Source organism: Trematomus bernacchii, unplaced genomic scaffold, assembly GCF_902827165.1.
Source record: "Trematomus bernacchii unplaced genomic scaffold, fTreBer1.1, whole genome shotgun sequence".
NCBI lineage: Eukaryota > Metazoa > Chordata > Actinopteri > Perciformes > Nototheniidae > Trematomus > Trematomus bernacchii.
Window position 1 is genome coordinate 26,323,485 of NW_022987720.1, and position 57,391 is coordinate 26,380,875.

The 57,391-nt window shown below is 42.0% G+C and overlaps 1 protein-coding gene across 1 annotated transcript; it reads left to right on the forward strand.

The window, feature by feature from the left end:
* Window positions 1–14,713: 14,713 nt before the first annotated feature.
* On the forward strand, window positions 14,714–57,014 carry LOC117493352 (trinucleotide repeat-containing gene 6A protein-like). Its single transcript, XM_034143865.1, is given in 27 exon segments — window positions 14,714–14,920; window positions 16,916–16,967; window positions 24,519–24,617; window positions 30,795–31,080; window positions 31,820–31,867; window positions 33,589–35,631; window positions 35,761–36,010; window positions 36,127–36,578; window positions 36,892–37,023; window positions 37,141–37,302; window positions 40,104–40,292; window positions 40,446–40,606; window positions 40,848–40,925; window positions 41,061–41,228; window positions 43,272–43,391; window positions 43,544–43,681; window positions 43,941–44,030; window positions 44,144–44,318; window positions 44,468–44,611; window positions 45,707–45,877; window positions 45,970–46,110; window positions 47,287–47,394; window positions 48,290–48,482; window positions 48,484–48,521; window positions 51,307–51,395; window positions 51,732–51,871; window positions 52,419–57,014. Coding segments are annotated over 23 exon segments (5,577 nt in total). The 5' UTR covers window positions 14,714–14,920; window positions 16,916–16,967; window positions 24,519–24,617; window positions 30,795–31,080; window positions 31,820–31,821; the 3' UTR covers window positions 52,768–57,014.
* The last annotated feature ends 377 nt before the right edge of the window (window positions 57,015–57,391 follow it).

Below are 57,391 nucleotides of genomic sequence, written 5' to 3' on the forward strand. Positions count from 1 at the left end.
GTGTATGTGTGTGTGTGTGTGTGTGTGTGTGTGTGTGTGTGTGTGTGCGTGCGTGCGTGTGTGTGTGCTCGAGTGCTCGCCCGTGTCCGTGTCTGCCAACCACACTGCTGGTGTGAACCAGCCAGTTGATTGTCCTGCAGCCATTGATATGGAGATGGAGAGGGGAGAAAGGAACTGTGTGTGTGTGTGTGTGTGTGTGTGTGTGTGTGGTGTGTGTGTGTGTGTGTGTGTGTGTGGTGTGTGTGTGTGTGTGTGTGTGTGTGTGTGTGTGTGTGTGTGTGTGTGTGTGTGTGTGTGTGTGTGTGTGTGTGTGTGTGTGTGAATCTTGCTATAGTAGAAGGAAATCATAAAGATTTAGGGTGTTGTTAAAAATTCAAAGACCCTAGTTAATTTTTTCCAGACAGAATTAAATTATCACACCAACACATTTCACACGCAATAAACAAAACCATAAAAGTGTATCCTGAATAAAATGCGGTCATGGTATATCAGCAGTTCATCTTTTGTCTCAGTTATTACAATAAACTCTAATTCCACCCAAACAGCCCTACAGTCCAACATTTAGCACTGTAAAAAAGTATAGTTTTAGCTTAGCTGACAGCAGCTACTGTTAGCAGTTAGCATTTTTTTAGCTTTCTGTCCATCATGAAAATCTATAAATCAATAAGTCGGGGCAGAGCAGCTGAGGAAAAACAAGAAACAATACTCCATAAATATGATTCAAATATGATCCATTACCAAAATCAACTTAGTGCCATCAACACTTTTTCTAAAGGTTGTATGATCCGCTCGGGTAAGGGACATACAGCAGGACAGAGGATGAACATTTCTCTCTATTACTCAGTCAGTAAAGCATCAAAATTATTTTAAATGATAAGATTTAGATTTAAATATAATCTATTGATCCCAAATTGGGAAATTGTTATGTCACAGCAGCATCATTATTTTTACTTTGAGGTAAAAATATATGTTGACAGGGTCAGTGTATTTTAAATACAGTCTTGTAACTTTGGGTTTATTTGCTCTTTTAGCGTTACAGCATGCAATTTCCCAGCATTTCTGAATGTCAATGAAGAACTCACCCCCTCTTTCATTCAGTAGCTAATTGGAAACTTACCAACTCACCTTCATCTCACCCTCCCTCCCCCTTGTCTTTATTTCTCTCCCTTACACTCTCCATTTCTCATGTAACCTCCAGTAATTTCTCACACTGTCCTCCGTGCTCACTGAGATGTGAAATCTCTAGACCTTTCCCATCTTTCTCTTTTTATACCTCACTCTCTCTCCCTCTCGCTCTAAATGTCATTGCTGGTCTTTTGTTTCTGCAGAATGAGAACCAATTGCCACTTGGCAGCGGGCCAGAATCCAAAGAGATGGGGAGGACAGCACTCTCTCACACACACTCACTCACACACACACACACACACACACACACACAACACACACACACACAACACACACACACACACACACACACACACACACACACACACACACACACACACACACACACACACCATACACACACACACACACACACACACACACACACACACACACACACACACACACACACACACACACACACACACACAGAGAAAGATTCTCATTAATTTCTAAGTAACTCATTAATAACAGTCCAGGAAATTCAAATAAAGAGTGGCGCTTTGATCTGTCTGTCTGTATATATTCTATAGAGAAATTCATATAATGTGAGCCTGGCCTGTTAATATCATGCATCGTTCTGTGTAAATATAGTTCCTCTAGGTATTTCCAAGTACCATGTTATAAAGGGGCTACTTTATCCCAAAAGTACCATTTGTATTTCAATTACTCACCCAGTATCACACTTAATTCTCAAATAATACACAATTCTTATCGCATTTGTTCAGAGGGAAAGGGGAAGTAAAACATTGAGAAGATTCTTGATGATAAATGGAGTGCTTGTTTAAAATACAGGAACACTTGTAGAGTAATGAGACTTGGATTATATTGCACTAGTTTGGTAAGTGTGTAAACTGATGTTTTCATATCGTTTTTCTGTTTGTTAAATTAAGCCCTTATTTACTTTGATTCTGACTGTTCTCTACGGTGGCCTACATGTTCAAACGTGCTACAAAGGCCCAAAACCTTTCCACTAGAGAAACGAGCAGCAGCTTCAAAAACTATTCAAAGCGCTTTCGACATTTGGGGATTATAAAGTTGGCCTAGTAATATCGGAAAGATTCATGCAATCACATTGTTAAAAAAAAAAGCCAAACTTACATTCTAGTTAAGTTTCCTGTGATAGTTGGCAAACTTTATAATCATCGATCGTCAACAAACACTCCGGTCCCTGCTGTGTGCGTCACTTTTTAGTGTCCCTGTTTCTGTTGTGTTTTGAGCTTCCTGCAGCATTTTGAATTTGCAGCGTTCACTTTTTGCATCGCTTTAGTAAATGCTGTGCATCTGTTGTCAAGTTGGTAAAGATTTGTCTTCATTAGCATGTGTTTTGGCACCTGTTGGCCACCGTAGTTCTCTGTATTTGTATTCTTTATATTCCAGGGAGACATGAGAGTAAAACATAAAAAGGAATTCAAAGTAACACAGGTAAGTAAATGATATATAAATGCTCTCCTAGAGCTTTATGAGGTTGTTCTCATCTCCATGGGGAAATATTTGTAACAGTTGTATGTGTGATTAGCATTAGCTGATTGGTATAAAATAAAGAAAGTAGTCTTCTTTCTGTGGTATCTGTTCTTTATCAGTATCACCGTTATTTTTTCACCGTGGAGGCGTGTGGCGCAGTGGCCTAGTGCGTTGGTGTTCGGATCAGGGGGAGCACAGGTTCAAACCCCACTGCAGTCAGCATGTCGTTGTGTCCCTGCAAGACACTTCACCCCAAATTGCTCCTGTGGGGATTGCCCACAGTATTGAGTATATAAGTCGCTTTGGATAAAAGCATCTAACATGTAATGTAATGTAATTTACACAGTATACGGCTGCAGCTTCTTCTGTTGCTCTGTGAAACCCATACATTACCCATTAAAAGCCCATAAATCCGCAAGGCCCTTTTTATTGTTTAACACACATAAGAGCATGCACACTGAAGCTGATATCCACAGTCTGCTGTTTCTAAGCAACTACTGAGAAAATGTTTGAATACACATATTTCCTGAAATGTTTTACAGACAGAATAAAACACATCAAATGAAACCTGTCAGGCTGCACAATTGATTGAAATCAACTGATTTTGTTTGTACAGATTACAAAACATGGATTTCTCTTGTATTATTTCAGATTGCAATTTTAGTTTAAATTATTTTTATTTAAAAGAAACGTCAGATATAGATAGCTCACAATAAAACTAGGCATATAGGATTTGTATTAATGAATATTCCAAACCATCATATTAGTTCGTTTCTAGGATCGTCAGTCTTCATAAAGCCAGGAAAATTGTTCTCCTCTATATCAATAACTTGGTGTGTGTTCTTTGGTTGGCCCACTGTTGATGTGTTTGTCTTTGGGCGAACTGTAACTCTATAATGTTATGAATAAGTCATGCAGACAGAAACTCTACACACAGACTTGCATAACACACTTCAGGATTCCTATGGATTCACACATTATATCCTCCCCGTTTGAATACACCTCACTTTGTCACACACACACACACACACACACACACACACACACACACACACACACACACACACACACACACACACACACACACACACACACACACACACACACACACACACACACACACACACACACACACACACACACACACACACACACACACAGGCTTCTCTTCACTCTCGGGGCTTAACAGTTTGAGTAGCACAGTTTTTATTAGAGCTGCCATGAGTTAGAGATGGAGACGAGGGGGAATATTCTAGGCTTATTTTCAGGATGTTATACCTTCGTAGGCTAAAAATAAATGAAAAACATTAGCTATCCTTGTTTAACATGTTCATTGAGGTGAAACACTGGAAATGTGAGACAGGATACTACACTATGAATATCTACATTTGTATTCAAAATCCAAACATTTTAAGAAATCATCTCACCTGGTTAAAACATTTCCCAAATTGAAAAACAATTCCTTATACACAATGGAATCGTGAGTAAAGAAAGCATAACTACTTCTGAAAAGTGTTTGACTGTGTGTGTAAGGCTGTGTGTGTGTGTGTGTGTGTGTGTGTGTGTGTGTGTGTGTGTGTGTGTGTGTGTGTGTGTGTGTGTGTGTGTGTGTGTGTGTGTGTGTGTGTGTGTGTGTGTGTGTGTGTGTGTGTGTAAGGCTGTGTGTGTGTGTGTGTGTGTGTGTGTGTGTGTGTGTGTGTGTGTGTGTGAAGAAGGTACTCTTAGGGCACTTGTGTACCTGTTTGTGTGTCCAGAATGATTGCTGGATCCAATCATCCGTCTCAGAATGAAAAAGAATGAAATGAAGAATGAATATTTAAATGAGAGTTGGTCCATCTGATAAAACTAATCTGTATGGCCACCCAAAGGCCTACTGCCCATTAAGTGTGTGTGTGTGTGTGTGTGTGTGTGTGTGTGTGTGTGTGTACACCTTCCTCTAGAAATATGATGCATTGCATCTGGAACCTGCTCTGGTGTTGCCATGGTGACGCCCGTCACGCAGGCAGGCCCCCGTTGCACACTTAACCACACACACACACACACACACACACACACACACACACACACACACACACACACACACACACACACACACACACACACACACACACACACACACACACACACACACACACACACACACACACACACCTATACACACAGGGGTAATGAGAGACGGAGAGACTGGCAGCATGCCAGGACAATCTACACACACACCCCTTCCCCCCATGCACTAGAACATTCTGAACACACTCTCACACACACACATTCACATACGCACTTCCTTTGGGCCGCTTGGTCTGGCAGGGGGGTTGTGGCAGAGTGTGTGCGTGTGCTTGTTGGAGAAGGACAGAGAGAATGTCACAAGAGCAAATAAGTTAAATTCCCTTGAATGTAAAAGAGTGATGTAAAAAAGATAACCATAATTCCATCACCTCTTTACCAGCCTGTTAAGATTGAGAGTTATTGTCGATGTCATTACACGTAATTGACCTCTTAGCAACAGAAATAGACAGAAGGACAGTGGCGTAAGAATAAAGGAGAGTCAGAGGTTGATTAGTCTTATAATGGCTACATGTCAGATTTAAGTGAGTGTGTGGAGCGTTTAATGTGAGGAAATCCTTTACTGTCAGGCTGAGCTCTCAGTCATTTGTGTCAGCTTCTCTCTGCCTCTGTTACCCTCCTCTCCTCCTGCGTCTACCACTGTTTCTCATCACATCATTCTCTTCTTTGTCATTCACACACAGCGCTTCAGAGACACACACACACTCTCTCCACAAGAGGTCTGCTGGACTGTCCGGCATTCACAAAAGGCCAGCAGCGGCTCTGTCCAGCCTCTTTCACACCAAGTACTTTGCCGTACTTAGTTCCCAGTACTTAGTCCCGCCGAACTCTTTAGTCCCGGAACATAGTAAATCGCGTTCACACCGGAATAAGTCCCTGAGGGAGGATTACGCAAATGAAGCCACTGACGTCACTTCTTCTTCTGCTTTGGGTTTACTGGCAGGCCGCAAACAACTTCACGGCGTATACTGCCTCCCGGAGTCCGGGGGGCTCCGGGACTTCGGGTGGCAGTAAATCGCCACCCGAAGTCCCGGGTAGATCGCCAGAAGCGCCGACACCTCCTCATCACTCCACCGCTCCCACGTTTTATTTTGTGTTGCCATAAGTTAGTCTCTCTCCGTTGGTGCGCGGGGCTAATGCTAATGCTAATAATGGGGGGGAAATTACAGCAATTAGCAAATTGCAAGAAAGCACCCAAGCGGTGAACGCTTCAAACACGACTTTGTTTTGAGTTTAGCAGCTAAAATGATTAGTTTATATGAAAAGTAAACTCAGAAAAGTAGCAACATTGAAAGGAAGACCGACATCACAGTAGCTGTTCTGTAGATCTTTATTGTCAATTACTTGATTATTACTTTTAAATATTTAATATTATTTAAACAAGACTCAGAGTTAAGCCATGCTATAAGCTCTGTGATGCGTTGAGTACAATGCTTACAACAGCGAACAAGCTAACATTGACAAAGCTAATATCGTCATGCTAACACGTTAACAATGACAAAGCTAATATCATCATGCTAACATGCTTACAATTAAAATGCTAATACCATGCTAACATCCTGGTAAGATTTAATTATGTGTTCCATATTAGGTTATGTTAATCGGTGTGTGAACTTACATTACATTTGCTAACCAGCATTAAACATCTCATATATCTATCACTGACTGTCATTAGCTCTAATGTTATTTGATCATTGACCAAAATCCCAAATGTTGACCTTTTAACGTTTTAACACATCGCTCACATGAAAAGTAAAAATGTTAAGTAGCTAGTGCTGACTAAACATAGATGGAATTAACCATACTTTTTACCATGGAGTTTCTTTGCTCATTATAAATCAGAGGATAGCAGTACTGAACCTCTTCTGATATAGCTCCGCTGTGGTGTGACTTCACTTCAGGATTTAATCTGAACTGATTTCCTCCGGACTTCCTTATTTACTCTGCAAGGCAGGAGTTTGGTCTCCAGTTTTCGGAGTGATACGCCAACTCTATGTGCAAAATGCTTCATCTATTCTAAGATAAACGTGGCAGTTTTGAGGCACACCTTTTTGTTTCCAGAGAAAAGAGTGATTGCATGTAGTGTGAATAATTGAGTCACTTTTTACAGCCAGCTATGAGCTGTAGAGCTGCCAAGACCCAGCTCATATCTCCAAAGAAGCCAGATTATCAGTGAATTTAAAGAGAATGACAGCATTTTCAGTCTCTCCCTATTCATTTCTTTCCAAAGTAACAACAAACTCAATGTGGTGTTGTGTGTTTCTCTGATTTCAATGATACAGTGGAGCCAGAGATGCTGAGAATGCTTGTGATAAGAGCCCCATCTGCTTCTGCAGTTTCATCAAAACCTGTTCAATCGCCCCCTTTTGCTTGATCATTTTCCGGGTCAGGTGGATCTGCTCATGCAAGTAAAGCAAGACACCTGCGCCATGTTCGGAGGACTTTTAGATGAATTGACTAATACGGGCAGCAATGGTTTGCATTGCACACCAATTCCAATGGCATATCTTATTTGTAAAAGGTCCAAATGACTAAACAAAATAGGAAAAAGTCCCTTTGTATCAATAGTGAGTTGAATCAAGTAAAGCCAAAGCATGTATTGGAAATGAAATAAACTTGTAAGAAGTAAGAAGGTAAGAAGTATCCCTGAAAGGGATCATATGGTCCACTGTTTGTAGGACTGTCCTTGATAATATAAAGCCAAAAGGACGTTTTTTTTTTACCTCAGCTCTCCATCCCTCCCCCTATATCTACCTCCACGCCCCTACAGATACATGCACTTCACTGAATGAACCATAAAAGGGTGTCCGGCCTGTCTTTGCCACTTTCATGGACTGGCGTTAGAGTTTTAGTATGTGACTTTATGTGTGTGATATGTGTTTTTGTGATTGAATGTGTAACAGTGTGTGTGTGTGTGTGTGTGTGTGTGTGTGTGTGTGTGTGTGTGTGTGTGTGTGTGTGTGTGTGTGTGTGTGTGTGTGTGTGTGTGTGTGTGTGTGTGTGTGTGTGTGTGTGTGTGTGTGTGTGTGTGTGTTTGTATCAACGCATGTATGTTTGTCTTTCAGCCCCAGTGTCACCTTTCTCTGCACATGTAAAATACGTCCCCAACAGATGAATGACGATATGACCGGCCAATCACTGCATCCTGTGACCGACCGATCTGCATGAGTTTCTGTGGTAATAGAAGAGCAAGGCCAGCATTGGATCAGTGATATGAATATAAATGAAGGTGGATTTAAATAAAGGGGGTACATTTGAATATGTTATACGCTCACCCAGCACACTTATCAGGACTATCTGCATATTTAAGACCTTGTGATGGATCACAGGGACAGAAATGGGAAGATCGCAGGGAAATTACATTATAGTACCTGTTTGTGTTTCAGAAAAACATGTATGTGTTATGTGCTCGTTGGACAAAGTCTGCTAGGGTAAATGAAAGTCATCTATGTGGAAGAAAAAGGAATCAGAAGGAAAACAGTTGATGGATTAGGTTGATATTAGTGAGAGCTTAGAGAGCTGAAGGAAATGATGAACGTCCAGGTAATTGGTCGAGGCCAGCTATCAATTTAGACACAACAAATAAATGTTAAAGCTGTTACCTTATCAGAGAAAGAGGCAATGAGGAGAAGAAGAAAAAGAGACATGTAAAAGACAGAGCTGCATACCGAATGAAGAAAATCAAGAATTTTTCATTTTTGTAGATGTTATGTGCTGAAGTGGCACATACATTATTTTAACACTTAAAAGTTGAACTTTATGATATCTAAAACAAAATGAAATAATTCTGTTTATTTCAGTCAATAAGCAATCACTGACCCATCCAAACTTGACTCTGTAGGTTCTTTACTGGTGTATTAGTGGTTTTAATTGATGATGACAATGTATTACTTTGAGCAAATGCAAATTAACGACGGATGAATTTCATTTGACAAGCTCAAAGGAAACACTGATGAAGAAAGAGAAATACATAGAGAAGACAGCTCATGAGTTGATGTGTGTGTGTTCCCAGTGGCTGCTATTGTGTGATTGTGAGGAAGGAGGGGTGAGGCAGGGAGAATATAATGAGGTTGGAGAGGGAGAACATGAGAAATGAAGGGGATTTGGTTGATAAGTGTGGACTGGATGGGGGAGGCAGTTTGAAAGAGTTTGATGAATGATTTGGATCACACTCAAAAGAACAGTGAACAAAGGGAAAGGAACAGGCAAACAGTTTACAAGAATATAAATATACAAAAAAGAACAATAGGAATATTTCAAATTACAAAATTAAAATGCGCACTATTTCAGAATTTAAAGGGGCCCTGTTATGCTCATTCTCAGGTTTTGTAATCCTATTTTGTGCGTCTCCTGTGACATTTTAACATTGTTTAATATTCTAAAATATCTTTATTTTCCTCATACTGCCTGTGCTGCAGCACCTCTTTTCCCCCTCTGTGTGAAACCAGAGCCCTGTCTGCTCTGATTGGTTAGCTAGCCGGCTCTGTTGTGATTGGTCAACCACTTCGAGATGTCCCGTCCCTTAGCCTATCACGTACAATGTGTTGGAGTGAAGCCAATAGGAGCACGTAGTGATGTCAATATGTTACCGAAGTACACATAGGAGTAGTTTCAGACAGGGGGTTGAGTGTAGGAGAGAAACTCCCTCTGGAGGGAACTTTAGCCTTTACAGACCATTTACATGAACATAAAACTATATACCACACTACAGGAAAGGGAAAACCCCAAAAAGCATAATAGGGCCCCTTTAAAGTGGAAGAGCAGTTCAGTTTCATAATAGGAAGCATAAAACAGAAACGTGCAAAAATATTCAGAGGAATGTGCATCGTTTACAGCATGGAGTGTGAGGAATTTCTCCCATGATGTGTGTTAATGTAACGCCTGTCTATTGGGGTGGTTGAAAACCCTGTGTCAGTGGGGGGTCCCAGGCTCGTTACACAGTTTTCACACTGAAAAAATGTCCTTCTGATGGGTGCAGTGTCATTCAGTTTAGGCTGGCAGCACACACACACACACACACACACACACACACACACACACACACACACACACACCACACACACACACACACACACACACACACACACACACACACACACACACACACACACACACACACACACACACACACACACACACACACACACACACACACACACACACACACACACACACACACACACACACACACACACACACACTGCAGCATCATGAACGCTGCAGCTTAGTAGTGTGCGTGTGCAGTACTCAGGACAAGCCTATTACTACTTGACATGCAAATCTCTTTTCTGACCTGTCTGTCAGTCTGTCTGTCCTCGTCTCGCTCTCGCAACCCCTCCAAATAATCTCTCTGCCTCTCTCCTCACTAACTAACTGTTCCCTTCTCCTGCCTGCTCACTTTCCCTTTTACTCTAGTACATTCACATTTCATTCTGATTTTCTATGCCCCTTTCTCTCTCTCCAGTACAATGGTCTTCCCATTTTTACACGCTTCCTAGCTCCTGCAGCTGCAACTGTGTCGTGTGTGTGTGTGTGTTTTGCACGTTTGAGAGTGTAACTGTGGTTGAGCCAAACCCACTAAACAAGCAAAAAGAGGGACATTAAAACATAACATCCCAAAAAAGGTTGTGTGTGCCTTCGTGAACGTGGTAGTACGCTGTTGAGGCAGTTGTGGAAAGTGTTTACACAAATACGCAATTGCATAACTTTAGCACAGCCACTGCTCAGTCATTAAATAGGGACAAATGTGTACCTGTACGCATTTGTTTTCCCAAGTAACCAGCGTCCATTTCCTTCATTTGAACTTCTGTGTTTGAATGGTCTAATCTTGGCCTGTTGGTGTTTACACTGCTCTGACTAACAAGGTGACTGACTATAAGGTTTTGACTTGCTCTTCTCCCAGTAAATCATGTTTACACTTAGCTTGGTTTCATAATTGTTGATTCATCATTCATTTGACAAGCAGCCAAACCGTTATCTGCCCTTTCGAAAACACAAACATCTCGGTTGCTATCGGGTATGGGTTTCTAGGCCCATTTAAGAAAAAGGAGCAGAAGCTGAAAATATAGTTTTTGTACTCTTTATGTTACTTAAAGGTCACCTATTATGCAAAATCTTCTTTTTCATGTCTTTTATACATAAACATGTGTCCCCTCTGTGTAAAGAGATTATCTCTCTTTCTGTCATGATCCATTTATATAAAAACCTGTCTGAAAATGAGCTGATCAGATTTTGGCCACTTTATGATGTTATAACGTTTTTTTGGCTTGTGTAACCATTAGCCAATCAGCAACCAAGGTCACCCCCCCCCCCCCCCCCCCCCCCCCCCACCTTATCACCTGAATCTCCCCCTAGAGCACCATGGTGTTCTTTTTAACCAAATATCTCTCAGAGGGGCGTGGGGAGGGGCTCCTTATTTTCATCTAAAGTAACAGACAGAGAATCAGCACTTTTGAAACAGAGCTGAAACAGAGGGGATTATGGGATGCTGCAATTATCTGTTTGGTATTTCTAGCCAAACCCTTCAGAGACATGTTTTGTATATATCTGAGACCTATAATATATTGATGAAAAACAGTATAATAGGGGACCTTTAACATGTACAAACTCACATTGTTTTACTGGTGCTGGTGACCTCATTCTGTAGCAGAGCTGTTTTGCTCTATTCTGTTCTGTTCTATTCTTCTCTGTCTTGCTTTGTTCAGGTTTTTACGCTGGCTGTCTCTGGACTTTTCTGTTTTGTTACGCTCGACCAGCCTAATCTAACGCTAGTTTGCCTCCGTATATTGTGATGCATGAGTGGACACTCACTGAGCGAGCCAGGCAAACTCCCGGGTCTTTTGTATACTGTAGTTGACCTAACTATTAACCTCAGCGAACTTTGAGTTGAAGCTCTTGCACAACTTGACCCACTGGCAAGGTGCATGATGCAGGGAGAGAATCCTGGACTTAAATAAATGTGTATCAATACAACAGATGTCGTGTCCATGTTGGAAAAAGTGAAACCTGAAGTTTGTTTGTATTTATGTGTCAGAGTGCCCCAAACTATCGGCTTTCATGTCAGTGTGTCCTGTAGTGTTGCATGCTTTCCTTGCAATCTAGCTTTACAGAATATTCTATATTGTTATAAGTGAACACTGACATGATAATTTGTATAAATTGTACATAACATCAACGTACATGTGAGTGAGTTTACATCCAGCAATTCAAATGGAAATTGGATAACATTTTTAAATGTTACTTGGACGTACAAATCGAAGGTACAATCAATTCAATATTTATCCATTCTAACGCCAAGTATATCTTAAGAATGTAGGATTATATTGTGAAATCCACATTTGAGTAGCATTTGGATACAATCCCTCAGTACTCAGAGGTAACCGACTTGTTTACATGCTTTAAAATCTAATCTCCTTGATACCGGCTCACATAAAATCATTACTTGGCAGTCGATGAACTCTACCTCTCTTTCCCTCACAGTCAAATATACACAGATAAGAGAGGTCATTTCTGCACAAGGAAGGAGGTTGTTTTTGCCATTGGTGCTTTGAACGCACGTATTGCCGGTCTCTTCTGTAAGCAGCAACTGCCTTTGTCTCGTTGGTGAAACGTTGCAGTTGGCAGATTCCACACTGTATTTGTTTCTCTGCTGTTTGGGAATCTCTCCTCTCTTTTCTCTGTCTGTCGCTTTTATAAAAACTCTATTGAAAGTTGTTTTACCTGAAGTGTTATGGAAGATAGTACTTGTGGCAGTGATAGTCCCCCTTCTACTTCAGGCAGTGGTATGAGTGCTAATCTCATCAGTACATGTATTTTAGCAGTAGCTGTTAAGATATACATTACAAACCTTACATTTTAATGACAAAAACCATAAAAATGATTGTGATTTTGTGAGAAACAAAACATGCTAGCTATCAAAAATGTAGCATGTGACCCATTTAAAGTTATAATAAATGTGTGTGTGATAGTATATGATCAAGTCATATGTGAGTTTTTATATTAAAGGACATTTCTTAAGTAGACCATTTTATCCACTAACAATGAGTGCAATTAACCATGAAGATACAAATTCAGAGAAACCTACAAGTACATTGGCTTCAAATAAGCCACACCATTGGAATCTTTTAAGAAGTACATTTTTTTTAATGTCCACGTTTTATTCATTTGCGCCTATTTATCATTGTTGAATTGGTGAACATAATTGCAGTTTTTGTGATGTTTAGGAAAATTCCTAATGTCAAAGCAGAGCATTTCTACTAAAACCATACATTTTCAGGTGTTTTCCCGCATGTGTTGGCAATGCTGCCCAATGGATGATTAAGTTAGAGCCCTTGTGCTTTTCACAACCGGCACACTACATCATGAGATTCATTATAAAACTGGCTAGGATGTTTTTTATTTTACTTGATTCCTCCTCAGGGAGATCAGAGGTCAGATACATCACAGACTAACACTAGTTATCCATTGTTGTGCTCAAGGACACTTCAGCAGCTAATGTATGTTGAAGTGCGGGTTGGACTCTGAACCCTCGGACAGAAAGCCTGTGTACCAGCGCAAAAATAATAAAAGCTATGCTCTGGATTTACCAATGATAAATATAGTTCTTCTTCATATAGTTTATATTTGTTGAATATCTGACAGTCTTTTTTTTACACTCCTAGGAATGCTTAAATGTTTTGTTACAAGTTATTGATGTATGTTAAGAGGAGCAAAACGTAATATTCATGGCTTTTTCTCTGGTAAATATATACAAAATAGGATAATAAATCATGTTAAACCATGTAAACCTAGAAACATGATTTAAAATATGTCCAATACGTCCACATCATCACCATACTATTTTTGTTAGGCCATTGGCTATGACATCAGTAAATGTTTCTCAAATGACTCACTGTGGGACTTTTTACTGTACAACTAAATGAACTAATAAAGGTCTCTGCCACATGACAATAATCACAGAGTAAAAATAAAATTGAGTCAGTCAACAACGTAGACATCCCAAGAAGTCAGAACCAACAGCTGGCCATTTGTACAAAACTTTTTTAAACTTAATGATAAGATATATGGCAACTTAACTGGCTTTATAATAGGCCAGTGTTAGAAACTTTAATATTGTAATATGAATTCTTGTTTTTTAAATCATGCAACGTAACACACATTTTGATGTTTAAGTAACATTGCAATATCATTTTTGAGTTGATCCTAGAATAATTTCTGAAACAAAAGTACATTGCAATGGTTTCACTTCAGATAATTATTTTTAATATCGACTATACACTAGGTCTGTATCTAATTAAACAATTAACTGTGGGTAATCCAGTATTTCAGACTCAATATGTTTACATTTAACTACTTTAAAATTAATAAAAGAATACGTTTACCAGTCTCCTCATTGTATTCATGGCAGTTTAAAATGTTAATCATCAGGTTATGAATTAATTTGTACAGCAAGTATAATAAAAAATTATCGGAATAATTTAGGACATTTTGTACTTTTTGATTAGTTTCTTGATATGAGGGTTTTAGGGCCCTAATTTTATTAAAAAAAAAGACCTTGGAAGAGTATATCTAAAATGTGCCAGTCAGATACCTATCCTGTATAATGGAAGATGATTTATGGTTATCATATTTTGTTCGCATAGCTTATCCCTTGTTTAAAAAAAAAACTGATGGAATACTTAAATGTTAAATTAAAAATAATAACATAAATAAAATACGTTTAAGTGTTTATGGTTTTAGGTGTGATGCATTATGATAACATTTCTAATTGGTTAATCAATTTGAAGGGACTTGAAAGAAATTTCCCTGTAAGGGATTAATAAAGTGTATCTTCTTCTTCTTCTTCTTCTAACTGCTTACCTTAAACATTGCTGACATGGTTGGCTTTACACACTTTTACTCTTCTGTCGATACCATTTACCTACCTTCTGCTGTGTTTGGTTTTCTCAGTCAGAGGAAGTGGTGAGTGTGTTTCCTGCTCCCCCCTCCAGAATCAGTCAGAGAGCTGAATGCAGCGAGAGAGAGAGAGAGAGAGCGAGAGAGAGAGAGAGAGAGAGAGGAGGGGAAAGCAGAGCTCAAGCGAAAGAAGGTTAGCCAGCAGCGAGTTAAGAAAATGGCGATCATGCAGGACGAATGCCTCCCCTCGTAGATGCTGCAAAAAGCGTTGAAATTCTTTTAGCCTTACAGCCGGCTTTTCTTTCCACTCGGTTGCACTTTATACTTCAATGAGGTAAGGTTCTTTTGACGGTGTTTCCTTGACCAGACGACCTCATTTTTCTTTGTGGCGAGCAAATGTACGCAGAGTGCCCTGAGCAGGGAGACCGGGGACTGGTGGTTGATCTGCCGCTGTTGTTTGGTTAGCCATGACTGGGCTAAGCTACATAGCTAGCCTCCTGTGCAGTTAGAATAGCTGGCCTCCTGTTCGGGTTGCATTGCAGTTTGGAAGCGTATATGGTAGGCACATCCGCTGATACGCCAGGATAAGTGTTTGTTTGCCTGTCGTCTGGGACAAATAGACCGTTGTATTTGTGGGCAGGTTAGCTTCATGCTAATGCTAACTAGTACGAGCGTTGGTTAACCTTAGCTCGCCGGTTGTGCGTACATATCTGTCGAAGAGAGAACATATGTATTTCGTTCGACACTAACGTGTCTACGAATGGGTTCATAAGTAACCTAATATTGTTTATGGATTTAATGTAACATTGCGTTTATTAGAATATCATAATTGCGCTACATTGGGGGGGAAAGGGTACGTTAACTAGCCGCTTCGTATCGTTAGCTCTTGTAGCTAGCATTAGCAGTCATGCTAATTTGACGACGCAGGTTGCCCGTTGGTGAAAGTGACGGATTTAACCGCTGTTTGGTGACTTGCATACGAGGCACCGTTACTCAAATATCACAATACATTTAACAGTTGGCGGTAAATGATATAATTAAATACAATTTGTGATACAATTGTAAAGCTGCAGAGTTGTGTTTCGTGTTTAACACCCTCTATCGGCAGAAACACAGAGCAGCTGGTTAGTCAACACCAGACCTCCGCTCTGCTAGTTTTGCAGTCACCTAACTTTTTACACCAGCTTGACGACGTTGCAAAAACAACTAAAGCACTTATTTAATTATTTAATTGCATCGACTGTAATTAGATGCCATGTTGATGCATTGTTGGTCTTGGCTGCGCTGGAAAAACACCAGCTCGAGAGAAGCCATGTTGGTTAAGCTGCAAGTCAGGCAACAGCTGAGATAATGGCCGATCAGCACCCGAGCTGGTAACTCTGACCCACAAACACTCACTTTATCTGTAATTTTCATCAGAGGTGGAAGAAGTACTCGGATTATGAAGTAAAAGTAGCAATGCTGCAGTGTAAAAAGGCTCAGGTACAAGTCCTGTATTCAAAATTGTACTGAAGTAAAAGTATTAGCATACAAATTACTTTAAAGTAAAAGTATGCGTTATGCAAAATGGCCATTTCAAGCACCATAACATTTACATTATATTATATTGTTTTATTTGAATTACTTTATACTCTACTGGGTAGCTTAACCTATAATAACAATAATGTGTTGATTTATATTTTGTATCGATAACCTAGGAACTAAATATGTAAAATAAATGTAGTGGAGTAACAGGTACAATATTTGCCTAGAAAATGTAGTGAAGTAAAAGTATAAAGTAGCATAATGTAAAAACACTCAAGTAAAGTACAAGTGCATACATTTTTTACTTAAGTACAGTATTTGCATAAATGTACTTTGTTACATTTCACCACTGAAATTCCTACACACACAATATTCACCTTGTGGAGCCTGAGCTAAAGGGGACTTTGTTGTGCATTACTCTGTTATGCAGTTCAACCTGCATTTCCACATCAACAAGTTGAAATACTTTGAATACAGTACTGACGAGTCTCTGTTTGTGTATACTTGTCCTTGCATATACTTTGTGGGTGAGGTGCATGCCTTTTGACCGGTGCCCCATCAATAATTAATCTGTGACATTTTAATAGAGTCCAGTTTACTATGCCAGGTTTAGCATCTGTTTGGGTAGATGCTAAAATGATATGTAGTAGTTTTTATTTTTTTACAACGTGTTGTTTAATCACAGTACACCAATACAAGTGTGAGGCACCCACATGCAAACTATCTTTTATTTGTTAATGTGTGTGTGTTCAGGTAAATCTTGATTTATCGCTGAAAGATTAACCTTCAAATCTTTGTCTTTCAGAGATTCGGAATTGAAAGCTGTTGCCACCAAAGAAGCTAAAGCATCGTTACAGGTGAGTGTCAATCTTCACATTGATGTGTTCATTTATTTATATCACCTTTTGGAGCAGCTTTGCTTTATATGATAGCATGCTCTCTGTGTGTTGGGATACTAAAGGTGTGTGTGTGTGCGTGCGTGTTTGTGAGGGGGACAGGGGATGGGCAGCTGCTGCTTATGCAAGCACATGCAGTTCCGTTTGAATTGAATTGGAGGGTCTGGGTTGGTCTAGGCCGCATTGTGCTGAGTAAGCTTTGCTGTTTTAAAATTGCTAAATGAGAAGCCGGAGTCCTGATGTTTTGTGTGCGGAGAGGTGTTTGTGCAGCTCTTTGTGTCCATACAGTTGTAGGCACACAATAGAGCCGTGGACCACAACTAGTTCAGCAACCCGCTTCAGGGGCTGCGTCTAATCTGTTTTTAGATCCTGAATCTGTTTATATTCTATAGAGTTTTTACATTTGTGTACCTAAGAGCAAGTGCAACAACTCACCTTCCTTACCTCTCCAAAAGTGTATGTTGTTGTTGTTGTCGGCATTCAGGATGTTGTCCAAAGAAGAACGGTTAATATGTCAACGGTTTTGTTTTTAATGTTGGTTTAGTCCAGTTCCTGGTACGTCATCTGCAATGTATTTGTTGTGGTTCATGGTGAGGGAATTGCTTTGTAAGGTTTTTTTAGTAGGCTCATATTTTCGGATGTGGTTTTTGTTCACAATTCAAGTTTTAATATGCGGTTCTACTGCATTTTCTGACTGACAGTGTTACATTATTTAACGTTTAATAAATAATTTATAAAACAAAATCACTTTCGTTTCTAACATTTCTAAGTTTCCCGCAATCAAACACTTTTTCCAATAGCAGTTTATTATACACCCCAAATCTCGACGGAAACTCTCAGTTTTGTTCCATAAATAACCGGCTGCCGTTTCAATTTTTAGCTTTTGGAAAGTGGTTTCACTTTCATGTTTGCAAGTCGTCCTGTTCCAAAGTTTAAAACTGAATAACTGTGACGTATTCAGAAGCCCTAAAGGTATACATAAGCAAAGCTCAACTGTGAGTCAGTTTCGTGACACAGACTCACCATCTAGCTTGCTCACAGATATTATTATTATATCCCAGTTTATTGCTTGAGGTCAATTAGTAATCATAACACAATGAAAAAGTTATGTCATTTGTTTGAGACCACTGTTATTTCCTTTCTAGTTTGAAAGCGATGTGCTGTGAGGCTTCCCTTTCACTTTGGCTCTCCAAATTACCGCCTGCTCGCCATGTTTTCATTCTTGCCTAAAAATATCACAACTGGTTTATGTCACGCTGAAAGCTAAAGCAATGTATAAAATGACTGCTGAAATAGCCGACTTGAGATGGTCGTGTTTTGATTTTAATACTGCAGTGCTATAAATTCCTGAGGCGTTGCAACATTGCTACTTTGGTTGGAGATCAGGTAGTTGACCTTTGCCCCTCGGATCAGTAAAGCCACACCTGCAGAGGGTCATGAGACTGTAACAGGCGGCTGAACAGGAGTGTTTGTAACTGTTGACTTTTGCAGGCTCAGACAAGATATAGTACTCCCAAAATGTAGTTTAGCAAGCCTTTACTGAAGATGATGGTAAATGGTGGGTTTGGCTTTGGGGATTGAGTCTATCAGATTCAGGAACAGACAACTTTATTTATTCTGGGGCAATTGGGTTCAAGACGGTCACACCATTTAAGAATAAAATAAGATAGAATACACTATTCTTTTTTTAATTAAGACGTTTTAATAAGACTGTTAATATATGTATATAAACATAATTTGACTTCAATTTCAGTTTTATAATTTTGTATTTAAGCTCTAAAATATTCTGAACAGTTTGTTATTATAGTATATACACTTTATGCAGTCACCTACTTTAAAATTAACTTTATATTTTCCTCCATTATAAACTGCCTGCTTACATTTCTAAATTCTCTTTATACAATTTTCAACCAAGTAACCTTCACTCCATTTAAAAGTTTTATTTTCTTATGTATTCTTTTCACAACTTGCTTAACCGTCCTTTGCTAGCAGCCACATTTAAAAGGTGTTTTTTTTAAAGCCAGAAATATCATTTTGTCTTTCTTGAGTTACCATGAGTGAGTATGAATGCAGCCAGGCTGGAAATGTCACACATTGCAACGTGAGCCTCGCAAAGCTCTCGCTGTTGGGCTGTTTAAGATGTGAGAGACTTATTGTCATTCACTAATTGACTGATGGTTTTCCTGAACCGAGCCTCTGGAGTTCAGCCTCTGGAGTTCAGCCTCCGTGAGAACATGCTCATTCAAATGAATGCTAATGATGTGGTGATATAAATATAAATTAGCCACGCGACTACCCTCTGGCTTTTGTTTTGCCGGAACAGACGAACTCCTGTGAGTGTTTTTGTGGATGCACATGTCCATCGGTGTGTGTGTTTATGTCTGGGGTGTCTGAAAACGACTGCCTCCAAAAGGCTACGAATGCAATCAATACACCGTCTCTTGCTGGCTTCACTGCATGACTCACTTCAGGGAGTTCAAAACACTCCCACAGGGTCTCAGCATGCAGGAGTCTAAAGCTTCAGATTGTTGATCTCTACCTCTTCACAAACCCAAATATAGTTTGATTATTTTTTTAGTCTTTCAGCTTTATCTGACAGCCCTCGGAAAAAAAGGTTCACAGGAGAGGCAAGTGGGTGGCAGCAAAATCTGTGCTACATTGAATCTCACAAGCCATTGGAAAGAAGTAGCTTTTACTGAATGTAGCCGACACTCTAAAGCAGGGGTCTCCAACACGTCGATCGCGGGCTACCGGTAGCTCGCCAAGCAAATCCAAAATGTAAAAAATACACCAAAAATAAAGGAAATGTAATTAAAAGAATCTACCCTATGCATAAACGAAACCTCAATCATAGCGAACTCTATCTACTTACTACAACTCTATATCTATCTAACACCCCTCCTCCCCCCACCCCCCACAATGAATATCGACCAATCACGTTCTTGCTTGATTTGCGGGACCAGCGTTGCAGTCTGGAAGAAAAGCAATGTGGAGCGGCAGCTCACCGCTTCATAAGGACTTTAACCTTTCCTTCTGGCAGAATCTCCACAACACATCAGCCCCATTGAACACAGCCTAGTCATGCCAGCCTATACAACACATGAGGGGCAGAGTTTTACTGTGTGTGTGTTGCAACTTGCATATTTATTGCACTTGACGCACACACACGCATGGCGTAATTTCCACTGGGGACAGTCCCCCCCACTTTTCAAAATCCCGTTTGTGTCCCCCCACTTTACAAATATGTTTATTTATTTATTTTAACGCAATCCGTCATCGCCACGGAGGAGCACACAGTCTCTGTGAGCGAGAGAGACAGCACACCTTTATCTATTTAATATAGTTGTAAGAAATCATTCCAATGTGTACTATATTGTATTTAAAAGGGGAGTGATTAGTAAAATATGCATAAATAGAAAGAAAAAATGCTAACTAGGTAACATAAGAATAAACAAGTTTAAATGATTTGTTATTGGTTGTGATCATATTCTAAAGATGTTTTGGATTATTGAAAAGTATACAGCTCCATTTCATCGGAGTGTTGAGAGCTGTATCCATCAATTCATGTTGTGCTCAAAGTGCTCCAGATTGATGTATTTAACTTCAACATTTAAAAAAACATCTTCCCGGGGGAGCATGCCCCCGGACCCCCCTAGAGGACCACCCCCAAATAAAGCAGGTTAAAATAATTAAATTGCATACATTTTCTTTTAGTAAACACTGAAAACGGGTCCCGGGTGTTTATGAAAACAACATCATCTAAATAAAACGATATCAATTATTGACCCAAATAATCGAGATTATGATTTTTGCCATAATCGAGCCGCCCTACTTTAAACACAACAAAGACCATATTTAGAGATAGGATATTTTTGGAAAGCGACCTTTTACTTTTCATTGTACGTAGTGTTAAAAATGGCTGCCGTATTCCATGTTAAATTAGGTCAACACAATAAAAGTTACTTTTTAAAGATGGATTCATTGTGTCTATTGGTCAACAGTACAGTGCCATTCAAGGCAGCTACTAACACATATTTTTGTTTTATAAAATGCATGTTTCTTAATCGATTATAATGTTAAAAGTGAAAAATGTACAACCCTTATTTTCCCGCAGTTTTGTAGATGCTAAACTGACTGAATAATGTTTGTCTAACTATTTCAGAATCAGACATCCTTTTATTTGTCCAGCCACGAGGACAAATACGGCATTACAACAGCAACAGTACAGTAAAATGAGTAGACTTGCATATTTTATACAGTCTGACTGCTGTAGGAAGGAAGGACCTTGCCATTCAGTCAAACAGGGAAGGCAGTTACATTACAGGCGAGATTTACTGTCGTTTTTCATTAGCAAATATAAAAGTTTAACAACAGAAAACACATGGTTAGCTCCTTTATCATATCTCAGGTGACCGAGGTCAGGTTAAACAACAACTGAGAGTTTTATATTCCTCTTCCTTTTAGATTACCTAAAACGCTTACATAAAAAAGTATTTGGTTATATAATTCTGCTTTTATTGGCTAATATGCAATTACTGTTAGATGTTGGATAAGCCCTTTTTTTTTTCTTAGTTTCTTGTACCACCTGTCAATATAAAAACATGCAATTACCTCTTCTCTCTCTTTCTTTCCCTCCCCCTGTTCTCACTGCCTTGTTCTTCTTTATCCCTTCTTTTGCTTTTCGGTGACTCCCGGTGCCCCCCCACCTCAGTCAGCTGTAGCTGTCGGGGGATGGGCAATTGTCGGACCATTCATAAACAGATGCTGTCCGTAGAGTGTGTATGTGTGCACTCCAGGAGGGCCCCCACCATGCTCTGCTGTTGTTGTTGAACCCAGAACCATCTGCTGGAGCACTTGATGGTTGGAGGAAGGAGAGAGGAGGGGGAAGTGTGGGAACTGAGGGGGGAGGGTGGTAAGTGAAGGTGGCTGGAAAAGTAAGGATGCAACTGGATTTGCATCTATAGTTGGATCATAACGAATGAGGCAGACTGGTAAATTAACTTGTTGACCAGATCGAGTGGTGCAGAGATGCTGTAGGCGGACTCTGAAGTTTGTACCGCAAGGACTCCCAATGGGATTTTGGAATATAGAGAGGCGAAGTCCCGCCCATCTACTTCCGACCCATGGGACCTTATTTCGGAAAAGTTATGTATTGAAGTCAATGGGGAGAAAGATTATCTTTCGATCCCGTTTGAATTGTGCCACAAATTACACATATGATGTTTGTCAATCTTAAAAAATTCTTTCCATGTAAAGAAAAAGTCACAGTTTGTCGTAAAACTGTTGAAATATAAGACTATGAAAAATACGCAACTAGAAAGACTACAAATCCCAGAATCCCGGTCCTGCATGCTGGCTCTTATGAACCGACTAACTCCCCTTGTGTGTATGTACAGCTCTCAACATGCCCAGACTTGTAGTGATTTTCACCTCGTTTAATACTTTTCGCCTCATTCTGAAAGAAAGAAGTGAAATGTGCCAACGTGACGGCCGTCTTGGTGTGTGGTGCGAGACGGGAGATGTAGGTCATTGAGCGGTTTCACACAAAAAAAGTGTTACTTCACAGTTTTACGACACATTTTTATTTTTTGACTTGCAAAATTATCTTATAAATTGACAAACATCATATGTGTAATTCGTGGGACAATTCAAACGGGATCGAAAGATAATCTTTCCCTCGCCATTGACTTCAATACATACTTTTTCCGAAATAAGCTCCCATGGAGGTCCCCCGGAAGGGCAGGGGCTTCGCCTCTCTATAGCAAAAAATAAGATATTTGACAAACACATGTTTATGATACTCACAGGTTTTGTTCAGCATGATAATCTCCACATTTTAACACAATTTTACAATTACAAATAATTTCTTATTACAGGAATCCAAGCAAAAACGCGTTTAAAAATGTTCAGTATGAGTCGATGGAAATGGAAAGGCTGATCTCCTGGTTTTAGGACTCATTCTTCCGCTTATTAGCTTAGGGAATTGTAAGCCCCGATGTGTAGTTGTTTCTTTTTATTTGACTTATGCGCCTTTGACAGCAACCGCATACCTTTTTCTTTTTCAGACACCTTAGTCCTCGGCTTATCAGTGTCCCCAACTGGTTCCCAAACACTAAGCAAACCTCCATCATGTAGTAAATACGTTCACGGTCCTTTGGTTACACATGGCTTTAGCATCAGCTCTGATCACTGCTGCGCTCAGCTGTGCTGTTTGTAAGATGTATGGATTTTTTCCTAGGACGATGCATTTAGATCCACACCACTGACTGTAAGTGTCCTGTTAAGTGATTTTCAATAGTTTTTCCCCTGGCTTTATGATACATTTGCCATTAGATTTAACTGATGGTAATGAGTTGATGCATTCTACAGGGGATGCCTGCCATTTTCACATTTCCTTTTTAAAAGGATAGGAAACATCACTTTGCTAATGAAGATAATACTTGGGACATTTAAACCTTTCATTTTTAAAGCAGAATCATATATCATGATCTTGTTGTTGGCTGCTATAGCAACACTGTTTCAATATTGAATATGAGCCACTGTGCAATTATCTAACTGAACTAGATGACTACATATTTAATGGTGCAGCCGTGGTGTCCGTGTGAGCCGGTTCAGCGTCTCCGTACATCTCTCTGTTTATAGCTTAGGTAAGTGTGGTGCTGTAATCCCATTATCGGATTAGCCTGCAGCCTGCAGCTTTCTCCTGCAGGCTAAATGGCACACCCGCTGCGACCAGTGCAGATACACTTTACACCCGCCGAGGGAGAAGCCACAGTCTGATTACAAACTAATACCACACTAAATGGAGGTCATTTTTTATGGAAGCCAAAAGAGTCATATTTGTAATCTGTCAAAAGTAAAGTACAATATTTTATATATTGAGGCTAGGTGTTTTGTCACCAGGCCTTATATCAGCAAAAAGTGATACAACAAACATGCATATACGGCTCGCCTCACTTTTGGTACTCTATTCCTTTTTCCACTATTCTATTGGCTGGAGTGACGCTGCTTGAAATTGTGTGACATTGGCAACCAAACAGGAAGTGTATGGCCAAGTTTGTAGTAAATTGCAATGCTTTTGAGGTTTCTTTTCTATTTAAAAGTGCAATAAATGTGCGCAAGTTACCATGCTCATTGACTCATCAGTGGTCAGCAGTGTTTTAACGTAGTGTTGGCTCAGCTCCCTTTGAACCTGAGTTCAAATGGTATTCCAAAATAAAAGTACCAGGTGGTATTGAACTTCCCTATGGAAATCCAAAGAATAGGGAGTTAGGGAGAGCTTTGGCAAACCATGCAGTAGAAACACCAGAGACTGGAAATATAAATAGATGATTTAAGGGATTCAACCAATGTTTGTTTTTATTAGATTAGTTGTTAAATATATTTTTGGTTTAATCCGATATGAGTGATCATTGTTTTTGTGCCACTTAAATGACAAAATGTCTCTGTTTTTATAAATAAACAAATATATTACTAGATCGATCAGTCATGGTATTTCTTACCTGTTCACAGGGAACATACCCATAGAGGGAAGAACAGTGGATGGAAGAGAGAGAGAGACGGAGATTGTGACGAGGACGGAGGATAAGAAGATCAAGGACTGGTCAAAAGGTGAGAGTTCAGGGCTTCTCCGGCGCTGTGGGACCGTTTTAACGCGTGAAAGTAGATCATGTAGTTAATGTCTGGGAGGATTCGTAGTCTTATAATCCGCTCTTTTCACGACGGCAACTTCCTTTCAACTTTGTATCTAAATTGAGCAATCTGCTTCTAAAACTCAAAAGTCTGGTACTCAGTTTTCATTAGGCCCTTTTCTCTAAACACCACATGCAATTCTGCCCACGAAGCAAGGAGGGTATTAATATTGCACGTCTTCAGAACTTTCTCTTGGTAAAGATATTTTCACAACCATCCGTGCTGCAGTTTTCTGTAGAGACACATTTCTGGCAACACATGATACAAATTGGCTCAGTATAAAATAGCTCAACTCCCAAAAGACTTCCAAAAACTGCTTGGCTCAAGACTTAAACTCGTATTTTATTTATTTTGACTGCTTATTCATTGCAGCCAAGAGACCTTGACATGTTTCAAAATATTTAAATGTTTATTTTTCCAATGCTTTTTCTTCCTTGCATGGTCCTGTCTCTTGTTGTTTCTCCCTGAACTGCTTTTCTCTTACGATGCTGCTGGTGTACTTTGCCATGTGACATAATGGTGTTTTCCGTTCGATTTGTAGTTTCCACCGAGTCCGGTTTGTACTAGACTACTAATGTTACTGCTGCAAGTACTAGGGGAGTGTAGGTAGGAAGTCTGATAGCGTCTATCTCTGACCTTGAGCGTGTCTTTATGTTGCTCTCTCTCTCCCTCTCTCTCTCTCGCTTTTGTTTTTGTTTTCACTCCTCCGCCCTCGTCCTGCTGTGTCTATAGTCTCACCCTCTTACTGTATTGTTGGATTACAAACAGAGAAGTAGTTCAGAGTTTAAGTCGCAGTAGTACCAAACTGTGAACTGGCACAGACATTTATCATCGCGAAGGCTCCTCCCCCCCTCCTCATATATTGGTTACACAAGTGTTATCATTGTACCTCTGAAAGACTCAGTGTCTGTACTCAACAGTGTCTTTACTATAGCTGCAGTCTATATGCTGATTTGCTCCCAGTTGTCAGCAGCTCTTTAGCATACATACGTTTGATTATCTTTCTATTGTAGCTTTTAAAATGTGAGGTTTTTCTTTGGCTAATTATTTTTGACTGAATTTGAGACTGTGAAATGAGTTGAAATATTGGAGAGGATGATGACTTTATTAAACATTATTCACATAAACATATACAAAACAAATATTTGTTTTTTTGTTGTACAAAGTGTACCGTTTGTAGGCAAGGAGCCCAATAGTTTATTCAGATATTTTTACATATTTTTCAATGACCAAATATTACTGCGATTTGGGAATGGCACTAGTCCATATATTGCACAATCAATTTTCCAAAAAATTCATTGTGCAGCCCTATTATTAAACAAAGCATGCTCTACTCCTACAAAACGTCCTCCACTCATTGCTACACCAGCAACTAGAAAGGCACCAACCTACACTCCTATTGATAATTGATTTTAAACCTTGCCTGCCTGGTGGCAACCTGGGTGTGGGTGGACATGTGACTGTAAAGTCAAATAATAATGGAGAAACCAGGGAATGAGTCACACGCAACACCCGAAGCTTGTGCCTTTTGCGTACATGGCTCTTGGTTTGTGTTTGTTGTGTGTGTGTGGTTGCCCCTCTAAAACCCCTCCTAAAGAATCCTGGAAGAAGGTGGGCTGTATGAGAAGTGCGCTTATCTGCAGCCACACACAAATTCGAATTTGATAAAAGTTTCTCACACGCTGGGAATGTAATCTCATTGACTACATGTTTTGAAAATGATGCGATTATGTATGTTTAAATCCTTATTGATTGAAGTTGAAGCTGTTTGCTTCCAAGTTCCCTTTACGCTTAACTATTGATTCAAAAAAGGTTTTTGCATATTTCAGAGAGACACTTGGCATGTGCTTCTGTGGCTGATGTCATCCTGCTCGGACAAGCCCAGTGGAATTGGGAGTGTTTAGCAATGTTGTCATAACAACAGGGTATTCCCTTAAGAAAGCTCTTTCACTGGTTCAGTGCAGCTCACACTATATATTCTGGATGGGTTACCACAACAACTCCAACAGACTGTTTATCTTTAATATTGCACTGTTTATTTATATGGCACAGTGTTTCCAGGACAAAAGCAGCAATGTATACCCTGAAACTTGAGCATGTAGGGAATGTTTGACAATGTGCTTTTGTCGGAGCAAGAGCAGATATTTAAACGCAGTGCTATGGAGGTGGAGGAAACAATGTCCATGCATGAGAAATGTTTAATCCGGGAGCATTTGTTTAAAGGGGCCCTATTATGCTCATTTTCAGGTTTAATTTGTATTTCTTGCCTCTACTGTGACATGTCTCATGCTTTAATGTTCAAAAAGGATTTTATTTTTCTCATACAACACAATCTGCTCTGATTGGTTAGCTGGCCGGCTCTGTTGTGATTGGTCAACCGCTTAGAGATGTCCCGGCCCTTAGCCTATCACGTACAATGTGTTGGAACGCATGCCAATAGAAGCTCAAGTTCTACGTCGTGATGTCGCTATGTTGCAGAAGCAAAAATTACGTGATGTAGACAAATCACTTTTATGCAAACACTCGCTGTAAAGCCAATCTGTATCATGACCTCTGTATGTGTGAGCTTTTTATACTCTTATACAGCCCACTCTTTCATTTCAACGGTTTGTTGCTGAGAGCCTCGTGTGTTTTACCAGCATGCAAATGGTGTTAAATACGTCATCTTTTGGCAACAAAGCACCATGCTTCAAATAGATTTTGCAGTTGCATGGCAACAGAAGGACATGAGGAAAATGCCGTCAGCTTAAAGCAATGTTCAGTAGACGGGAGGTTGTTTTTTGGATGTCAGGTCAAACAGCTTTTTTTGGCATGCATTGTTTGTCCATTAGCTCACCCTCACTGTGTATGTAGGTAAGTGTTTGGCGTCACTTTCTAAACAATACAGATCAGGCAAAACAAGCTACCTATGAACTCAAACATATCTCGATTTGAATCCAACCTAAAATAGTTTGTATCTTTTTGAATTTTCTTAGTCAACCTGCTTTTTAGTGGTACAGAAAGTTCCCTCAGTACTAAAGTATTTAAAATAGCTAGACAAAACCTACAAAACACCTATTTTCTTTGGTTTTCATCAGCCTTTCATATCAATTCAGATAATCAATTCAGATTGTTTAGATCCACCTCTGTTATACTCCTACTCTCTAGGTCAGTTTATGTAACAGGTGAGGTGGAAAACAAGGCCAAAAACGTTTTTATCGGTTCATTCTATGGATCATTTCTGCTCTCCAGCTCATAGGCCACTTTGCATCTTCAGTTTCTGCCTGTTACACGGAGCACACATTCTACTGGGTTCATGTGCTGCTGCTGACTGCAGGAAGTTGACCTCTTTCCTTTTTATACATGTTAGAAGCTGCAGCTGCATTCCTCACATCAACCTCAGTGACAGGCTCTTTCTCTCCTCGTCCCTCCTTTTTTCACATTCCTCTCTTCTCTCCTCACATTTACATTTGTAGCTTTTTTGCGATTAGCTTATTCACATTTCCTCTTTCTCTCTCCCCCTTTAGACGCACTCTGTGTTTATGTCATGTCCCCGTATTCCCTCTCCTCCCCCCTCCCCTCCTCTCTCAACCCGCTCTGTCTGTAAGATGATAGCAGCAGTCGGGCCGCTGCCAACTCCAGGGGCCCTCACGAAAGCTGTTCTCAGATGGGAACACGGGGGGGAAAGAGGAACAAACTGTACTCTGTGTACCGAGCAAAGAACATGGCTATACTCAGTCGGGTTAAGCTGCATTTGCATACATTAATAATGGTGTTGTAATTGAGGTTCATCGGTCATTTTGCACCACAGAAATGCGGAAAAATGCAAGCTAGCTCTTGTAAAAAATACTGTGTAGACGTAGCCTTGTATTTTGATTCCTGGAAATGTTTGATTGCAGTCTGAAAAGTGACTATTCTTACCACCGTTAAGTGCATGATGAGTAATGCCTCTAGTGAAGTGTCTTTCTACTTTATTTTGCTTTGCACTGCCTTGTAAGGACAGGCGGTACTTCTCTGTGTAGCCTCTTTGAATGTAATGCTTTGGGGTTGACAGAAGTCTTTCCATGTAGGAAGGTTGAGTCAAGATCTGTGTATGTAAACAGCTCCGTTAGCTGGAATGGGCTTGCCCTTTTCAGCGCTGCCGGAGGCTTCAGGTCAAATCTCCTTCCTCTCCTTCCAGACGCTGGTTTGTGTTTTGGATGCGGCTTCTTCTATGAAATACTTTTGAGACAGTTTCTTTGGGAAGCGCTGTTTTGTAATGATGATATCATTGTCCCGTCTGTTTTTTTGATTGGGTCCAGAGGGTAGCTCAGCAGCTTCTGGCAGGCCTCATGTTGAGATGCTGGCGCTGTGCCCGGGATAGCTAGGGAGCTGCGAGTTAACAAAGGGGGAGTTTGGCCTCTTTGTAGTGCGTCCGTAGGGTTTTATAGCTTTAGTTCCTGGTTTGTGTGTCTCAAAGTAACATTTCCCCCTTGCATGAATTGCAATATTTGGCAGATTTTGCGTTGTTGCTATACGGTTACTACAATAAACAAACCATGCAGAGTGTTAGAATCAATAAAGTCTGTGACACACGCTCAAACCTGTAACAGATGCAAGCTTCATTGCATCTGCAAACTTGCCTACTGGCCACACACTGGTTTGTTTGTTCTCTTATCGTATTGGCTAGTGACCCGAATGGTTGCTATTTGAACTGGAGGCTTATAAATAGACCTGTGTACTGCTGCAGCAGGCAGAGAGAGCCAACACACTTGTTAACCTGCTCTAGGAAAAGGTCGGGAGACACGTACACACAAACGCACACTTCTCGTTGTCAAATGCACTGGTCCACTTTTACTGAAGGATGTTGAGGTGTGTCGTTTTCCTCTTCCTCCTCTTAATGTTTTAACCGCCCTCTTGTGCTTTCCAATCCAATCCAACTTTATTTATATAGCACTTTAAAACCTCCAGACCAAAGTGCTGTACAGAGAGATACATCAAATATAAAATCTTTGTAAAAGATACAAACACAAAACAAACCAGAATAAACGGGATTTAAAAACAGACAGTGTGGGAGCCTGTCTGATTAGCAAGGGCAGGTCGTTCCAGGTCGTTTCCTCGCCTCTTTACTTTCTCTGCATCAGGATAAGAGATTTTGCTTGCCAGTTTTAAGCCTGTTGTATAACTCTAATCTAGTTTAACCAATACACTTGCATCCCCTTTAAGAAGGTGTGCAGGGTGGTCTGTCTACTTCCCACTCGTTTTTCATGCTGCTTTTCTGACTCACTTAAGAGTACTTTTCTTAATCTCATGGCAACAGAGAGATGCATGTAATGACTCCTTAATAAACAGAAAAACATAATGAAATGATTAAGCTGTGCACCCTGGGTCAAAACATTTCCTAATATATCTCCAAAACATCATTGGCAAAATGGAAGAAGCTGCGAACACTTGTCGTCACAGTTGGAGTTCACCTGCATCTCTGTTTTAATGAAGCTGTGCATCGAGGCTAAGGAGATGCCAAGTGGAAATTAAAAGAAAAGTGATCAGCTTTGTTCGTTTTTGAAGGTGGGGCTGTTAGAGGTGGTGTTATACAAATACAGTTATTATTAATTGTATTGACTATCACCTTTCATGCAAGGATGCATTACAAAGTGCTTAACAGAACAACCAGAACCAAATACAGATAGAAATAGAAATAAAACAAAGAGTAAGATAACAATACATGAACACTGATACCAGTAAAATGTCCTGAATTAAAAGCTAGTGAGGACGACATCAAGTAAGCCAACTGTGTCATTTTCAGTAATGAGACACAATTTCACTGCAAACGTCCTTGTGGCGATCCTTACACTGTCACAGTCGACAGAAGGCCAATTCTCCATAGCTAGACAAGTGAAACTTTCCCATCGTTAGTGACTGCATGATGGTTTGATTATGCACAAGGCCCATTCATGCTGTGAAGTGGAATAAAAGTATGAGCCATGAGTCATCCTGGTGTCTGAAATTCTCTGGAAACCCTTGCTGTTGGTGATGAGTGTCCAGATTTTAAAACGGTTGTTTTTGAAGTTATTGATAATTCATAGGTTCATAATGTTAACCTTACCATCTCTTTTCTCTTTCTGTCTCTCTCCGCAGTGCCAGAGCATACCAAGTCAAGACAGAGTCCTAAATCTAAACAACTTCCCCCCCTTCCCCCTCCCCACAAATACACATACACACAATCGTACACACATACAGTCCTCAGCAATGCCAAGGGGGCCCGATCAGCCTGCTGCCCGCTCTGACAAGCCCTGCCTCTTCACCTCAGGCCCTTGAGGGCTGTGCCCTGTGAGCTTTATCCTTTTGACCTCCCATTGGTCAACCTTGGAACCGGAGGTCACTCGTTCTCCACTCGACCCGGGGTCACGAGCCGCACTCACAGGTAAACTACAAACAACAACAAAAAAAAAAGAACAAACCAAACGCAAGAAAACTGTTTCACACTCGATTACATCCGACATTCTCAAACACGTACAGAGACACAAGACTACAAAAACAATCTGTCTGCCAATAACACATTCTTGGATAAGCAGGAAGATAGTTGTTCATTTACACCTTGACAATCAAGGTGGGTGTGTTCTGGCTCATGTCTTCTGATGAGTTTCTACTTGTATCCATATAGTTGTAAAAACAAAATAAACTAGTCAGAAAAGTAGCAGATTGCCAATTTCTGTAAGACTACAAAATAACATCCTAACGTGAAAACATAACGTTTAGCATTATTAACCCAAGCAGCAGCTATTAGTCTCCTGAGGTTTTTGAAAGTGGTGCAAATGGTTTGGCTTTACCAATACCAAATTCAGCTCAGACGAGTCAGAGAAATACACAAACATTAAACAATTACTTGCTAAATTGAAATATTTGTTTATATTGTAATACAGATAATCAACTGTAAATACCTAACCAGGGTCTGTTTACTAATACTCCTCTACTTTGCAAGTCCTTCTAATTTTCCACCCCTCTGACTTTAAACTTGTTTTTCTTTCTGTTTGCTTGATTCCCATTGAATGTCCTGTTCTGTATTAGCTTTCTAACATCTCCTCTGTGTGTTTTCTTGTGGCTTTCTCTCGAACTCGCTTTAAGTCTGTTTGACAGTCTTTCCTCTCTCTCTCTGTTTCCAGGCATGGCTCCCATTCGGGATTCCGTCAGCCACTCCCCTAATCAAACAGGTGACTACACATAGCCTTCTTCTTTCCCCGTTCTTTTGCGCTTCTTCATTCTTCTTCCTCCCAATGTCTTCCTATGGCTCTCTCTGCTCTGTGATCGGCAGACTAGGTAAACCCAGATGCATTTTTCCAGGCTTATCAGAAAAACTGAAAGTGGGTGTGGAAAGGGTGCAAGAGGAGACTTGGCAAGCAAACAAGATAAGCGCAACAGAGATCTGAACAGAAACGTACAGGGTGTCCGCGGGGTCTTAAAAAGTATTAAAAGTTGATCAATCAATTTAGCGAAAAATAAGGCTATTAAAAAGTATTAAACGGCATTTTCCAAGGTATTACGTTTTGTAGCTTGTTTTCAATAAGTATATAAATTGTCCAAAGAGGTTGTATTCTACAGTCTCCCTGAATGTAATCATTGCGTAGGTGTGTAGTGTGATTCTGTGTAGTTTATTTATGGCATCCCGTTGGATTTGACGTCATCTGAACAGGACATCGCACGATAGCGTGCGAAGGTCCGTTTACGCCGGTTGTTAAACAACATCGTTATGGGGAAATGCAAGTTTGCGTCCAAATGGTTGGAAGATAAGGAGGAAGGACAATCAATACTGTATATAGTCAATGTGAGGTAAAGTGTGTCGCCAATGTAACCGGTTAGAACTCGAAGTGGCGATGAGGTCTTAAAATGTACGGAAAGGGTCTTAAAAAAGGTCTTAAAAGGTATTACATTTCACTTCAGGATTCCTGCATATACCCTGAGTATTCAAATAAAATGGAGCTGAGCCTCGTCAGAGCCAATGCCCTGGCCTTGCTGCCTTTTTTTTAATCTTCATAGGAAAAGTACGGTAAGGTTGGCTCACAAACTTAGCTGATTGCAAAGCTCATGTTTGTTTTTAAGCCATAAAAAAGAAAAAGACCAAAGGTCAGTTATGTTTTTAAGACATCCTCCTTTACAAATATTGCTTTAAAAATCGATTTAGTCTCTTTATCTTAGTCTTGCACATTAATAATAATTCCTTCACTTTAAACCAGTATCCTTGTAAAAAATGTTCATTCATTAATTACCACAGCGAATGGGCTCCTACTGCAAAAATGCAGTTTGAGTTACGAAGATGCGGCAAATAATGAAGGCACAGCACAGAGGCTCTGAAAATGCAGGCACTTGAGTCAGAACTGAGTGTGTTCATAATGGCCCTGAAAGCAAGTAGCAGATCATAAGTGTTCTCTGGAGTCTAATTTTAGAGACATGCCAAGTCTGAATGCAGATGCTCTCAGACAGTGGTATTGTATCAGGAAAAATATCAAGGATTAAACAGAGTCTGAATTTTTCCAGCTGGTGTGACTCCCTCCTGCTATTTCACTCACAATTGCCATCTCCCCTCTCCCGCTGATGGTCGTCGGCTGCCCTCCCTGAATCCTAGTTTATAGCTTTGGCATGCTTCTGGGTCCCGCTGCGGTGACAAAATGGTGGCAGCTGTGTCCAGGCTCAGCCCTGGCACTGATCAAATCCAGAACAGTTGGGTAGCTGAAAGTTGGAGGAAATAGAAAAATGACAAAGCCACTGTGAATGAGGCGATTTCGAACCACATCCGTTGTTTCGTTTAATAAAGTACATTTACTATCCCAACATTTTATTGACCGTGATAAATCTGCACCTTTGGTAATTGCTTGATTTTGATTTGAAATGTTTTTCTAACCCTATCCCCTGCCATGTCCACCCTTCCTCTCTACAGGTCTGGAGCACCCTGGCTTGGACTCGCAGTATGAGCCTTCCCCCTGGTCCTCTGGCTCCCCCTGCAGCGGTGACGGTAACACCAACTGGGGCAAAGTCCTAGTGGACGGAAGCACCGACAAACCCAACAACCCTTCTTCAACCAACTCTTCCGTCTGGCCTCCGTCTTCTTCCTCGTTCTCTTGCTCCTCGTCTTCTTCCTCTTCTGGCTGTGGGTCAGGATCGGACCCAGAGTTGGCGTCAGAATGCATGGACGCAGATTCTAGCTCCTCGATCGGCTCGGAGAAAAACCTTGCCGCTGTGACGACAGTGATGATGATGTCAGCAAATGCTCCTTCCTCTGTGTCTTCTACGGCTTCTTCTCCCTCCTCTATGGTGACTTCCGACATGATGGTCGGCGTTTCGGTGAATGGAGACAGCAACGGCAACAGTCGTCAGATAATCGGCGGAGGGATGGGGGGCATCGGCGGTGCAAATAACGGAAATAATAACCTCACCGGGTCCTCCCACTACTCCGCGGCTGGGTCCAGCAGTATTGGCAGCAATAACATGGGCAACCACAACAAGCCCGTCAATAACAGTGGTGTCTGGGGCAGCAACATGATCTCTGGAGGAAGCCCCCCCTGCATCAATGGAGGGTTGAACCCAAACACTTTAAACCCAAATGCCAACCACGGTGCCTGGCCACAGAATCCAAGCCCAGTGTCCCAGGGCCAAAGGCCTCCTCAGGCTCAGGGGATGAAACTGGGTATAGCTCCCCAGCAGGGCCCCATGCTTGGCTGGGGCGGCATGGCAGCTCCCAACAACAGCAGTATGATGGAAGACACCGAGAAGAATAATGGTACAGCAAGCAGCAAGGTGTTAGGAAGCAGCAACAGTGGAAATGGTGGCCTACAGCCGACCAACCTTAACACTGAATCCAATGGACCAAATAACACTATGATGATGAATACTACTACTACTACTACTAACGCCACAATGACCTCTAGTCCACCAAACTCTACAGCCTCACCCCAACTCAGCGGGGATTGTTCCTGGGGCACTATTGGAGGAGGGAACGTGGGTCCGCTGGCGAATGGAAACCCCATATCAGCCCCCCAGCACCCCCAAGGAGAGCTGGGAGGTCCTGGGACCTTCGGTACGCCTTGGGGCGCAACTACCTACCCTGGTGAAAAGGGCCCCCTAAATGCAGACACTGTGAACCCACAAAACCCTGCCTTAATGCAGGCCGGGAACCCCCAAATATCCTCTACTGCTGCTTACAAGAGTAATAATAACCACAATAACACTGGGGCCCCGCACTGGGACCAGGGGCCTGCCAATAACCCAAACCAGCCTCAGAGCAACTCCTGGGGTAATCAAATCCAAGGCTCTGCAGGCCAAACGCCAGGAAATGGGAACCAAACTACGATGGGCCCTCCAGTAGGGATACCCCGGCCCTGGGGGAGCAGCGCGTCTTCTTCCTCTTCCTCATCGTCCTCTACCACATCCAACAACAAGATGCCGAATGGAGAATGGGGAACGACAGCTCCTGGTATCAACCAATCAGATGCTGGAAGTCATAAAGGAAGCTCTGCCAACAATGGCTGGAAGAGCTTGGAGGATGACGCCATGGGAGTAGGAGGAGGGGGAGTAGTAGTAGGAGCAGTAGTAGGAGCAGGGGGAGTAGGAGGAGGGGGAGGAGTAGGAGGAAGTCACGCCATAGGGAGCGTCACTGGAGGCTGGGGCCGCTCTGGAGGAAGTGAGGGAAGCGGAGAGAGCTCCGGAGGCCGATCCAGCGCCGACAGAGACCAGTCAAAAGGGGGAATCCGCAGAACGGTTATCCCTCCTGGGCCAGTAGTATCGGCTGTGCCCCCGGTCGACGTGGACCCGAGAGTCCTTTCCAACACTGGATGGGGACAGACACCCGTTCGACAGAACACCTCCTGGGATGTCAACTCTCCCGTTAATAGACAAGTTCCTAGAGGCGACGAAAGAAAGCAAAGCAGCGGAGGCCCCGGATGGGGCTCAGCAACACCGGCAGCTCCCTCCCAGACCTCCGGAGGTAGGAAAATCATGATAATTAAACTTTTGTGTGGATATATTTTATAGATCTGAACAAACATTAAAGTAAGACCACAATTACACACAAAAAAGTCAGCAAAAGATTGACTTCCCTTTGGTTTGCTTGCAGGTTGGGGTGGTGGGCCGGGCAACTCAGGTCCAGGTCCAGGTCCAGGTCCAGGTCCAGGTCCAGGTCCAGGTCCAGGTCCAGGTCCAGGTCCAGGAGGCTCTGGCTGGGGCGAGCGACACAACTCTAGTTGGGACAATAAAGCCCCAGCAAACGGAGGAGGTGGGCAGAGCAGCTGGAACGATGGATCCGGCTACAAGGGTGGCAACAACAACAGTAACACTTGGAGCAATAACACCAACAAAGACGACAGGTAATTGATGATTGGACATTTCAGAAATACTGATTTTAACAACACAGAAATATAGTTTGAAGCAAGTTTAATGTGACGCCTAATTGAGTAACTGATCTTTTTTATTTATTTGTTAGATCCAATACCTGGACTAATGCGCCCAAACCGCAGCAGCAAGGCTGGGGTTCGCAGAGTGGACATGGAAGGGAGGGCTGGGGTCACGGTGGAGATGGACCCAGAGCAGGGGGCAACAACCACTGGGAGGGGCGGGAGAGGGATAGCGACAGCAACCGCTCAGGCTCCGGATGTTGGAGCGAGCAGAGCCGAACCAACACCAGCAGCGGCGGCAACACCTGGGCGGGCGGCGGAGGATCAAATACTCCAGAACAGAGCACTCCGAACCCAGGCTCCAACTGGGGTGACTCAAACCCTCAGAAACCCAACCCTCAGGGTCACAGCCAGGGCTGGGTCGAGCCCGCAAAGAACAACCAGAACTGGGGTGAGCACAATCCAAAGCCCTCCAACGAGTGGGGGAAAGCTCCTGAAGCCAACATGTCCCGAGGCAATCCACCCCCCACCAAGCCCGCAGGTACTTATCTGGAGTATTCATCCAATCAGAATCTCTTTTTAAATCAAGAATCCTATATGTTTGTTTATAAGCAAGTCTAAATATGCCTGTGTTTAGTTTATTTATAGTTTACGGACTTTTCAAGTGATACAATGTAAGTTAATACTAAATGGACAACAACATTTAAAGAAGACTGAAATGTTGAGATTTACATTTGAGAAATGCATACTATGTTAAAAAAAATCTTTAGAAAAGGCCATAGGGCACCAAAACAGAATTCGTAAGTGGGAGGATACGCAATTGATGGCTCACTTTTTGTGTTTTCTTCCATCAGGCTGGCAAGGAGGCCCAATTCCCACAGCAGTTCAGAAGGAGGAAACTTCATCTGGGTGGGAAGAGCCTTCTCCTGAGTCTGTTCGCAGAAGGAATGAGATCGATGATGGGACAGCAGCTTGGGGAGAACCAGGTAAACACTGAGCACACTAGGAATCCCTTCAAAAACTGCTTTGCAGAGTCTAAATCATTTAAAACTCGAACTTCTTATTGACTTGATGACTCAAACTTGATTTAACTCTCTTCCCAGCCGCTAAACACGGCGTTGGAGCTGGCAACATGTGGAGCAAGACCAGACAATCAGAGCAGGAGGCTGCGAGTCAGCCCCCTCAGCACCAGCCCCACCCGCCTCGCAGCGTCATGCATCCTCCTCCGCCCGTGCAGCCTATGGCCCAGGACAAAAGCTGTAATAGTAAGTTTAAATATGTATGCACAGATTTTTAAGGCACGTACAGTTCACACCTGTATGTTTGACACAGCGCAGGTAGAAGCCAGATGAAGCCAAATTAATCAGCTGTTATTTTTTATCCATATGCATTATTAATCTATGCGTTCTATAGAATAAAAGGTATTGAATAACCAAAACTTAAACTCCCTAGCTTCAATCGTTAACACAGCTATGAAATCACAAAAAGGTGTGGTGTTACGCACAACATTTTTTACACCCATCAAACACTTCTGTACTATTCTAAAATGGCTGAGCCAGACCTTCTCGTGTTTTTCCCCGACTAGATGTTGCAGCCAAATTACCAAATGTTTTGTCATTACACGATTCATTGGTTGTTAGCCTGCAGGGATACTTTCATCGCTGCACACTTGAATGACAGCCTTTCAATTGCTTCCTTAGTTTTGCACACTTCAGATAACATGCACTGACTGTGGGTGGATTAGCATGCAGATTACTAATGTTTTACTTTGAGCCATATTGAGATTCATGTAAAAATGCTAGGCCATCAGCGAGTATCTGAAATGGTACGAGTGTCTAAATGGTGCAGCCTTGAATAGAATAAAAATCCCCAATTTCCACCCACTCTCTTTTTGAGACAGCTGGTTTTAAAAGGATTTGGACAGTACAAACAATTAAAACGTGTGGATGCAGATATGTATTCAATAGCATATACAATCTGCACAGTACATGGAGAGAAAACAATCTCGTACAGACACTCTCCCCCATCTCCCTACGGTGTTGTCTATGTTGAAGGCTCTTTGTAAAGCTGGTTGAGTCATCCCTTTGGAATGCTAAGAGCATCGATTTTTCTCTTCTCATTCGCCTTTTTTTTCCACATCCCTTTTTTTCTCTTTCACCCGCCAATTCGGGCTTGCTGTAGAAACACTGGCTTTTGTTTGGTTTGATAAAAAGGGGAGCAATGAGCAGCAGAGGAGCTGGAGCTGGCTTGGTAATAGGAGTAGTTCCAGTGTAAGACGGGGAAGAGTAAAATGAGTAAGACAGCGATTCTGTAGAAGTGGGCTGAGAAGAGTGAGAAAGGGGGGTTGGGGTTATTTGGGGTTGCTGTCGAGTGAGCTAACTGGAGCAGCAAACTGGGAAGGGTGGGGCAGAGCAGCTAGCGACTGTAACGAGAGGAAGGACCAGGATGTAGATTTACAATTTTAAAAATGAAATGTAAAAAGAATGAAGAAAAAAACACTATCCTTTAATAGAAAAATATGTAAGTGAAATTGGCTGATAACATTTTATATATATTTACAGATGTGTTACTAGAGTAAAGAACTTCAAAGATTCTAAACAAATGTAAAATTGTCGATTCTCTTTTAGGAATAATATTTTTTAAAGTCTTCACAACTTAAGTTTAAGGTTACAAACGCGTACGTACTCCTGTTTTAAGTGTATAGCAAATTTGCTACTGCATGTATGTTTAGTTCAGTGTCCATGTTTCTTTTTGTTGTCATGTGCGAGTACTTGTGTTCGAGCATGCCCGGTCACATGAGGGACACTGGAGCCTGAGGCCGCCCCATGATATGTCCTATTTTTACGGGGAGGTATCCCTGGCATCTCCCGAAATGCCTTCTGTAGCACGTCTGAGTTGTCAACTGAAACGGGAGACTTTCTAACACGCACATTTTTAGGGTGCACAAGGGTCCGTGCACACAAGAGTTGGTAAACAACACTTATATAAACAAGTTAACGCCGTATTCCCCAGAGACAGGAGCAGGGCTCTGTTCTCTGATTCCAGCAGGAAACAAACAATGTCAACTTGCAGCAGCATTGTTAAGGAGATGTGGGGAGTAGGTCTGCAAAATAAATCCAAATGCTATGTAAATCGCAATATGGACTAGTACAATGTTCAAATCGCAGGAAGCACAATATTTGGCTAAACATGATTTTAAAAAAGACAATTTTTAATAAAGTATAGTGGAGCTGCAATGATATCCCAGCCTGCAGGTTTAACAAAACAAATTGGTTTTTACAGATATTGTTAAGAAATAGCACCATAATCGTGTGTATGTATATATATATCAGGGTTTCCGTTAGCCGGTAATTAGACCAGCCGGAGCATCCCTAATTATTACCGGACATTTTGACCGGCAAGTTTTGAATTGATCGGTTTTTAATAAAAGTTACCAGCTAAAAACCGGTAAATTCAAAATGTCCGGTAATAATTAGGGATGCTCCGATCGATTGGCCGCCAGGAGAGCTGCATCTGATCGATATGGACATAAACGAGAGTGAAGTATAACCGGACGTGAGAGAGAGAGATCAGAGATCAGATCAGCTGCTGAGTCTGACGGAGACACGCAGCTCTGCATGATCACCTGAAGCCCCGCCCACTATTTAGCGAGAGAGGGGGGGAGAGGGAGGGAGAGGGGAAAAGAAAGGATCAGTTTCTCCCGTGTTATTATTCAAAGTTAATGTAAACTTTTGAATAATGTACTTCATCTACTATAAGTAGTTTGTTTGAATGTAATAATTATGTTGTTTGTGGAAGCGCATCATTTATTGAAAAATGAATCTGAATTTTTCGATCTGTTACGATTATAAACTGAAGCAATATAAAAATGAGCCCCATTAACTGAGTTTTAAACATCAGCATATTTTTATAAAAAAAATATCAAAAATGTTTTTTGCTTTTATTTTGGTTGGTATTTTAGCTTTGCTACCTTCTGGTTTAAGTCTTCAACAATGATAAAACATTTAAATGAAAACCACAGAGAATGTATCGTCCTTCTAACGGGTACTGCCCTCTTCTCCTCCAGGTTGGGGTGAGCCGTACGCCAAGAAGAAGGAGTCCTCAACGTGGGAGCCTCCCGCTCCTCCACCTGTAAAAGTGGACAACGGGACGTCTGCCTGGGGGAAACCCATGGAGACCAACTCCACCTGGGAGGAGCCCGGCCGAGATAAGAGAGACTCCGCTGCGCCTGGATGGAGCGGACAGCACAAGCCTGGTAGGAGCACACATTCTTTGTTTGAATAATTTATTTGGAGTCATTAAGTATTTCTATTACAGTCGCCAGTTATCCATCTTTTTAGTTTTCCAACAGCAATGTTTACAATCTCTCGTTGGTGTTCACTTTCTTCCTCTGTCCTTTCCTTCTTAGTAGCTCCAGGTCCCAAGCCCATGGAGACGTGGGGAGGGGGAGAGGGCAACAGCTGGGACCAGGAAGAGGAGGTGGAGATCGGCATGTGGAGCAACAGCCAACAGGACAACAGATCCCACGACCAAAACACCTGGAGCTACAAGCATAAAGTCTCCAGCAAGGTACGTTGACATCGAATTAGCTCGTTTGTAGCATGAAAACATAGATCCCTACTCTCACAGAACACCTGATATTAAAGCAAAGCACATCATTTGTAAAGTAATTGTAGCCGTCGTCTTTATTTTGCAGAATGGATTTTATTTTCTGAAATTATCTTTTTTTTTTTTCTTCTGAAACACTTGAAGACACTGGAAGCATTAGCAGCCAGTTTAACCATTGGTCTTTTGTTTTACTACGTTTCAGATTAACAAACCAGTCAACAAACAGGATGAGCCCTGGATGAGGCCGTTCGTCAACCAGTTCAACAGCATGAACTTCTCTGTAAGTCCTGTTTCTAATGATTCGTCTGTTGCCTCTCATTTACTTTGAAATTCAGCATATATTAATACAAATGGCTGTTAAAGCAGCGATTTTATTCATCTTTGGTCTTTTCTAATCCATTTTCCCGTCATGCAGAGAGACTCTCCTGACGACTCCATGAAGACGGGAGCAGGCATGGTGCAGGACAAGCGTATGGACATGGGCGGCATGGGAGACTACAACGGAGGGATGGGGAAGAACCCCGGGTCTCGCCACCAGCTCCACAGGGACTCTCCCATGGACCGCAGCTCTTACTATGACAAGGTATGCACAAACATCAAAGTTACCGTGGTGTACGAATGGGGCTGGGGGTAAAGATCTCAGGAACACAGCAGCTGTGTTTCACCAAGCTCAAATACAAAAAGCGGGTTGTAGCAACAATGAATGAGTTGTAAATATGCTCTACATTAGATACATTTAGCTAACAATTGTATTCAAAGCAACTTACAATAAGTGCATTCAACCATGAAGATACAAACTCATTTGTATGTATTTAAACAAGGAAACAAACCTTAGTTTTCAATTAAAATAATAAACAGACAATTTTATTTGAACTGCAGTCAAGAACCAAAATGTGTACACTTTTTGCTAAATCTAGCTATTTTTAACTACTACGTAAAAGTAACTTTACCAGTTAAAGGTTAAATAATACTCTTTGCCATTGTGGTGATCTTAAGGTAGCTGAGTCTCTCTGCCGTCTCTCAGCCCTGTGCTGCCCCCCAGTGGTGGTTCTCACATACTGCATGGTGGACTACAGAAAGGGATGCATGTTGTATCTCATCATTAGGATTTCTTATTAAGAATATATCATTTCTAATCAATAACAGCAAATTAAATATGCATACTTGTATGCTTGATTGTTATAAAAAAAGGAACTTTTATAAGTGATTTGTAATTATACAACTGAGTCATCCCCTTAAATAGCTGCCCTAGGTTTGTTTGGCTTGCTTCTCTTCTTCCTCTTATGGCGCTTTTCCACTGCAGGGCCTCGTACGGTATGGTTAGGCCTTGGTAGGCTAGGCTCACTTTATGCTGCGTTTCCATTACAGTTTAGGAACTGGGGTAGTAACTATAGTAACGCACTGTTGGCGGGGCGATCGGCTGTTCGGCGGGCGGAGCGACGCTGCGTAAAACTGCCGTGACGTCATCTTCAATGCGAACCACGAAACCAAAACATCAGCCGTTAGCTGTTAGCACTCAGAGCTCACAGCTCCTCATATCTGTTCAGAAACTAGACAAAAGTTAAACATGAACAAACCACAGACTGTCTGTGTCATGGCGAATACAGTCGCTGGTTTATTTATGTCTGTAGGCCGTTGTGAGTGTGGACGGAGCAGATACAACGTTAGCTTAGCCTGATCGATCCGATCTCCATTCAGAAAAACACGCATTTTAAAAGGTTTTTTGTCTGCAGACTTGTATCAGTATGTTGTTACTTCGGCATCATTTTGAAACATATGGTAAAATATGTTCATTTAGTTGTAGTTGTAACCCCCCCCCTTGCCAGCGATTCTCTCTGACCAATCAGCAGTCGAGAGTGTTTACGTCACTAGTTTAGCATATTCAGCCCGGTTGTTGGCCCGGTAAGAACCTCAATTTTGGAGGGCCAGAAAAAAGGTGAAAAAGTACCCGCTAGCCGGAACTAGCCCTAGTGGAAAAGCAAAAAAAAGCTTAAACCGTACTGCATGCTGCAGTGGAAAAGCGCCATTAGAGCTGCTTGTCTCTTATCTTATCTGTCTTTTTGGTGCCACCTTCTCATTATTCTTTTCCCACGGTCATCCCTTCCTCCTTCCTTCTCTCTCTTTTTCTTCTGCAAAATTAACTCTTCCTCCTTTTCTCCTTCCCTCTCTGCACTTCTCTGGCTGCTGACCTGCTTCCTGTCCCTCTGTGCTTGCTGTCCGTCTGCTGTGCGCCTGGGCTTGCTTCTGCAGCTGTCCGTTTCCCCCTCTGCTTACAATAACGCGGCTCCTGACGAGCTCTCCTCCAATCAAAGCATGAGCTTTTCCTCTTCCAATTCTGCTCAGCCTTTCACCTGCCTCGAATCTGGGCCATCTCCCGCCCACTTGAGTCCTGGGGGCGCTCGGCAGGTGAGTGTGGCAGGAGGAACAGGGTGTTGGTTTTATGGGTCTTCAGCCTCAGACTCCACAATGGTATTCTAGCGGGTTCACACATTTATCTGACAATTCATATTTAATTTCTTGGAACCCTGTGTTCACAAAGACACAAAACAACAAAGTATTCTGATAGTTTTTCAGTTTGTGCAAGTTGTTTGACCTTCTGCTTGTGTGTGTTTGTCTCCCTTCTCAGAATGTAAACCCTATGATGGGTGGCAGCAGCGTAGCACAGGGCCGAGGCGGCCCCCAGTCACAGATCCCCCCCCAACCCAACCTCCGCAACCAAGTGCCTCCACCCATCCTGCCCCCTCAGGTAAAACACCATACCTGTTTTCTCTAGGATAGCATTGCATCTACTGCTCATTAGTTAAAATGTTGTCCATGGTTTGATTTGTGTTTTATCCAAAAATGTGAATGACCTTTTATATACATTTAAAGTTTACAAATATGTTGTTTTGTGCTCAGGTGTCTCCATCCCTGTTGAAGTACCCGGGAGGTAATGGAGGTCTGAACCCTCTGTTCGGCCCTCAGCAGGTCGCTGTGCTCAACCAACTCTCCCAGCTCAACCAGCTGTCACAGCTCAGCCAGATCAACCAGTTACAGGTAGAGCCACAGAAACATGTTGTATCTGCACTCAAATACACACAGCAGTGAGCCTTGTGAAATGTTGCCTCGCAGTATAGAGTGACTCAGAAAGGAGTCCAAAAACACCGAAATGTGTTAGAACTTCAACAATTAAAATTGGTGTTGATATAGATACTGATATTATCTTGCTGAACAAAACATACTTAAACAAAACCAGAGATGCAGAAACATCAGCAAACTGCTTTTATTAACATGTTGCTTTTTTGTTCGTCTGCAGCGTCTTCTCCTCCAGCAGCAGCAGCAGCAGCAGCAGCAGCAGAAAGCTCAGAGCCATAGACCCATGCCTGTGGGACGACCCAGTGAACAGGTGTGTGTTTGTTTAAAAATCAACATTTAATCATTTGTATTTCATGAACCAGAAGTGTCTCAATGTTTTCTTTTGTATTGGTTGTGTCTGACTTCCTTACTTCCTGTCCTTAGACTCGTCCTATTGGTTCGTCTCCGTCGATGATGCAGCCGCCTCGCCACCTGGACCCCTCCATGATGAAACCGCCTCCATCACACAAACCCTACATGGATAACTACATGTCCCACAATGCCCCTGACATGCAGAAGGACGCTTCTTCTCTTGGATCCTTCAGCAACTTCCCTTTAAGTACGTTGGCTGATAATAAGTGCAACATTTTAAATCAGTATATGTCCCCTGATTTAGGAGTCGATATTTGACTTGATTTACCTTTATTTTGTACTCTTTATGTTTTAAATATGGAGAGACTGAATTTCTTGTCTCCTTTCTGTTTTCAGGCTTGAACTCTAACATGAATGTACCCCTGGACATGGGTGTTGGTGGAGGTAGTGGCGGCGGAGCTGTGAGCTACAAAGAGCCGCCCCAGTCCAGAATGAAGAAACTTTGGTCGACTGACCCTCTGGAGCAGGACAGCAAATCTGGTACAGAAAAAACTTTGTGTTTTGTCGATATTGAAAGTGCAATTAGAGTTTTTCTTTTATGGGGGGCTGGTCTATATATGAGAGGGGATATTAAACTTCTGGGGTAGAAACAATTGCAAACAAAGTTGCCCGACAAACTCGAGGTGCAATTTGGCAAAAAGGTGTTTGGATTCAAAGCATTAAACACACTAAAATACATTTCAGTCAAATATTAGTTATGCACTTAATGTAAACTGTCGTAAAAACATTTTCCCCCTGGGATGAATAAAGATTTCTGATATGAATAACCAAACCAATGAGTTTTAAGAGTGTGTGTGTTAGGGCTGCACGATTTGGGGAAATAATCTAATTGCGATTTTCCTGACAGATATTGCGATTTGCGATTCGCGATATTTGTTTTTAAGCGACCCAACGGAAGTTTATTGTAAAATGCGGCCATATCTCCGGCTAGGAAGGTCGTATGAACGTGCTCCCGTCTCTAGCACCCCCGCAGCCCGAGCTATGAGTGAAAGAACTAAACTTACATGAAACTTCCGTTGGGTTGCTTTAAAGTCAAGCTTCAGTTTAAGATTCACCCTGTAATAGAACATGTGATGGAGCATCACTAACCTGACTCAGATGGTTTGTTTCACCAAACCATCTAGGAAAGCTCCATTGGAAGCCATTTGGAAAAGTATTTCAAAAATACTTGGCAGGTGATTGGATCAATCTGTCTATCACCTACTATCATGGGCCACTTCTGATTGGTTAACAATGACTGGTACATGTGGAGCACAGCACTTCTGATTGGTTAACAATGGCTGGTACATGTGGAGCACAGCACTTCTGATTGGTTAACAATGACTGGTACATGTGGAGCACAGCACTTCTGATTGGTTAACAATGACTGGTACATGTGGAGCACAGCACTTCTGATTGGTGTGGATGACTGAAACACAAGAAGAACAAAAAATAAAAAAAACAACAAAAAATTGCAGGCTTTGCGATTTGATAATCGCATCATTTCAAATTGCGATTTCCATTTAAAATCGATTAATCGTTCAGCCCTAGTGTGTGTGTCTGTATCCTGATCTATGTCTTTGTTTCCGCCCTCAGGTGCTATGTCGTCTGGGCTGCGTCTGGAGGACTCTCCCTTCTACAACTTCCTGTCTCCTGGCCCGTCAACCCTGAGTCCTCCCGGCCAATCAATGGGCTCGGTGGGAGATGGCTGGCCACCCCGTGCCAACTCCCCCTTGCCCCCTGGAAACACTGTCACCTGGCCCCCAGGTACAACACACAGGCTTTTCTAGGACCAAATAAATAAAACAAAGTGTTCCCGTTGACATGTTCTAATCCACGTCTGTTTTTTTTTGTTGCAGAGTTCCGACCCGGGGAGCCCTGGAAAGGTTACCCCAACATTGACCCTGAGACCGACCCCTATGTGACCCCCGGCAGTGTCATCAACAACCTCTCCGTCAACACCGTCCGCGACACAGACCACCTCAGGGACAGGAACAACGGTAGGTCACACACAACAGAAAGACGGATATGAACACAAAGTAGGGTTGAGTTTCAATTAAGGCTGCACGATATATCGTGTCGTGACGATAATTGCGTTATGCGCATGCGCGATATTCACATCGCAGGACGTGCGATTTCACGCAGAGCGTATTAAGTAGGCAAATTAACTCAAACACGACATGTTACAATTATTTTGCTACTTGCTACAAAAGGAAAACTCACGCGGCTCTACTTGAGTGAGTGACATGCAGGCTCTGCATGCACAGCAAACCACCATTCACATTACATTTAGCTGACGCTTTTATCCAAAGCGACTTACAAGAAGTGCATTCGACCAGGAAGATACAAACTTGAAGAAAACAGAATCATATAAGTACATCAGGTTTCATAGAGCCAAAACATTTTAAGTGCTACTCAACTGGCTTTAGATAAGCTAAGTCCTTTGTTATTATAAGTGCTTTGTTAAAAGTGCTTTGTTAGTATCTAAGTGCTTTTTATTTTGTTTTTTGTTTTTCATTTTATTGCATTTCACCAATCACAATCATTCTTGATCAGATCACAGCAGGATAACCGAGCTAGCTCAGCTTGTTGCTCTGATAACTTAAGATCCAGAAGTCCGTGACTAAAATCCTTCATCCGGTTAAATATCGTTAAAAAAAAATACCAATTGTATAGCATTGAAGTTCAAGAAAGGATGGTTTGCGGACAATTCCTGTTTTTTTTCATATCGCAATATATATCGCAGGGGGAAAAAATATTGCAATGTCAGTTTTTTCCAATATCGTGCAGCCCTAGTTTCAATACAGAATACCAATGTTTTATATCTCTTATTTAATCTTTTATCTACTTCTCTTTCCTTTCATTAGCATTAAACAATGTCCGAAACGTTAAGAAAGAGCTTCTTTCAAGCGAACACAGTCTGTTTTGCTGTTTGAGATAACAGCGTTCACCTGCAGATTGTATTTAAGCCAGATCCAAGATTGTGTCTTGGAGAAAGAAGCACCACTCTGTACCATTTCCGAGGGCCTTATTTCCCTGACTTGAAAGAAATGTGATTTTCTCTCTAGCTTTTAAAAAGATAATGAAATTGTAAAGCGTTTATAAACCATACATGTTGTTGTTGTTGTTGTTGTTATGTCTTCAGAGGCGCTAACTTTCCCCTCTCTGTCTCGCAGGGCCATCCTCATCACTGAACACCACGATGCCTTCTAACAGTGCCTGGTCATCCATTCGTGCCTCCAGCCACAGCGGTTCCCTCACCAGTACAGCACAAAGCACTTCAGGTATGCTTCACTTCTTGTAATACGGCTTTTTCAATTGTCTGACAAAATAAAAAGTCTATATACATTTAAATATGATATGTAGAGATTGGCAGTCCTTCACAACGTTTCTCTATCATTTGAAGGCAAAAATGTAACATTAAAAAAAACTGCTGCAAACCTATGAAAATGGCTCAATATGTTGGAAAATATTTTTGGACTTAAAATAGAAATTGAGGTAAAAAAAAAAAAAAAAAAAAAGAACTAACAGAACTCAAATGTATGCCATTTGCATTAACACAGCAAAGGTTATTGGAAAACACTAAAATATCCCTAGTGAGTCACAAGGGATACGAGTCCCTTCACCTTGACACTGTAGCCATGTTAGACTCATTTAAAGGTCACCTATTATACAAAATCTACGTTTTCACATCTTGTATACATAAACATGTGTCCCCTCTGTGTAAAGAGATTCTGAAAGTTTCAGGAAAAAAAGATTCGCTCACTTCCTGATCCATTTATATATAAACCTGTCTGAAAATGAGCCGATTTTTTGGCTTGTGTAACCATTAGCCAATCACCAACCAAGGTAACCCCCCCCACCTTATCACCTGAATCTCCTCCTAGAGCACCATTGTGTTTATTTTTAACCAAATATCTCTGAGGGGCGTGGGGAGTGGCTCCTTATTCTTATCTAAAGTAACAGACAGAGAATCAGCACTTTTGAAACAGGGCTGAAACAGAGGGGATTATGGGATGCTGCAATGATCTGTTTGGTGTTTGGAGCAAAACACTTCAGAGAGATGTTTTGTATATATCTGAGACCTCTAATATATTGATGAAAAACATTATAATAGGGGACCTTTAAGAAGAAAGATGTTTTGTGAAACTGATCCCCTTTGCCCCTCTCTCCCTGCAGCCAGACCCAGTGAGTCGAAGTGGTCTCCCGGCGGCGGTTCTGTGTCCAACTCCTCCCTGGCCCACGAGCTGTGGAAGGTCCCCCTGCCCCCCAAGGCGCTGGCTGTGGCGGCTCCTTCCAGACCTCCACCCGGCCTCACCAGCCAGAAGCCCAGCTCCGCCTCCTCCGGCTGGGACAGCTCTTCCCTGAGGCTGGGGGGGGTGGGGCTCCACAGAGTCCAGATACACACCTGGTGAGAGCTCATGCACACTACCAGGGGTCAATAACTAATGGCGCATTTCCACTACACGGTCGGCCTCGGCCACACTCGGTACGGCTCGGTACGGCTTGGCCGCGTTGGGCCTTAACAGGGCCGACTCACTTCATGCTGCGCTTCCATTACAGTTTAGGAACTGGGGTAGTTACTATAGTAACGCAGTGTAGGCGGAGCCGTGACGTCATCTTCAATGAGAAATCCAGAAACACAACACAGCCGTTAGCTGTGAGCACTCAGAGCTCACAGCTCCTTATATCTGTTCAGAAACTCGACAAAAGTTAAACAAGTACAAACCACAGACTGCCTGTGTCATGGTGAATACAGTCGCTGCTTTATTTATGTCTGTATAGGCCGTTGTTGTGAGTGTGGACGGTCGGGGCATATACTGCGTTAGCTTAGCCAATCTCCATCTAGAAAAACACGAATTTTAAAAGGTTTTTCGCCTGCCGTCTGTCTGCAGACTTGACAAAGCATTAATTCATGATTTTTACTAACCGGTATCAGTATGTTGTTACTTCGGCATCATTTTGAAACGTGTATTACAATTAAATCACGGTCAAATATGTCCATCTTGTTGTAGTTCTAGCCCTCTTGCCAGCGCTCCTCTCTCTAGTTTAGCATACTCAGCCCGACTCAGCCCTGTTTGTTGGCCCCGATAGAACCACAATTTTCTAGGGCCAGAAAAGAGGGGAAAAAGTGGCCCCGCGCCGTGCCGCGCCGGAACGAGGCCTAGTGGAAGCACAACCAAAAAAGGGGACGGCACGACACGGCACGCTTAAAGCGAGCTACGCGCTGCAATGGAAATGCGCCATAAGTACATTTAATCAGGTAGAAACCATCACTGGCAGAAAAAGAAAAAAAATGCGTCAACGTTTTTGCATTGCCCCTCTACTTTTGTGAATAAGAATCAGAATACCCTTATTAGTCCCACAGAGGGGACTATAGCCGCTTTCACACCAAGTACTTTGCCGTACTTAGTGCCGGCACTTAGTACCCCAGGGCACTAAGTACCAATCGCGTTCACACCGGAATAAGTTCCCTGAGGGAAGATTACGCAAATGAGCCGCTGACGTCACTTCGTCTTCTTCTGCTTTGGGTTTACTGGCAGGCCGCAAACAACTTCACGGCGTATACTGCCGCCCGAAGTCCCCGGCCGGAAGTCCCCGGAGTTGGGGACTGGCTTCAGTAGAAGCTGCTGGGACTCCCAGCAGCTTCTACTGAAGCCTTCCGAGTAAATCGCCAGAACGCCGACACCTCCTCATCTCCACCGCTCCCATGTTTTTTTTTGTGTTGCCATAAGTTAGTCTCTCTCCGTTGGTGCGCGGGGCTAATGCTAATGCTAATAATGCTAATGCCACAAATACAATGGCGGCTTCACAAAACATTTCAGAGTTTTACAGGGCGTGGTTTGCAATTCGCCCCGCCAATCAGAAATTGGTACTTTTTTGGTACCACCTCTCTAGCAGGCACTAAAAATGGGGGTAAAAGTTCCCGGCACTAAGTACTCTTTTTGGTGTGAACGTAACATAAGGGGTACTAACGAAACTAAACGGGAAAAGTACTCCGGTGTGAACGCGCCTATTTATGGCGCATTTCCACTATACGGCCTCGCTCGGTATGGCTAGGCCTCGTTAGGCCTTTTTAGGACTGGCTCACTTTATGGCACATTTCCATTACAGTTTAGGAACTGGGGTAGTATCTATAGTAAAGCAGTGTAGGCGGAGCGAGCTCCGCGCTGTAGTGGAATTGCGCCATTACATTGTTACAGCAGAAAAGAGCCAAAGACAGCTTAATGTTACTAAGAAGCATGCATAAAAAAGTATTAAAGGTAACAAAATTAACATTAAAAAAAAAAGTTACACAATTTACAAAATACACATCCTGTAACAGTTCTAAGGATTTAGCAGCCAGGTATATATATTGCACAGTTATTAACGGCATATATATATATATATATATATATATATATATATATATATATATATATATATATATATATATATAGCACATAGTTGGTTGGTATTTAACAACAGGGGGTGTTGTAGTCCGTGTTGTTGTGCGTAAGCCAAACTCTTCTGTTCAATACCTCTAACCATACATAAGAACTAGGGCTGTACCCGAATATCCGAATATTCGTTCGTTGGAGTACTATTCGGGTGTCAATTTCGTTATTCGTATTTTTCGAATGTATTGAAATCTCCAATATCAACAGCTCACTTAACCATAAACTTTATCTTTTACTTTCTCCGTCTTTATATGTAGATATGACTTTTCTCCGTTAATCCCCGTCACGTTGTTTCCATAGCAACAACACTTCCTGTCAACAGCGCTAACTCTCCTTCAAAAATAAAAGCATGTCCATAAAAAATAGGAAGCCAAGCCAAATTACACTTAAGACATATATACAACTGCAACGAAAGTAACAAACACAATGCAATATCCTTTTCAATTTCAAAGAACACATATTGGGTTACATTAACAAATAACTATAAAACAACAATACTGTAGAATAACAAAATGAATGCCGTGAATAAACCGAAATACACGTGTTGAAGCGGTTCGCTGCGGGCCGAATATTCGCTGCTGATTACTACCGAATATCCGGAGCCCGAAAAATGGTATTCGGGACAGCCCTAATAAGAACACTTTACATCTGGTAGGTGATGCAGGGTGTACTGCTCCTCTTAGTATGGCACATGGTCATTTCCTCCATGTTTTACGTCTACACCTTTAACCCGTCCCTTTCCTCTCCTATCTGCAGGTTCCAGTTGGGGCGATAGCAGCAGCAGCAGCAGCAGCAGCAGCTCAGGGAGATCCCAATGGCTCGTTCTGAAAAATCTCACACCTCAGGTACACACATGTACATAAATGTATCAGTTAATCTGTGTTACTTTTTAATTAAATTCTACCTCATAGTTAGTACGTACACGGGCAAACATGTGTGGCACAGTTCTGTTAGTATTTTTCCCTGATGATAGAACTAGGGTGACTCGTAAAAGATTGGCAACTGTGAGCCATGGTACATTGTCTAAAATAAAAACAAATGGTACTTTTACATCCAGAGGCGCCCAAAATGGCTGTGTTCCGATCATTCAACAAACCGACCTAATAGAGGAAATGTTTGCATTATATTTGTCAGCAGTTCATTAACATCTGTCCCCTTCTGTTTGTTTGTGTTTCGTTCAGATTGACGGCTCTACCCTGAGGACTTTGTGCATGCAGCACGGCCCTCTGATCACATTCCACCTCAACCTGCCACACGGTAACGCTGTGGTCTGCTACAGCTCCAAGGATGAGGCCGCTAAGGCCCAGAAGAGCCTGCACATGTAAGGACACACACTCACACTCACACTCACTCACACTCACAAGTCAACCTAAACAGGAAAGGAGAGAATACAAACCTAGATTTCTGTTTGAGATTATCAGCTGATTATCAGGATTTGAACAATAATTACAATTGAAAACTAACAAAACCTTTTTTTTAAATCTCTTCAAAGCCAATCACGAACAGTTGTTTGAGAGACTGAATAGATAACTAATAAAAAGAAGTATGGATACGCATTGACAGTAGACGTCTTAGTTTTTAAGCCTGCGATCTTGTGTGCATGGGACGTTGAACATGACACACTAAACAAAAACTTCTATAACCTAATTTTCTACGCTCTCCAGTGTTTAAAAAAAACTGTATTAACGCACTGATTTAGTCAGGAAAATAGTTTGAATATGGAATCCAGCCACAGGATGTTTTGGATCAGCAGACCCTCTCACTGACCCTCTCACTGACCCTCTCACTGACCCTCTCACTGACCCTCTCACTGACCCTCTCACTGACCCTCTCACTGACCCTCTCACTGGCCCTCTCTGTCTCTGCAGGTGTGTTTTGGGGAACACTACCATTCTGGCCGAGTTTGCCAGCGAGGAGGAAATCAACCGTTTCTTTGCACAAGGGCAGTCACTGGCCACTCCCTCCTCCAGCTGGCAGGCCATCGGCTCCTCTCAGAGCAGAATGGATCAGTCTCACCCATTCCCCAGCCGCGCTCCTGAGCCCACCCAGTGGAACAGCAGCGACCTCCACAGCTCCTCCCTCTGGGGCGGGCCCAACTATTCCAGTAGCCTGTGGGGGAATCCCAGCGGCACCGAGGGGGGGAGGATCAGCAGCCCTTCTCCAATCAGCTCCTTCCTCCCAGTGGATCACCTGTCAGGGGTAGGGGACTCCATGTGAACCGCCTGCCAATCAAAACAGGCTGTGGGAAGGGTCAGTAGAGAATAATCAATAATCAGCAGAAGAAAATGAAAAAAAAAAAGTAGTTAAAAAAAAAAAAAAAAGCAATGGCACTAGTCGGACTCTTTCTCACTTACAAGAAATACAACAAAGCGGGGTCTCCCCTGTGGAAAACAAGTTACGTTTCTCTCTCTGCACATATGTCCACTTTGTTTTAGCCCAAAAACATATCAGTCGGAATACTTGAATCATGCAGGCCAATTCTATAATGTGAACGGATGGATATTTGCTTCCAGGTAGTGCTCTTTCAGACCGAAAAAAGCTTAAATCGAGCTCATTATTATATATATATATATATTTTTTGTTTCATTCGTCATGTTTATTTGAATTCCAATTATTTTCATTTTTAACGTTTTCTTTTTGTTTTTTTTGCATTTGTTTGCTGACAATGTTGGAGTAAGAGCTTTTTTAACTTTGCACTGAATGTGGTTTTTTCTCAGTATATATAATCTGCAATATAGAGGGAGCAGCCCGTTTTTCCAGTGTAGCTGTTTACTCATTGAGGTCCTTACCGTATGTGTGTGTGTATGCGCGTGCACGTGCACATATGTGCGCGGAAGTACTTTGTGTGTGTGCGAATGAGTATGTGTGCGCTCCTCTCTGCCTTGGCACGCCTACCTTACTGCGTTGTCGTGGAGTTCAAGATCAACAGATAGTTAAAGAAGAATAAAAGCTGACTTAGGAGGATTATCTGGTGATGGTAAAAGTGACATTAAAAAGTATTGCACCAATTTTGTTTTAAAACTAAAGAACGTTGAGCTCTGCAGTGCAAAGGACTGTAGCCGCAGCTGGGACTAGCAAGCCCCGCCCACCCAGTGTAAGGGGGCGGGGCCTATCTAGCAAGCCCTCCCACTAGCCCCCTAGTGGGCAGGGGGGAAACAGCACTTTCAGAATAGGCTTTCAATGTTTTGGAGGTGCCACACTGCAACCTCTTGTTTACAAGACTTAGGAGGCGGAACGTGTGTTCATTCTTCATTTTAAAGAGAAGATGGAAAAATAGAAAATAGTGGAAAAAAAATAAGAAAAAAAAAAATAAGAAAAAAAGTAAAAACTCTTATTGAGGATGAAGACGATGCTTTGTAACTCTGGGAATTCGGATCAGTGTTTTTGGCCATGGCGTTGGTTATTTGAACTATTCCTCTTTGTCTGCTAAATAACCAGCAATGGTTCTCAGGAAATCAAGCCAGTTTTCCCCCCCTTGTAGGTGAATTAAAAAAAAGAAACTACTACTCCTTGTAGGAAAGGAAAATCCAACTTCTAGCACTGAAACTATGTATAGGTCTGTACGTTTTATTTTCTCTGCCAAATAACTGCTTTAAGCTGGAGAAGCTCAACACACTGCTTTCAATATGCTGTCTTTTGAGGGACGGGGGTTCCTGATGTGGGCGGGGGTGGAGGACGGGCTGCAGACATCCCAATGCTCCCTCTCTCCTCCTCTTCCTCCACTCCTCCACTGATGTTAAAAATCAAAAGTGGGGAGTGTTTATTGTATGAGTGTGTGACTGTCAGTGGAAAATGCTCGGTCTTGTCAGACTTCTAAACCAAGAGAAAGGCGAATCTGTATCTATGCATACTGTAGCCTCTCACACGGCCTACTGAGACGCGTTTTTTGTTTTTTTTCTCACAAAATGTTTTAAATGTTTCATTAAGTACAACAAAAATGCAAACTATAACTTGCTTTTTTGTTTTTTTAATCGCTCTCATTGCCACAAATGGTGTTTTTGAAAAAAGGAAAGAAGAAAAAGCTTAAAAAATCTTTTTGTTTGGTTGAAGATAATATTTTAACAGTGCAAAAGTCGTCCACATTTCATTGCCTTGATCCTAATTGTGTCCGAAGATGCAACAACAAGTCAAGTGGCTTCTACCTGTTTACAAATAGAATATGATTGTATTGTTGTACTGTTCTTTTTTTTTCTTCCTTTGGGGTTGGGGAGGGAGGGGGGGGTACTCATCTGAAGTTCCTGAATTGTGTGTGTGAATGTGTGTGTGTTACGAGGCTCTGAACCGGCGGATGTTAGTCTAATCGGAGAGGGTCGTGTTGCGAGAGCGGCGTGAATGTAAATCCACCAGTGGTGTTTGTCGACTAAATACACGTGTGAATAATAGATTTACCTATCTACCAGTGATTGTTTAGTAACTATGATGCACAATTATCGGGGGAAATCAAAAAGCTTCAGAGAGTGCGCGAAAGAAGTCAGCATTAGCGAAGCCATGGACCTTAATTTCTTCATCGTGTAATTGCTCTGTGTTAAAGCCCGTGTGCGCGTGTCCCCTCTATAGGTTTTTATTTCAGAAGTACTAGAAAACGTTGGCTTAAGTTGTGTTTTTTTAAGTTAAGTCGTGAATCTTTAACAACTTCAAAGCTTGCGTAGTGAGACAGAACCTCGAGTATTAGCCAGATGTGACCGTGGTGTGTGCCAGTATTGAACTGCTCTCTACCAAATAATTCAATCATACAAAAGATTAGTTTACTTATTCCAGAATCTCTTTGCTTAAACTATACATATATATCTTATTTGTGTTTGTCTGTCAAGTGGAACATCTGAACCATATTTGTTATTCTTTGAGTTAACTTAATTTGACAAATTGAACTGAGGCGCCTTGGATTTTGCACTTGGGTGGATTAGAGGAGAAGGCCGAGCGAGCGGAGAGCAAAGCCGAGATGGAGGGCGTATTTGTTGATTATCAGGTCTGTCTGAGGGCGAAGATGCGTCTGAGTATTGTGACAGGGTAATGTGTGTGTGTGTGTGTGTGTGTGTGTGTGTGTGTGTGTGTGACTAGAGAAGATGGTGCTTTGTTGGCCCCCAGTGAGGGAGCAAGAGAGGGGCTTGGTCGTCCTCTCCAGGTTTACCTCTCACTGTTCGCCGGGCTGGCTCGCCACGCCGCCTGTACCGAGCCTGAATGTAGCTGAAAACGGTTTTGAAAAAAATAAAATGTACTTTGCCGAGACTCGATCTGCCTTCCCCGGTACCTGATCAGCCTCAAACATGGAAAAATATCAAGTAAATCAACCTTTGCTTTTTGTTTATGTATCTAAATCAGTATTTGGCAACTGTTCTTGACCACGCCCCATGTTGTTACGGCAACCGTTGCCGTGGAGACGCTCTTGTCTCGAGCTTGACTGAATCGAGGGTTCTTATTGGCCCGTAGCGACTTGGGAACAGGAATGAGACTTCTGATTGGCTGGTTCATCCTGGCTTTGTTGTTTTTATCAGGGACACGGGGTTATACTTGCCTTTTCACTGGCTGACCCAGGATCAGCTCTTCCTCTCCGACTCCTAAGCTTAACTACAGGAGAGGAAATGCAAAACGAGAACTGACAGGAAGTCCGGGGGCAAGTGAACTCCAAGCAGTCTATTTATTTACTTTCCGCATATATTTTACACTTCGTTCATTCTGATTTTTGGCAATGCTATTTCTCCTAGCGCTGATACCGGGAGTAGTTCTGTCCCTCGTCAGTATCCTTACCTTAACCAATAATGGGACTTAAACTGACCTCGGATCAGGAGCAGGAGGCCGCATCGCTCTGCTGTTAGAGAAGGGACAAGCAACGTCTGTAAAACGCCTCTCATTCATGTTAATGTTACTGTTTTGGTCTCCGGCTTAATCTCGCTCTGTTTCCGTCTCGTCGAATCTACTGTTAGTGTGAGTGTGTGTGGGGAGATGCAAAAACCCAGTCAAGTACAGAAACTGTGTGTATGTTCGAACACATTATCATGCCAAATCGAGGAGGGAGGGTGAGAGGGAAGGAAAGGGATTGATTTGATTTCTTTTCTCTTTTTTTGCGTGTTGTATAAGAAGTGTGTGTTTGTGTATTTAAAAAGAAAAAAAGCTGGACAATGTTAAATGCTTGAAGAAATCATTTGCAAAAGGATGATGTGAGGAAAACCACCACAAGCAATGTACAATCCCCAGGGCTGCCAAGCAGCTTTCAGACAGGGCCAGACGAGGGGAGGGAAGAAGGAAAGGAAGGAAGGAGGGAGGGAGGGAGGGTGTAGGAAAGGAGGGAAGCTGGCTGGTGATACTATACTACTTTTTAATGTTTAAGAAAAAATAATGTGACTCTGTTTTTCTCTTGAATTAACTATCCTGTGAGCAAATGCTATATTATATATCATAACACACCCAACGGCTCCTACTGTCGATCAAAAGGCTATTTTTGTTGACGCAAAAAAAAAAAAAAAAAACGAAAAAAAAACACAAACTGTGAGAATCTGCTGTTCGTCATTTTACATTTAGACACAAACAAAAACCCTGAAAAGCTTTAGTCTAACCAGCACAAAGATGTGGGGTGGGAGGGTCGGGGGGGGAGTTATCGGGGCGGGGGGAGGGTCACCATACAGAGGAGGGGGAGGGGCGCTCAGAGAGACTATGCAGTGGAGTGTTGAACCCAGGCTTCCATGTCCACCTTGGGTTTTTTGCTTTCTTTAAAAATAAAAAAACGTACAAAAAAAAATCCCAAAACTTTTTTAAAAACACAGTTCAGAAGGGATTCCCAATAATATTCCTCAAACATGTCGTGCCATCGTTGAATCGTACTACTAGTACTACTACTAATAATAAT